Source organism: Lactuca virosa, chromosome 3 (genome assembly GCF_052849685.1).
Source record: "Lactuca virosa cultivar CGN04683 chromosome 3, Lactuca_virosa_CGN04683_v6, whole genome shotgun sequence".
Lineage (NCBI taxonomy): Eukaryota > Viridiplantae > Streptophyta > Magnoliopsida > Asterales > Asteraceae > Lactuca > Lactuca virosa.
Window position 1 is genome coordinate 250,031,592 of NC_136428.1, and position 72,089 is coordinate 250,103,680.

General features: G+C 34.2%; 1 protein-coding gene and 1 long non-coding RNA gene across 5 annotated transcripts; one reads left to right on the forward strand and one right to left on the reverse strand.

Annotated features, from left to right (window-relative positions):
- The first annotated feature begins 27,188 nt into the window (after positions 1–27,188).
- LOC145167111 (uncharacterized) lies at positions 27,189–30,013 on the forward strand. Of its 4 annotated transcripts, none has more exons than XR_013740902.1 (6): positions 27,189–27,900; positions 28,079–28,251; positions 28,638–28,653; positions 28,738–29,183; positions 29,533–29,584; positions 29,774–30,013. It is a non-coding gene; the product is annotated as an uncharacterized LOC145167111 (long non-coding RNA). The 4 variants fall into 4 exon arrangements; XR_013740901.1 differs by lacking the exon at positions 29,774–30,013 and adding an exon at positions 29,658–29,763; XR_013740899.1 differs by lacking the exon at positions 29,774–30,013 and having other exon boundaries at positions 29,533–29,763.
- Positions 30,014–31,702: 1,689 nt separating this feature from the next.
- LOC145167112 (NAC domain-containing protein 2-like) lies at positions 31,703–33,177 on the reverse strand. Its single transcript, XM_079086205.1, has 3 exons — positions 32,748–33,177; positions 32,356–32,633; positions 31,703–32,256 (listed from the first exon to the last, which is right to left on the reverse strand). The coding sequence occupies exons 1-3, from the start codon at positions 32,908–32,910 to the stop codon at positions 31,840–31,842; spliced, it is 858 nt and encodes a 285-aa protein (XP_078942331.1). The 5' UTR covers positions 32,911–33,177; the 3' UTR covers positions 31,703–31,839.
- Positions 33,178–72,089: the final 38,912 nt, after the last annotated feature.

Here is a 72,089-nt window from a genome sequence, read left to right on the forward strand (position 1 = left end):
TCTGCCAGGGCCAACTCGCCGAGTCCATCTATGAACTCGACGAGTTGGATGAGTTTTTCCTTGAACTCGAAGAATCCTTAATGGGACTCGAAGAGTTGATGCATCTGATGGCAGAATTTTCGAGTTTTTGCCCTGTTTTGGATTAGGAACATTACCACAAACTGTTTTGGTTCATAAAATTCGATTTTAATGATATGGTAATGTCTATCTCCATCCAATAACATGATGTTTATCAAATTCTACGATAACTACTTGTTTTTGTGATATACTAGTTATTTGTAAATTTTGAAGTTATCATGTACTATGAATCAAATTAGGTCAAATTGGTAAATAATCATCATATGATAATTGGATTAGTTGATTTGATCTTTATGTGGTTCTTGAAAAGTTCCATAACTTGTCCTCAAGTTATGGGATATGAAAAGTCATTATTTATGAAACTATTAACTCATGTAAGTTATAGAATTCAAGAGTCTTGAAAGGTTTCTTGTCCTCAAGTTTGGAATTTGAAAGGTCTTATTTATGGAACATAAAAGTCTATAAGTTATGAATTTCAAAAGTTTTGACAAGTTACAAAACTTGCCCTCAAGTTTTGGAATTTGAAAAGTTTAATTAAAAATTTTAATTTGAATATTGAATTCTAAAACATCTAGTAATTGAAAGGTTTCAAAAGATGCAACTCTTGGGTTCATAACTTAAAAATTAATTAAATAGTTTTAATTTTGATTTTTTTTAATAATCTAGATGATTTGAATAGTTCAATTACCCCTTATGGACTTTATTAAATTGATTAAAGTGTTTTAATTAAAAAGAGTATTAATAAATCCATAAATATATGGTTTGAATTTAATTAAATTAAAAGTCTAGTTTAATTAAAAGATTAAACCCCCTACTATTTTAAATGGTTGAAATACACCCTTATACTATATAAAATTAAGAGTCTAATATATTATATATGTATAAGTTAAAGGTCAGTCTTACCGTTAGTAGGCCTCATTCACGAAGCCGGTCTATAAGGGGGGTATAAGGTTACTGCCTATAAAATGGTGGTTTAATAGGTGTCCACTCTCACCCACCGCTTCTTTGACTGGTGGAGGGTCGTTAGCCAAACGGGTAGGACAGGACACAAACTTCCATTAAAAGTATAATGAAAATACTAAGTAAATAAACACTTATAAATTCTCAATCGTAGTTACTTAGGAAAATGTGAAACTGGTGCTATTCCAAGAAATTGCATTTTGCACCTTGTTAAGTCATTAGTGGAGCATGTGTGGTTAAGCGGCACACTAATTTGGAACTGACAATGTGTGGCAAAGGGTAGCTTGATGTTAATCATGGATCAATGGAGCGTATGTGGTTAATCGGCACATTGATTATGTGATATGTAACGTCAAGAGTACCAAGCTAATTTGCATGGTTATTCACACCTTGTTTGTGATCCTCGGCATCCCAATCACAAACTTGAGAGGGCATAATCGAGATTTAAACATGCCATTGAAAAGTTCAATGAATCTCAAATAATCTAGGAATTTCAATTCATCTAAAACCTAAAATTCATTTCCGTTTTTCATGGTGGAAATTGGTAAATCGTCAATTACCTACCTTCAAATATTTTGCAATTGGATTACGGCATCCCTCTTCCGAATTGTAAAATATTGTGTTGGGTCTTATCCTTAATATTTCATGTTGGTTGTTATATTAAGGACTTAAATCAACTAACTTGAATTTCTCTCTTGTAGATGTCTAGTTCTCACAACTATGGTCTTCCCGAATCTTATGGAAAAAGCTTTCCATATAGAGATGATATTCCACAAGACAATCAAGGTGAAAGATTAATCCCTTCTTCGTGTTGTAGTGGAACTTCACTTCCTCCACCTCCTCCAATAATTCTCCCTAACCTACAAGTTCAAAGAATTGAAAAGTTCAAGTTTACTCAAGCCCTATTGGCTAGCAAACACCAAGATGGAAGGTCTGTGTATGCACATGTCTTGGAGATGAAGTCACACATTTACAGGTTGGGAATGTTTTAGGAGCCGTTGTGTCGAGGTGGTTGGTTGTTGAGTGGATTCTTCAATCACTTCCTGAGTCATATGGTGAGTTCATATGACAGACCGCGACATGTCCCTTATCGATCTTACATATTTGCTAATTGTTGTTGAATCAGCAAAGATTCGGCGTACTGGTAATGCAAATTGGATAGGGAGATCTACTTCCATGGACATTGACAATGGAAACATTGGAAGTCCAAAAAAGATTTCTCTTTCCAAGGGAAAGGGAAAGGCTAAGTCTGAGATTGTCCCGTGTACCATTCCAAAAGAGTCTGTTTGTTTCTATTGCCAAGAGAAGGGGCATTGGTTGTGAAGCTGCCCTGACTACCTGAGAGATATAAGAGATGGAAAAGTCAAAATGTATGACTCTGCTTCAAGTAAGTTCACTATCTAACTCTATTAAGTTCCTACTTATAGATTCTTAATACATGATGTGATAAGATTGCATTTTGATGTTTTGTAGGATCAAAGAAGAGAAAGGAAGCTTGAAAGAAGAGTAAGCTGATTTTGATCGCGAAGATATGGATTCCGATTGCATAGTTCGATGTTCAGAATTTTGAGCTGCTGCTTATGAATTATGATAGATTAATTAGAAATATATAGCGACATAGTTTTCATTTGTAATTTCATTGTAAGGAAAAGTTTTTTCCGCAAATTTTATAAATAAAGAAAAATTTTGTTTTATCTTATTTATATTTCCTTGCAATGGCATTTGTGAAAAATGATATTTGTATGTTCCTGTTTTTAGCAATATGGATTTGATTCTTTCGTTTGTGGTAGTGTATAAATTTACCAAATAAGGAAAGATTCTCATCACCCAAGTTTCAATTGGATAGAAACTTGGAATCATGCAGCTTGTATTGCATGATGAATGAGAACATTCGACTTTGGGAAATTAAAACTAATTTCTTGTTCACATATATATGTGAGTCAAGTGAAGTACTAGGGGATCGGGTATACTTTGTTGTGCACTGGTCAAGTCTACCATAAAGAACAATAAGACTATTCGTTATGATTTACTAAAAGGTTGGTAAATATGGTTATGCTTACAAGATTAAGTGTGATTCTGAATCATTGAAAAAGTTTCAATGTATAGCAGAACGAATAAGAAGAATCAATTAGGCAGAAAGATAAAAGTTTCTCCAATCTGAAAGGAAAGGAGAATACTTTAGTATCGTGTTTTATGATCATCCTTATGATTATGGAGCCATGTCACAATTGATCCTCTAAGGATACCTTAGTGCATTTGTATGGCTAAGAAGAGGAATCGTGAATTGTTGAAATGGTTAAATCAAAAGGTGAATCATAATTCGTTCCAATATCAAGTCTTAGAGTCATACTCCAAGATTGTACATTGAGTGACATGATCTTTAGAAGGTTTATAACACACTCATCAAATGTGGAATAGAAAAGATGTTTTCTTACTCCTGCACATTTGAAATTGGTAAGTAGTGACATATTGGATAAAACATAGACCAACTAAGACCAATTGTGTAAAGTGTTTGTCTTGATAAGAAACCGCACTAACTCTTGAATATTTGTTTGTCAAGTAATGTTTCTTGACAAAGAGAGTCTTATATGTTAAGAGGTCAGTGGGAGTCTTAAGGATCTTGAAAGTTTCAAGAACTAATCAAGAGTAAACCTATTATTAATCATTAGCACATGACTTGAGGTTTGTAACCTATCGTGTTGACATATTCTTATTTTTGTGCCCATTCCAATTAAAGTTGACTATGCATGTGAGCTCTATGAGTTCTCAATTGTTTGCATAACAACTTGGAAGCAATGGTAGGCCCTTGAGCTTCCAGGTGGCAAGAAATTAAGATTGAACAAGTTTAGTCCATATGAGTTTGTATTTGTCACTAACCTTGTCTTGTGATTATGGTTATGACAAATTCACATGGATAGGAACACATACACCATAAAATCTAAGTGTCATAAGGTTTCTCTCCAATTCATGAAAATGATTGTGAGGAAACGCTTTCACTAAGTAGATTTTAAGGAGATAGCATTTGTGATATTTGCATTCTCAAATTCGATTATGATTACGGCATCCCTCTTCATAGTTTGAATTGTGAGAAATGGCAAAAAGTCTAAACATTTGAGACTTATTGCTGTAAGTTCTAAAATTGTTTAGACACACATGTGAGCTATCTAAGGAAAGGTGTATGACTTTGAGAAGCCTAGATAAAGTCTTATCGAAGCGTCTTGTGTCAGAAATCTGAACTTTGGTAAGAAAGTCAATATGTATTGATTTCTAGAAGTCCAGTTAATTTCTGGGTACATGTCAAAGCTAGTGGGAGCATAAGTGTTATGCTAATAAGAATGTAATTGTTATGCTAGTGGGAGCACAATTATTACGTTAAGTGTTTCAAGTTAGCAATGTTAATTATAAAAAACAGAAGTTTCAATTCGCAAAGTTGCAAAGTTTGAAAAGTTTGTTTTGGTATAACTAAGGGAGAGGAACTTATACTTTATTTCAAATCTAAAAGCTTAGATTGAGATTTTAATCGAATTTAGTCATGGACATATGTGAATGTTATGTTGAAATGATTCAACATAAGGAAATTCTATATGTGGAAATATTATAGCGAAAGACTGGTAAAGTATCATGTCTTTATGTGAGACATTATGAATCGTATTCCATATGCTTCGGATATAGGATCGATCACATAAGCTATAATATTAATATATTCTAATTTTCCATATGCCTAGGCCATTAAGAGTGAAAAGGGACTAGAACGAGATATGACTAAAATGGTTAAGCAATTGTCGAGGACAATCTGAGGTTTACCAAAGATTGGTTGCTCATGGACAGTTGAAAGTAAAGTGTAAATTTTGGAAGGACCATATTGACATACTCTGAGAAGAGGTAACTCTTGTTCAGAAGTGATAGTCAAAATGGGAATATAGAAATGTTTCCATAAGTGGAAGTTAATAATAAAATCTATGTAAGACTAGAAAACTTAATGCAAGAAGGATGTTCAAAGGAATGTACTTTGAATGTGAGACTTCGTTTCCATGGAATTGCTCTCCATTGGAATACTTTGTAATGTGTGTTGCCAAGTCTCTATGACTTTTGTGCATAGTCATTACAAAAGGATCATCGCATATAAGTTTAGAATCTAATAGATTTTAGCAAATGGCAAGAATTTGGTATTCTTACATTTGCGATAAGAATTTGGAATTGTGAAATGAGTTTCATTGGAAATGTCTTCTATTGATCTATTTCACAAAGTAAGGACCATAGATAAACATAGTGTGCATGCTTGGAGCATGGGATAACTATTGTTTTAATTCAAGTATTAAGTTGATTAATCGAAACATTATACAATGAATAATATGTAATCAATATGGTGATTAAATAAAATGTGTTTTATTTATATTCATATGTTCTGAGACCATATTGGATTCGATTATTCTTGTGTTTCACTTTGCATGTTTTGACTTCCAGAATGATAAGATTATTCAAACTATCCACAAGCGATCATACTTTGGAAGTGGGTTATGAAAGAAGACTGTCATGAATGGGTTTTTTGTATGATTGTCTAAGGTGTTAGACATAGCAAAAGATTGCTACAAACATTCATGAGTGCTCTTGACATAAGATTTGAGTATTAGACTAAACCCACGCTCACATATCACTTCATGGAATTTATCACGGGTGATTGTGAGACGATAATATCGTATAATCTTCAAACCAAGATATATGAGTTGGCGATTATTTGTTGATTATACATTAATAGTGCGAAAACGCATCAGTAACTCGATGTTATAAAACGTGCTATTATGTATGATTCAATGAATAGTTAGCACAAGCATATAAGTCAAAGTTTATCTGTTCCTTTTATCCTAAGAGGATTAAAAAGTGATATCTTGGGCCCCTCGATGATTTTGTTTTGACTTATGTGTCGGGCCCGGTCAGAACTCTATTGATGTGTTCAATTAAGTTCTATGTCAAATAAATCAGAAATCGGGAAACAAAATGTTGGACAATGAGTATGAATTTTAATTCCATGTCTTTGTCCACACGATATCTTGTAGAACAGAGGATTATATGATCACTTATCTAATGGACGCGTCAGAGTTCGACAACGGCTTTTTGAGAGCTACGATTGCTAATCGGATTTTAACTTACATTGGCAATTACAGTTATTAGACTTATCCAAGTGGGAGACTGTTGGAAAAGGTGTCTAAGCCCATAACTATAATTGGTATGTACTTGACCCGATAGTAGCATGGTCCATTTGGATTGCATTCATCAAAGCAATATGCTAGGAAGGATATTTGAGTAAGAGGTTAATTATGATTTATTAATATATTACAAGTATAATATATTAATTGAGGAATCATATTATTTAATTAGTATTGATCAAGAATTAGTTTAAGGATTAATTTAGTGATCAAAAGAGACTAATTAAATTGATACATATGAGTTGTGCTAATGATCCATGGTTTAATTTGTGATGGGCTTATGGGTTAATCCATGAAGTATTTATCCAAATCAAACGGGTGGATCATAAGCTTATAGGTATGGATTAGGGTTACAAATGACCCTTGATATTATATATATATATATATATATATATATATATATATATATATATATATATATATATATATTCATAAGCTAAAATCGGTTACCCCTTGCATTCCAAGAAGTAGAATCTGATTTCTAGTCTCCATAACCTCTCCATATTCATCCTAATTGTTCTTGGTGTTTTGTGATTCCATTTGAGACATCACACTTGGGGTGCTAAGCTTTCTTGAGGCCATGTTATTCAAGCTACTACACAAGGTAATATTCTAACTAGTTTTTATGATTCAAATATCACCTTGCATGCTAGTTTAGGCTTCATGCTTTGGAAAATGTTTATTACATGTATAATTAGAGAAAACTTAGATCCAAAGCATTAGGGTTGTATGTGCACCATAGGAATGTTAGAGTACATAAAACCCAACAAATATAATGACCTAAAACAAGATCTAAAGATACCATCCAAAGCATTAGGGTTGTATGTGCACCATAGGAATGTTAGAGTACATAGGAATGTTGAGACTTTATACCTCCACATAATCATAAAAGAGATGAATATGGTAGATCCAATCCAAAACTAAGCTCACAAACCACAAAATGTAGTCCTTCTTGTTTCAAGCTTCACAAAAATGGCTTCACACTCTCAAAACACACACAAAGAGGATAGGGTTTGGGTGGGGATCGTTTTCAGAGGATGGAGGTTGACAAATGAGGTAGCCCTAGTAGTTAGTGCTTTTAAATAAGGAACTAATCTCGAATATAGGGTTTTGAACCCTAGCCGCCGCCACGTCTTGGCCAAGACCTCTCCACGTCGTGGTGGTTCATGGATGCGTGTTTCCTGAACCAGCCTGTCACGTCGGGGTCATTCCATCACCACGTCGTGGCCTGGTCAAAATCCCAAAACTTAAACAATGAAAGTAAATTTATAAGAATCATACTAGCAAAAGGGTGTTACACAAGTGGATTATCTTATAACATCATTCAATATTAATTCCATTCTTGCATGTTTTATTAATCTTTAAAATAATTTTAACCCTAATTACTTATTTACTAAGGCTAGGATCCACATTTGGCTCTATGATATGTAAAAGGATGTTGTAAACACACCACAAAGTTATTTAGGTAGCCAACAAAATTTACCATTTTCAATCATTATGAAATTCTTAAATCTTTTGAGATTCATTTATCTTATCAATGGGATGTTAATCTTGGATTATGCTCTTACCTTTATGTTTGGGATACCAAGGATCATAAACAAGACTTTGAATTAACCATGCAAACTCGCATGACACACTCGTTCTATTTATGGCCTCAAATTGATGTGTTGGTAAACCACACGGTGGCACACACGCTCCACAATAAAACACAAACCCGAGTTTCCACATCACCTTACCACTTATAGTTTGAAATTAATGTGTCAGTAAACCACCCACGCTCGATTAAAAGACTTATAAGGAAATGATGTGCATTTTTATTGATTAGCATACAATTCATATTTTGCTAATATCTAAATGGGAACTTTTGTTTAGATACCTTTTAAGTTAATGCATTTAACTTGACATCAACCCATTGAACCATTTCGGCTAAATCTATTGGTCCACACAAATAGCGGTGAGTGAAAATGACACTCATTCAACGACCCTTTTATAGGTCGTTTCTTTATATCATCTTAGCGTGCTTAGAATAAATAGGGCCTACTCTTAACTATCAATTGATTTAATTTTAGTTATACATACTATATAAACTATTATAAAGTATGGAATATATTTTAAACATTTTAAAATTTCCAATTGTTTAATCATATTAAATTTAATTAACCATGTGTGTTTAAATTATAATATTAAATCACTATTTAAATTTCTAATCAAATGAGGGCACATGTTAACAATTAAAATTATATATATATATATATATATATATATATATATATATATATATATATATATATCAAATATGAATTAACTAAATAATCATAATTATCAATGTTTAACTAATTTCCTAATTAAATGTTTAAATCATGATATGATTACTTTAATTAAAGTACCTATAAAATTTTGATTATATATATATATATATATATATATATATATATATATATATATATATATATATATATATATATATAATATCAAAAACAATTTAAACTATTTAAATTACTTATCCCTTCAAAAGCCTTGACTTTTAAATTCTTCAGATTTGCTAAACATGAAAATGATTTCAAATAAACTAACAAATATTATATAAAATTATCTCAGAAGTCCTAAGATTTCAAAAATCCCTAAAGGGATTTTGAAACTTTCTAGCTTCTTAATTATCTTAGATCTTGGCTATTAATAAATCCTAGATAATTCATTAGAGTAAATCAAATCATTTTGGAGATAATTACCGAAAACATTTAAAACCAATTTTAAAACCATAATAATACAAAATTTTGATTCTAACCTAAGCATGTCTATAATTTTGATTTCTTCATAAGAACAAGCAAACAAAATTTTAACTCAAGCATTATGTATTGCAAATATCATTTAAGCAAAGTCCTTGATATACTTCCCTAGAGAATCATTTGGCAGCAGAAATCATGTATGTTAATATAAGGCAAGCAAGCAACTAAAACCTACAATGTTCTTTAACCTAAATAATATGAACAACTACAAGATGGATCAAGAACTACTAACCTTTCGAAATATCAATTCTCTTGAAGAACCTTTGATGATGATTTTGAAATCTCCAAGCTAAGGAAGAGTAACAAAGTAGATTACCTCTAATATTTCACACCCAAAAATTCCAAACAATTAAATATAAGAAGATTAACCCTTAGAGCAATATCAACTAAGGAATTAATCAAGAAAGAGAAACTCAAAGTCTGACAAGAAGAAGAGAGTGGGACGATTTCATAAGGTGCTAATGAGAGGTATTTACAGTTTTTGGTTGCTTGGAAATAAAGTTGATTTGAATTGACGACTAGATAAAGATAACAATCAAATTATCCATTTTTATCTAAAATTCAAATATTCCTTCCTCGTATAGCCTTGGACGAAAATCCCAAGCCTTGTCTTATGCTGATTTTCTTCCAACCTATCAAGGATCCAAAACCTTCCATTATTCAACTATTGAATAATTAACATTTAGTCACTACATTTTGAATTAATTCCAAATTAGTTTCTTATTAATTTGTCATCTTATGAATATATATATATATATATATATATATATATATATATATATATATATATATATATATATATATATTCATAAGATGACAAATTAATAAGAAACTAATTTGGAATTAATTCAAAATGTAGTGACTAAATGTTAATTATTCAATAGTTGAATAATGGAATATATATATATATATATATATATATATATATATATATATATATATCATGACATTCTAATATTATTTGGATCATTGAGGGCAACCCAAAAAGGACCCTGCTATTAATAGAAAGTCTTACCAATTGGTTTTGACATTGGACACTATTCCAACACTTTGGCGACCACCGTTGCTCTACCGTTTCCAAATGTAGATTTGAAGTCGACCATCGCCTACAATACTTCCTTATGATTCAGATTCCAATTCTATAACTGTATCTGGATTTGTCGGAGCCCTAGCAACTTCTGGCGCCGAATTTATCAGAGCAACATATCTTGTCGGAACCCTACCAACTTCTAACGACGAATTCAGCAGAGCCGCCACCACAATTGCCAATTGTTATCATTCTTTTATATGTGTTGTGCACACAAGGTGTTTGATGAAATGCTTCAACAAAATAGTGTATTTTTCTAAGGTATCAATACTATGAATGAGAGTCTTGAACTGTTTTATTAAACTAATAAGTGAGAGTCTTGAAATTCTCTATTAAACTGTGAATTTGTATGGTACATACAAGGTATTTGATGAAATACTTCAACAAAATCAAGTACGTTTTTAAGTTGTGAATACTTTAAATGAGAGTCTTAAACTTCTTAATTAAACTGTGAATAAAAGTCTTGAAATGTAAGTTTTAAGTTGAGAATATGTTTGTGAATATATAATTTTGTGTATTAAACTGTAAATTTTTTATACTAAGTTGTGATTTTTGTCTATTAAACTATGAATTAACTGTATTAACCTGTAAATTTTATGTATTAAATTGTGAATTGATAGTATTAAACTATGAATTAACTATATTAAGTTGTGATTTTTTACGAATTTTGTGTTTGTTTTTGAAATATGAAATGAAAGAAGCAGTATACACATATTTGTTGTTCTCTAATTTTAGATAAAGTATATAAAATTTAAACTATGAATATTGTGTAAATAAACTTTGAAGGAAGCTTAGGCTCCAGATCTGAAGGTATAAATGTAAGTTTTAAGTTAAGAATATGATTGTGAATATATGATTTTTGTGTATTAAACTATGAATTTATTATATTAATTTGTGTTTTTTGTGTACTAAACTATAAATTAACTGTATTAAGCTATGATTTTTTTATGAGTTATGTGTTATATTTTGAATGATTTATGTTTAACTGTTTGTATTAATTTTTTGTGAATATATTTATTTTTGTGTTGTATAAATATTTAAGAATGTATTAGTTTTATAATCGTTTTGCATTAAACTCTAAATTAAAAAATCAATTGGTTTATTAAACTGTAAATATAGTATTTAAACGGTCTATCCATGATATCATATACATATTTGATTTGGAAGTAATGATGGTTGCGGCGGAGACACATGTGGTTGCTGGCGGCGTGTGGTTGTAGTTGGTGGTGGTGATAGAGTTTGGGTTTGACTTTTCTAAATATGTGAATTGGTTTATAATGGATTGTATTAAGTTGTGAATTTTATGTACTAGATTGAGAATGAACGGTTTTAAGTTGTGTATTTTATATAAATTTTATGTTAAATTTTATGTACTAGATTGGAACTTAGTTTAAAGGGGCTTATTTGAGAGCGGGGGATTGGATTGGGATTAGTTTAATGAGCGTTTCATCATTTGTAATATAAATTTATTACTCTTAAACTTTTATGTTGTTGAAAGTGTTTTGAAAACGGTTTGAAATTTATGAAACAGTTTTACAAATGTTTATGGGAATCATGACATAGATATTGGGTTATTATTATTACCTAATTCCATTCCATAGTCGGATTTATGTATTACCTAGTAGGATTACCAAGCCTAACGTACTATTTTGACGTGTGAACGTAAATAAAAAGGAAGAATGGATTGGATTTTAAGGTCATAATTTGTATGATTTATTTAACTTTTATGATGGTATTGAATTGTAAACACCATCATATTTGAATTACATACTTTTGGAAATTTTAAAGATTTACAGAACTTTTGGAAATTTTAAACTATTAACCAAGTGTTTAGGACCAAATTCCGCGATTTAGTTTTAAAACCATTAAAAATGATTTTAACAATGGGTGGTGTTTCAACTGAAGATTAAGCTCTTGCCTTAATATATCCCACTTGCCTTGACATTTACCAAAATAGAAAAGCTATATACTTTAAATTTCCACATTGTCTCGTCATTTAACAATTTGAAACTCCTCTATTTTCCTTGGTTTTCTGAATTTAATCAATTAACACACAAATTTTAATTTTACTATGATCAAAATTTCTCAACCAAATTCCTATTTCTCATCAAATTCCTAAAACCTACGACCTCAAACGGTGTTATATTATTGTTGTATATGTTAAAGGAGATGACAAAAATATAAATTGACGTTAGAGTAAATTATGAGAATGGTCCCTGTAGTTTGGGATAATATGTGCATTTGGTCCATAATTTGTTTTTTTAACTCGGACGGTCCGTTGAATGTAATTTTGTTGCCCGTTTGGTCCACGTCGAACCCAAAAAGACTTCATTGCCCTTATTTATTTATTTTTGAGTAAACTACACGAACGGTCCTTTAACTTTACAATTTTTCCTTAAGATGGTCCCTACAGAGCAAACATTGCACACAAATGGTCCTTAACGTTAATGTCCGTTAGATTAATCCGTTAAGTTGAAAGAATTTTGGATAAGGACTATTTCTGTCATTTTGTGAAACTTGTTTAAGGACCATTTGTGAAATTTTACACAAAGATCATTTGAAATATTACAATTTTAGTCTCTTACTTTTTTTCTTTTTACATTTTCGGCCCTCTTTTTTCACAACTTTGTTATTATATATTTTTTAAATATATAAATAATTTTTGTTGTCTTGATTTTATCTAAAATATTTAAACTAAAATACAAAATTAAATTTTTTTATTTTTTTATTTTTTATCTAAAAATATTTGAAGCGTAAAAACATCATTTTATTACTTTTTAGTTTTTATATGATGTAATTTTTAAGATTTATCTTCATTTATCTTATACAAATATATTTAATTTTATGAAAAAACATGATGTGTTATTATGAAAAATACATTATTATAGAAATAATAATATGTTGCTATTTTATTTTAAAAATATAAGTATGTGGTTTTGAATTAAAATAATAATATATTTCGATTTTGATTTCATAATATAAGTACAATAAGTTTTATATTGATTCGATATAATTTATTTTTTGAACGGAGTTTCGATATAAAATTTTGATATTTAATTTTAAAAAATTATTTTGTTTTATCAAAATTTGAATATATTTCTTAATAAGACAAACTTTTAATGCAAAAAAAAAAAGAGAGAGAGAGAGAGAGAGAGAGACGCCTGTTAGCTAATACTTAAGTATGTTGCTACAAATGGTAAGATAATTAACCATATGAATAATATGACATTAATTCCGTTTAATTCATTTTATTTAATAGAAAATAAACATATTTTATATATTTGTATAAAATGAATTAAACAAAATTAATGTCATATTAAACGGAATTAAACAAAAACAATCGGACATTAATTTCATTAAAAAAATTTATTTTCCATTAAATAAAATGAATTAAACGAAATTTAATGTCATATTCATATGGTCAATTATTTTAGCATATATAGCAACAAAGTTAACTATTAGCTAACATACATTTTTTTAATTTTGCTTTGAAAAGTTTATGTCTTATTAAGGAATATATTCAAATTTTGATAAAATTAAATAATTTTTTAAATTTAAATATCAAAATTTTATATCGAAGCAATATAAAACTTTGTGTACTTATATTATGAAATCAACGTCGAAACATATTTTTATTTTTAATTCAAAACCACGTACTTAAAATAAAATAGCAACATACTATTACTTCAATAATAACGTATTTTTTATAATAGCACCTCATGTTTTTTAATAAAAATAAATATATTTGTATAAGATAAATGAAGATAAATCTTAAAAATTACATCATATAAAAACTAAAAAGTAATAAAATGATGTTTTTATGCTTCAAATATTTTTAGATAAAAAAAATAGAAAACGAAAATATTTAATTATGTATTGTAATTTAAATATTTTAGATAAAATCTAGACAACAAAAATTATTTATATATTTAAAATATAGGGTAAATTACACGGATGGTCCCTGTGGTTTAGGGTAATTTGCGTGTTTGGTCCCTAACAATTTTTTTTTAACTCGGACCGTCCCTATTTTATATTTTTGTTGCATGTATGGTCCCTAACCATTTAAAAAGACTAATTTACCCTTATCCGTTTCTTTTTTGATTAAATTCTTATTTATTTATTATTTATTTATTTAAACAATAAAATAAATTAAAACGTAACCCATCAATACCCCTAACCCTCCTCCCCTTCTTATGTCCGGTCACCGGAAATCATTTCTGGCCACCACCGCCACCAAACTTCGGTCACTACCACTGCTACAAACAAGCCCATAGATCTAAATTGGATACAGAACAAAAACATGGATCCGATAAACAAATTACAAAGCAAAAAACCATAAATCCAAGGAGATCTGGTCCATATTTTCATTGTTCTTTTAAAATATGAGCCTATGTAAGCAACAACGAAATTAAAACTAAACTTGAAATCAGAAATTGAAATAAGATGAAGCCCATATATCATAATTCAAAATCAAAATCAAAATGTTTGAAATCCCAACACTTTCATGATAAAACCCCATTTAAAATGATTAATGAAGCAGGTCACATTTGAAGCCGTCATGGTTCTCGCAGGCCATCGGTTCTCCGTCAACCCTTCCCTTGAATGTTTCCAATAGCAATGAATTGGGATTTCTTCGAGGCTATGGGATAGGGAGACACAGAGAGAGAGTGGAGAAAGAAAGATAAACACAGAGTGAGAGTTGAAAGATAAACACAGAGAGAAAGAGAGAGTTGGTGGTCGTTTCCAGTCTGCAATCTATTTGTTTAAACAAAATGATGGTTGTTTCAAAGAAATATCGTGGATTTGGAGTGAAAATCGGGATTGATGGCGCCTTTAAAGTGGTTTCCGACGAAGTAGACAGGTGGTGGAGGATGGCAATAGCCGACGGTGGCTCTAGAGCGTAGATCGACACTCTGTGATCGCTCGATAGATGCTTTAGAGGGGCTTAGAGAGACTATAAAGGTGGTAAGGCATGGGCAGCGGTGGTGGCGGCTTGGAAATGGTGTCCGACGACACTGGGTTTAGCGGTCCATTAGGGTTTTTGAGTTTAAAGAAGAGGAAAAGATGTAGATGACAAGAAGGAATGGATATGAAGAGGAATAGGGGATTAAGGGAAGATGACGATTGTATACATTTTCTTATTTTATTTAACTTTTCTTTTCAATTTGTTTTGATTTATGTTTTATTTATAGTTTATAATAATAGATAAATAATGCAAAATATATATAACAAGGGTAATCTTGTCATTTTATGTCTATCAGGGACCAAACACGTAACAAAAGCATACAATAGGGATGGTCCAAGTTAAAAATTCTTCGTAGGGACCAACCATGCAGACTGCCCCAAACCATAGGGACCATTTGTGTAATTTACCCTAAAATATATATAATAACAAAGTTGTGAAAAAAGTGGGCCGAAAATGTAAAAAGGAAAAAGTAAGAGACTAAAATTTTAATATTTCAAATGGTCGTTGTGTAAAATTTTACAAATTGTCCTTAAGCAAGTTTTACAAAATGACAGAAATAATCCATATTCAAAATTCTTTCAACTTAACGGATTAAACTAACAGACATTAACGGTAATGACCATTTGTGTGCAAGGTTTGCTCCGTAAGAACTATCTCAAGGAAAAAAGTTTCGTAAGGACCATTTCATGGAAAAACTATAAAGCTAAAGAACCATTCGTATAATTTACTCTTAATTTTTAATTGGTTAATTCTATTTATTTATTAAAAAAATGTTTAATAAATAAGGTGGCCTAGTTATATCCCGCTACTCTTTATGGAAATATGAATTGTCCATTTAGCCCATTGTCCCTCGTCTTCTCCGATGAAGTTGTATTCTCCGTTCAGCCATAATCTTTAACCAACATAAAGATAAAAATCCAAAACCAAAACAGTAAACCTATAAAATGGAATTAACAATATATAGAATAAATAAGCCACATATGGAATTAGTACAATCATGAGCCCTAAATCTCTATTCTCGTCAAATTAGTCCAACTGACCCCTCTGGTAAAATCCACCACCACCATCACTTCTGCAACTTGAATCCAGAAAAAAAAATGAAAATAACGATGTGTAAGTGGATTTATGTAGGGAGAGGAACAGATGGAGGAGAGGGTTCTGAAAATCGAATTGAAAGACTTTTATAAATTTCTTGCTTCAAAATTGAATCCAAATCGATTACCGCAATAGTTAATGGAACTACTTCATCTTATAGAACTTTTCTAACTTAAAAATCCCAAGTAGAAGCGATGGTGGAGAGAAGGTTGTTGCTGTAACAAGACTTTGTCAAAGAGCCTCCTCCCATTGCACAACTGTGATGCAAGGATCGAGCAGCGGTGGTGGAGATCTACACCGGCCGCCGAAGGCGGAGCCCTAAAGTAGTTGAGATCGAAAGCGCTTTTTGGTCAAATTTTCAAGTAGAAGCGATGGTGGAGAGAAGGTTGTTGCCGAAGATGGTTGTCGAAACGACGATGAGGACATTGATGGCTCTCTGATCTCATGATATAGAGAAGACATAGGTAGAGTATTTGAAAGGATGTAGGTAACTTAAGGTGGTCTTGGGAGTATATGTCGACGAGCACTAGGTTTGGCAGCACCGACGACGCTGGTGGTGTGCTCGGTGGCTAACCGGAGAGCAAGACGAAGCAGTTCTGGTCAAGAAGCATAGTTGGGGATCTCATTTAGGAAGAAGCAAAGAAGAAAAACTAAAACCAAAATGGAGAGTGAGAAAGGGTGAGGGAAAGAGGAGGGGTGGGGGCAGGATCTATTTGATGGAGGTGTTTAATTTATTTTTTATCTTTTTAGATTTAAAAAAATATTAATAGATAATAGACAATTAAAAAATAAATTATTAACGGCAAAATAGTTTTTTTTATATCTGTCAGGGACCAAACACGTAAAAATAACATGTAATAGCGATGGTCCAAGTTTAAAAAAAACAAACTAAGGACCAAACACGCAGATTATCCAAAACCATAGGGACCATTCGCATAATTTACACTTTCATGATATAAGGTACACTATCATACCAAAACATTATTTAAATATGCTATCATATCGATAACCAAATTTCACCAAAAGTAATACCTATTTTATTCGGTTATGTGAGCTCATAAATTTTGTTTGGTTAAGTAATACCTCAAGCTAACATCCCTTTATACATAAAATATTTCGATAAACCTAAAGACCTTTTAACAAGCTTGTAAAAAAACCCAAGAAATTCGTACCTAGTACGTGGTTGGACTAATATGTCGAAGGAACTATAACGGTTCACCCACGACGACCGAGAATATACTTATCAGAATAAATATTTTTTCGGTTTGTTCATATTTGAGTAATTACATTTTTTGTACACATTAAGGTAACAAACTTGCTGAAAGTGTTCACATATGACCATTATAACTGACTGTAGCTGGGTTACATCCGGTCATAATGGTCATATGTGAACACCTCCAACAAGTTCATTACTTATATGTGTACAAAAAAAAGTTACCCAAATATAAACAAAACAAAAAGGTAATTACACTGATAAGTCAACTTCCATTTCAATTAAGGTAGTCGATCATAATGTTTGCAATATTAATAGATTCAGTTAAATTCCCTTAAAACAATATTTATGACTATTTATGAGTATTTATATTGGTAACGACATATTGGGAGCCGTTTTTGTAGTGTATATATATATATATATATATATATATATATATATATATATATATATATATATATATATATATAGTCAAGATCAAATAAGAAGAAAATTTTTGGTAGGAAGGTAAGAAGTTTTTTTTCTACATATTTTTTCCACGAACAAACTAAATGAATCATTAGATGATTCATTTGTAAGATGATTCACAAGAAAAAATTCTCAAAAAAATATCTCGATGATTCATTTATACAATGATTTTGTTGTTATTCACTAAAATTGTCATAAAAGTGAAATTTTTTTCTTAATTTACTTAAAAATGAATCATAAAGATGTTTTTTTTGGGAATTTTTTCTTGTGAATCATCTTACAAATGAATCATCTAGTGATTCATTTATTTTGTTCGTCAAAAATATATGTAGAAAAAAAACTTCTTACCTTCCTACCAAAAAAAATTTCTTACCGTATATATATATATATATATATATATATATATATATATATATATATATATATATATCCCCTATTATAATAAAACAGTACCTAGCCTCCACGTGTCAATCGCTCCACCCCTTCCCATCAAGTTTTCCCGCCCATAATTTTTATGTGAATTTCCGAAATTGCCCAGAAACCAATTATTAACCCCTTAGCATTTCGCCTTCTGTATTTGAATTTGAATTTGAACAACACAATCCCAAAAATTCAGGCATCAAATTAGTGTTCTCCTAAAATCTCTCACAATTTGCCATAGGCGTATACTATCCTTTTAAATCGGTTTCAATCAAATGAAATCATCAATCTGTCCCACAAAATCAGAGACTATGTGTATCAGCAAAAATCGATGTATTTCTCTTCTCCTCCTCCACTGTCTCCGCCATGAAAGAGGTCGGGGCTTGCTCCCTCTAGGTTGCGTTTCACTCTTTTAATGCCACAATCCATTTAAAACGTAAGATTTCATCGTTTCCTAATTAATTTGAGTTGATTAGCATGATCATGAAGGTAAATATTTCTAAATTTATTCCTAAATCTTATGTTTTAAACCTCTCACACACCCTCTGATTATGGCTTTAGAACTTCAATTTTTACTGCATTTGAGAATCAAATGACCTCTTGCTATAGAAAAAACAAATTCTATGTGATTATGGCTCTATAGCGCTCTGACGGCTTTGGACATAATGTTAAAATTTTCCACTCGCCACCCATTCGATGAAATGCCTCAGAGGTCTCAAGAATAATTGTAAGTGCATCAATGACAGAAATGTAATTATCTCAGAAGCTAAGTTTTTAGTACGAATAATAAATTACATTGTAAGCTACTTATCTCAGTCCTTTCTTTTACTTTTAGTTTTTTTTTTTTTTTTGTTATTTCTGATTGTAGATTATATAGACAGTGAATCCTTGCACAACAATGATGGATGTTGGACAAAATGTAGTGTTTTGTTACCACCCCTGCAAAGAAATCAAAGAGTTTTCAAGCTACTTATCTCACTCCTTTCTTCTGTTACACTAAACATGTAATGGTTCATGCAGGAGATGATTACATGATCGTAGTATGCAACTATAAACTCCATATATGTTTGTTCACACTTCCAGGCATCTTGATTACATTTGGACACATTTAGACTTTTCAGACTTCATAAAACAATATACTTAAAAATAATACGTTGCATGTTTTAGATACAAAAGCTTGGGAAGAGGTCACGTGGAATTCAGAGGATAAAAGCATAAGAGTCTGGGATGCTACAAAAATAACATGTCTTCAAACCTTTCATAGGGAGCATGATAGATTTTGGATTCTTGGGTGTCAGTCTGAAATAAATCTTCTTGCAGCAGGGCACGATAGTGACGTGATAGTTTTAAAATTAGAAAGAGAACGCCCTACTTCTTCTGTTAGTGGTGATTCTTTTTTCTTCATCAAAAATTGTTTTCTTCGTTTCTATGAGTACTCAACACAAAAAGAAAATCAAATCCTACCAATCTGAAGGCCAGGATCAGTCAGTTTAAACTAGGTCCTACAAACCCTTTCTTATAGCCCTAGAGAAAACGTAGTCTTAATATGTTTAGAAGCAGATAGTGGGTCATACAAACTCTACATTGTCCCTAAAGATAGCTTCACAAGAGACCATACAGTTCAAGAAGGAAAAAGAGGAGTTGCTGGCTCTGCCCCTCTATAGCTTATTTTCCCGTCTATATTATCAAAATTGAATTTCCGATTATACCCTTGTGTTCCTATTAAAGCCATGCCCTATTAAATCCGACCGGAAGAACGAGGAGGGATATGATGTATTTGAATTTGAATTCAATTTGACTAATTTCGGTTCTCATTGTCAAGAAATCAATAAAAATAGCTATCAAATCGCAAGAAATCAGGAAGCAAAATCAATTTCAATTTTGAATTGTATTTACTAAGCTTCGGTAGACTCCATATATCACCTCAATCGATTCTATTCCTGGGTCTCTCTTTGCAGAACACATATTTCTCATGCTTCCAACGACCTTAACCATTGATTCTGCTCAATCATGATTTTGAAGATTTTATGGTGAATGTTGGAAACCTCTACCGACTTGATAAGTTTTGGTAAGTTTGTATTTAAGATTGTTCTTTAATCGTTTTTTTGTTTGATTTTAGGGATTCAATTGCCACTTTATCAAGATTAACAAACTTGAAGTAGGTACTATATGCAGAACTGAAATTTCTTATCGACCAAGTCTTTGATAATAATTTTATCAAGTTTAACAAGCTTGAAGTTTCTTAGTTTGGTTTCGTTAGGAATCCGGGCCCAATTCCTTACAATATAATATTGAACACATTTGAGTACACTGATTTGAATGCTTCCAGGGTTGACTTAATTCCACCAACTTTTTTCAAGAATGGTGAGTTTTCAAAGTGTTAATCTTGGTGGGAATTTCTTGATTTCTACCAAACAGGGTTGATTTATTATCAAATTTGATCAATTTAAGCTTTAGCGAAAATGGTTTTTTTGGTCAATTACCAGATCTATTTGATTTGGTAAACACATTTTTATCTCAAAAACAATTCTTTTTTTCTGGTCAAATCCTGTTCAAATATGGTTAGCTCAATCATCTTCAAATTCTCAATCTTTCATTCAATCCACTCTTTGATGTCTCACCATTTTCTTTATTCTCACTGTCATCCATTACTTACTTGAATCTAACATCAATAAAAGTTGTATGGATGGGAAATGCCTCATGATTGATGTGACAGGTCAGCATCTAAGTACTTATTATGTAGAAGAAGCTTGACGGGTAGAAATTGAGAACTAAATGTTTCAAAGATTCTTAACATATAAGGAATCCAGTTATATTTATATTAGCATCTAAAAAACTTTGTGCTCAAGGTGTATCAAAACTGAAATTGTTGCATAAATCGGTCCAGGATTACTCTTTTACGGGCTACTCATCCGAACTTTTAACCAGTTCAAGTAAGTATGGTATGCGAGTTTCCTTTTTACTTAATGTACTGAATGGGTACAAATGAATGTATTTAAAAATTTTCTTTTTTTCCTTGATGTATAAAGAAACTTTCGTTAATACTTAATGCATTGAGAATGTCTTAATGAGTATTAAGTGAGGGAGGGGATCTTTAAACATCTCAATAAAACTAAATTTCCGATTATACCCTTGTGCTCCTATATTTGACTTGTCTTTTTGCCAACAAGCCACCACCAAGTTACAAAGAGGTACTATTTCTCACCGTATTTTTGTCTTTTTTGCTTGATATTTTTATTGGGTTCTTTTCTCTGTTTCAAGTATTGACTAAGAGAAATTGCTTATATCTAAAGACAGTTATTTTGGCCTACCCCAACTCTTTAGTGGCATTTACTATTTGATGGCTAATATATTACGAGCTTTTATCTTATATTGTTGTGATTATTTCCTAAAGCAATTAAAATTTAAAATGAACTCATTGTAGGCATGGGATCTGGTAAGAGCTGCCAAAGTATGAAGAAAAATTGGCGAATTATGAAGAACAGGGGTTGAAGTTGTGATGACAATAGAATTTCCTTCATCATTCTAAAGATGAATATGCACAATTTTTCTTGAAAGTTCAGGTATTGAGTTTATTATTTTGGAATAAGACCATTATGTAAATTCTATATTGATCAGAATAGGCCTACTAACTACTTTCGTTCTATATACAATGAGTTCTTCTATGTTTTCTTTTTATCAAATTTTGATTAAACACTCTTTTGTACTCACAGATGCTTATAGAATCAATAATGGAAGTGATGGAAATTTGGTTGCTAGAAGGAAGACTTTAACAAATGGTGAACAATTCTTCCATTGTATGAAACATTGATTTGCTTATGTTAAATATAAAGTAATATAAAATCACGTTTTATTTATGATGGAAGGAATTGTAAAGCTGTTAAGTGGCTATTGTAATCCTGGAACAAACATTGAGTTACTTATCAAACAATAGATTAGTAGAATATGTCTTAGTTCAAAGAATTTGGTCAATTCGTTCTTACTTTCTTAGTTATTTGACGATAGTTATCCAAAACAGTCATATATTCAAATTGAAAATGCATATGGATTATTTTGGATTTTATACTACTAATTTTGAAAGATAAGATTTTAAATCATAAACTTTGATATCTTTTTTTATTAGACAATCAAAATTATAATTCTATTTCAAATGATCAACCGTGGAATTCCACGGGATTAAACCTACTATATATATATATATATATATATATATATATATATATATATATACATATATATATATATATATATATATATATATATATATATATATATAAAGAGAGAGAGAGAGAGAGAGAGAGATAGATTAAATATCCTCCTACATTTTTCCCTACTATCCTCATACCCACATTAAATTGTGACAATTGGATTAAAATATTATCAATTTTATTAAATGTTTTATTAACTGAGACACATGTCAACATTTGATAAGGTAGGAGGATAAGTAGGAATAAAATATAGGATGATATTTAATTTCTCAGATATATATATATATATATATATATATATATATATATATATATATATATATATATATATATATATATATATATATATATATATATATCTTTATACCTTAATACGCATTTACCATGTTTTGCTGAATTTTAAGAGGTACAATCCTTAAACCATCATGTACAACTACTTTATGCATTCTGGCAAAAATGATCTTATCCGGTTTAACATACTTTTTAAACCTTAAGTGTGGATAGCTTTTGACCCGATCTCCTTCCTTATCGTGTCCAACAACTTCAATAGAAGAGCAACTTCTCTTCTCCTATTTTTTTGAAAATCCCTATTCTTCAGACGATAATTTGAAGAGACTCATCCCACGTTTAGTCAAAGCAATCACCCATTACAAATTACTCCATATTTAGGTGTTTACATTCTCCAATTTCGTTGTGCTCTCTCTCTCTCTGTGTGTGTGTGTGTGTGTAAGCTTGATGTGTTCATCTTTGATTCCATGTAGGTTTGCTGGTTCATATTAACTGAAGGTTTATGGAAGTGGTGGTGATTGAAACAATGACATCACTCCCCTGGTAGTACCAGGTAAGAGCCCTAACGTGATTTTTGTTTTCTAGCCCTAATTTGATATATTTTTTTAAGTTTCGTTTCGATTTTGGCTTCTTGCACTTTTCGGTTTTCTGTATTGGCTGAAGACACAACTTTATCTATCTCGCTGTAATCTCGATTAAAAACCCTAGCTTAGAGCTCCCAAAGCTCCCCCGTTCCCTGACCATGAAATGTTTTCTGCCAGTAGCGCTCCTCCATCTCTCTTTGTAAAAAAAGCCCTAAGCTCCACCGCCACAATTAAATAAAAAAATAACGATGTTGATGATCTCAGTCTCATTGAAAAGGTGATGTCTTTCATTAATTTATGCAATTAAATAAACAAATAATGATGTCATGCTGCAACAGGAAACTTGAAGGACTGCATGTATTGCCAAAATGGAACCATCTGGTATGCTTTTTCATATTGTTCTTCCAAAATAGCTTCCCTGAAGAATGCTCATATTGGAATAATTCTTTCATTTTATTCTTTAATCATTTACTCTATTTTCTTTTGAAATACCATTTATTTTTGTTATGTTGATTCCCAAGTTGAAATTTTTATGTTTCCAAGGCTAAGATCACAATTCGTTTTCAAACTATTGGGTTTTGGAAAGAAATGCTTGCTTAAATTTGAATTTTGAGAGAAAGTTGATTATTTGATATTATGTAGCATTTTCATATCCAGATCTTGGAAAATGAACCCAAGGACTCCACAATAAGACTGGTGAGTTTCAGATGAAAATTATGGACATTGATAGTGAGCATCTTGGCATACCTGAAGCAGAGTACCATGTCATTGTTCGAATGTCTTATCTGAATTTGCAAGAATCTGCAAAGATCTCAACATATTGGTGAGACTGGTAATTAGCTTTTCTCTAGATTTGTCTGTTAACATCATTAATATCTATAGTTGTAACTGTTTTGTGTGATTGTTGTCAATAATATTTTTAAAACTATCAATAGTTGTAATTTTTTTGTGTGATTGTTTTCAATTATAATTTGTGGGTCATTTTAACAGGTGATTTGATTGTTCGTTTACAAAGGCTAATGGGTTAACTGAAAGTTCTTGTGTACTCCATCCTGTTAGATTATGGAGCTGATGCTAATAGTACATGTAATTTTTTTTAGCATTGTCAAGTGCAACACATATTGGAGATTTTTGTACCACCTTTTAAATTAGAGAATAAATTGCAGTTTTTATTTAGTTAATGTTAGTAGTCATAGTAGAATGTGTGTCCAAACACCTGTTTATTCAGTTTTTTACCATGCCCTGCAAAAAAAGGATGACATCTTGAGCTGCAGTCTAGATCGGGATTTGAGTATTTTACTTTGTAAAAACACCCAACTAAAACTTTATATGTCTTTTATAAAGTTGGAGGCTATGTTGCATCACATTTAAAATGACTCATTTGTTGCATTTCTTTTTTTCTCTTCAGGTGATGTTTTATTGATTCCTATCAAGATTTCTTGTGTGACATGAACTAAAAAAAATCACGTAGCTTCTATTACATTATGCTTTTGTTCAATGTATTGCCAGATCAATTTTCATCCATCTTTTATTGGTTGCTTATGCATTTAAAATAGCTTTGACAGATTCATGATTGCAATTTGCAGATATCTTCTTAACCTGATTGCACTAATCTAAGGCACTTTTGTTTCCACTCTATCAGAGGTATGTTAATAGCAAATCATAAAGTATTCCAGATCTTATTTTGATCATACTTTCTCATATTACCTTCTTAACATGTACTCATGTTCCGCAAACTTGAATTTTGTTGATATATATGCTAGCTAGCATGATAAAATGATATGAACACATATATTGAAATCTGTAAGAGGAACTCATGTCCTATGATCATGTTCTTTACGAAATGGTGGCCGGGAAAAGATATATAAAACCAAGAAAAAAACCTTCTGCAGTTGGAAAACTCACAAAAAACACCAATATTGAGGCTTTAATATCATATGGTTCATTCAACGCTAGATGATATTAAGATTGTGGGTTGTTACCTGTGTAAACATTTGAATAAAATACTTGAGAGTTGACTTATCTATGTTATTACAAGCAAGTGAAATAGGAAAATAATAGATAACTCCAAACAACAATTAGCAAAGGGCATAACAAAATTGCAATTTAATACGAAGATGGTTTGTATATGTTATAGATCCTTTTATGTTTTAGATCAATGTATTTTATAGATATATTTGTTTGTAAATTTTATGTGGGTAGTGATTATGGACTTGGAATGCAATTATAAAAACACGAAGATGAGATTTTAGATTAAAAATGAAATAAAAATGAAGATGCCATTTAAGCAATGAGAAGGTTTGTATTTTGCATATTTTTCTGGTTATTGTTTAATGTTTATCGTTTTATTCATTTCGGATTTGTAATTTACCTTGCAAATAAGATGTTGGGTTTGATTTTTTTATATGGGTCACAAATTTTTTTTTGTATTTTTTCTAACATAAATTGGTTAAGAAAACGGTAAGATAATATGATTCAAATACAAAATAAGTTGTTGTTTGGAGTTATCTATTATTTCCCTATGGATAATATGATTCAAATAACTCCAGGCAAGTGTACATCCTATGGATCTAAAAGTAATTAGATAAAAAAACTATTAAGTATCATTTTGAAAGCACTGGTGGAGGAGTTACTTGTAACGATGTGCAATATTAAAAAGAATAAGATAGATATATTATGTAAACAACCACCGATTTTTGGACTAACTGTTTATTTATGTATTTAGTTTGTTCGAAACACAAAACCATGTAATAATATTGATATTTAAAATATTGGTTGAAAAAACACTATTTGTCCAACACACGATTGAATACACCATTTAAATCCTAAACCTAAAAACGTTACGTTACAACTTGAGATCTAATCATTTTTCCAGCTCATTCTCATCTATTTTGGTCGAAAGAGATGGCACCTACTTCCAACAGAACCAAATTATAGTAAATGATATTTATCAATACATTTTGGGCAATGTTTTAAAAACCGGTTTGAACCGGCAGATCGAACCGCTTGGACCAGAAACCGGGGAGGGAGCGGTTCAATTATCACTGATATTACGTTGATTTCTGAACCGGATTGAACCGGCCAGTTTTTAGAAAAACTCCGGTTGAAGCAGTCAAAATAAACTGGTTAAACCGAATAAAAACACCTGAAAAAGAACCATTTACATAATTGGTGATTTTTTAAAAATCTATTTAGTTTTCTTTAAATAAAAAACATATGATAAATGTTATAAAGTTTTTAATGTATTTGTATTTATCTAAAACTATATTTTGTTTCAGTATTATACTTTATTTTCTTTTTGACATGTATGGATTGATGTAAACACTAAAACTTTTGGTTATGTGTTATTTTAATGTATTTTGATTCATCTACAACTTATTTTTATGTGTATTTTTGATGTTTGAACTTGTAAACATCAAATTCATGATTTATAAATGTATGTATATGTAGAAAAATAGGAAAAAAAACATTTAGCCTCTGAAACTAATACATTAAAAACTTTATAACATTTACCAGATTAGGAAAAAACATTTATAAATCATGAATTAGCGACGCGTAAAACACCTATTTATTTGCGCTAAAGAACTAATCGCATCTGAAATTAATTTCTGAAAAAACTATCCGCACCCGTCGCTTAGCGCGGGTAGAGGGCTAGTACCTTGATAAGCATTTAGCCTCAAATGTTGAATTTTAAGAGGTACAACCCTTAAAGCATCATATACAATAACTTTATGCATTAGAGAATAATAAATCGTATCCAGTCAATAATTGAAAAGTTCAAATAACATACCAGCTCCTGTTATATCTCACTCTTGAAAAGTTCAAATAACATACCAGCTCCTGTTATATCTCACTCTTATCCCCTGTAACTAAACGAACTCAATTCCCCCAACTGAATCGGTCAAAGTTGAATCGGTCATCCCTTGAAGGAAGCCGATTGAATCAGAATCATCTCACTCTTTAAAAGTTAAAACTCTTAAATTCGTCGTTGTCACCACCATCATTTAACCCCTGCCTCACAGTTTCAATCTTCGTATTTGATATGCTTCATGCTCTCTGCATCTTTACACCTTCATCTACTCACATCCAACATAGTCAAAGCCTCTACAACTTTGAGTTTCAAGATACATATTCGGAAGAACACTACCAGAAGGACCCTTTACAAAAACTCCCCAAATCCAACCTAACGATGACCACCACCTACCATTCAATCGTATTTCAAAATCTGAATTCTGTATTTTTGAAATCTTCTCGGAACCCTATCACACTCTCTCCAAAATCGGTTCCCTTTCTCTGCCTTACTCTTTCACTGAAACCCTAAGTGGTCAACTACTATTTATTACCTCCCCCGTTTACCACTTTCATCGAATTGTCGACCTAATTCTTCCCCCACCGTCGTCTGCTGTCTCCGATCACTTGCCTCCACCACGTCGCATATATAAACACAAACACAGCCACTCCAACGTCGTTCCTGGTTATATCCGTCTGTCAGATATCTCTTTCTTCGACGCCCTTGTGATCCTAATCCATACGATGGTTGAAGGTAAATACTTCATAATACTACTTATGCTACTGTTTTGGGTTTTTATTTTGTTTAATAGGGTTAAATAACCCCTGTGATCCTAATCCATACGACTCAGGCACACCAACACCACCCAAGTCTGGTATGCGTTTTAAAGCAAGGTAGATTCACGACTTATGATTTTTTTTTTTTGTTGCAGGTTAACGAGTAAAAAATGAGTGTTTTTTTGCAGGCTATCGACAAACTCCTTTTTGGTGCCATATCCCGGCCACCACCACTCAATCTTGCTGTCATCACACATGTCGACCCTTTATAACCTGCAATACCTTCATTGATTGGTTCACTTTCAGATCGCTAGACTCTTGCTCCAAGGTATCACATTAATGCTCTGTTTCTCTCTTCTTCACCTGTTCTTTTCGATTTATTGTTTGATTTTCAAGCCCTAATATCCTTTTTCACATAAATCACTTTTTTATTCCCAATGTTTATTGTTACAAGGTCTTGATTTTGACATCCTCTTCGGTTTTTGTAATTTTGGGCCCCTGTGGGAAAGTCGTCGTCTTCAAGGTCTTGAAGATGAAGACGAACACTTTGAAACAATAGGAATCTTTAATTCATTTTCTGGTTTTGATTTCCTATTGTTTTGGGTTTCTACCTTCTCATATGTAGAAATCCCCTTCCCACTCATTTAGATTTTATTTCGATTTTTTTCCCAATTCTTGATTTTGATTTACATGTGCTTTCTGATTCTGATGTAGGGTTGATGTTGAGAAGGTAATATTTTCTCATTAAAAATGTCAATAGTTTTGTTTTATATGTTGTTATTTGATTTTATTTTACGATTAATATAATTTGCAGTTCATTCTATTAATCAAAACGAAACAGTGTATGAAGGTGGAAACAACTTTTGGTAGCTGCTTGGCCTACATTTCAACAATCTCACTAGCAACCTCAACAAAGACTTAATGGGTCTAATATACCTTCAAATTGAAAGAGAGTGACACTAATTGTTAAAATGTTGAAGATTTAAAGCATGATGCGATCAAGTTGCATTTTGATGATGATTAAAAATTCCTATTAGTCAAGTTGCATCTTGCAATTTGTTTATATTCTTCTATCAGTCAAGTTTACAAATATATTGTTGTGATGTTTAGTTTATTAGTGAAAGAAAAATGTTCTGATGTGGTTTATTTATAATGTAGGAAAATATGGGTTTTAATTAATCTTTAATGAATTGCAGAAGCAGGTGATGGGTTAGAACTGGTGAAATTTTGAAGTTGACGGAGATGAGGGGAAAACAGCAGGTGTTACTATTTTCCATGACTATTTTTTATTTAATGTCATATTCATATGTCTAGGCTTTCTATAAAATGTCTCTTCTGTCCTATGGTTTTGCTCATGGTTAATCCTCAAATATTTTACTACCAAACAACAATTGGAAAATTATCTGAATAGAATCAAATGTGATCTGTTATGGTCTCAGTGGAAATTTCTCAATTTAGTAATTTCTTTTAGATTATTGATTTGTTTTTCTTTTAGTATTCTTTCAATTGCATTTTTTTGTTTTCTAACTATAATAACAACATACTTTCAAACATTTGTTTATTAGCCAACTAACAATCTTTTGTTTTTGATTCCCATATTTGATATCAGGTAGATTCGGCTTAGGGTGTGCACCCAAGATCTATAATTTCATAGTTGTAAGGTGGTGTTTACTTCCTTATAACCTTAATTTATTAATCAATCTTTAGCTAATGTTTTGTGTATGATCGATTCAGGGTTGAGAAGGAATGGTTCGTTCCATTGGTATAGGAATTAAAAAAAAAGACCAATGAATGAATTTTTTTTTTTTTTTTTTTTTTTTTTTTTTTTTTTTTTTTTTTTTTTTTTGTAGATTGGGGACAAAACTAACTCTGGATAGAAAGAATACACCAAATAGGAAAGGAAAGCGGATCACATCTTGGAAGTTTGTTAGGATTTTTCTTAATTTGAGATATGACTTGATAAAATATTTTTTGTTAAGATTGTTCCGGTAGTTTTTAATTTGTAAAGGATAGTTTGGTCATTATTGGAAATACAAGAATTTCGGTTGTATGAATTTAAGAGTATGTTGAATTGTTGGAGTTTCTTTACGGATGTTAAAAATCAATTTTTTGAAAGGTTAAATGAGGTTGAAAAGGTTTTGGAATTGGATTGATAAGGGTATGTCGGTCAAAATCAAGGAAAATTGGATAAAAAAAATTCAAAAAGGTTTTTTTCTTAAACATGAGGTATGAGTTATCTTTGTAACTAATTTCATGATGTCTTTTGTTGCTTATTACTTTGAATTTTGGAGTAATAAATGTGATATTCATTATTTAAGCTTAAAAAGAAAATCTTTCAATCATGCTTACTTTGAAGGAACCGACGGAAACATGTTATTCGGTTAGGTGGCTTTTGATCAAAAAATGACTTACCACTTTCCGGTTCACAAGGAACTAAGCTCCTCCTGGAAAACGATAAATCCTTAATACGGAGACCATAAAACAACATAAACCCCAAACACCACCAAAAGGAAATTAATCGTCTCTGGAAACTAATTTCTGAAAAAAATAAAAAATAAAATTCGCACCCGACGCTTGGCGCGGGTAAACGGCTAGTGTGTGTGTGTGTATATATATATATATATATATATATATATATATATATATATATATATATATATATATATATATATATATAAAGTAGTCAACAAGGGTTTTTTTTGTCCATTTCAATGATGTTGAGATTTTATAATAATTAATAATAATAATAATAATCTTATCGAAGATGCTATTAAATTTATAGGTTCGGGATATCGAACTTAGTGGTCCACAAAATGGACGTGATTTGTGGTCCGGCGGTGATAGAGTAACAATCACATTTTGAATAATCCAAACAAACACAAAATTAAAAATAAACTATTAAAATTAACAAATTATAACAAGTTTTCATATTCAAGCTTACACAAAGACGAGAACACCACCAAACTACACAAGTATTTGTTATTATATGATAACTATTGTTCAAACTACTAGTTCAATATATCGACTCTAATTCATTTGTTGGACTAGTTATATCGTGCTTTATTTCTACTTATCACATTATTGTTCAAACTACTAGTTCAAAATATCGACTCTAATTCATTTTTTTTGGACTAGTTATATCGTGCTCTATTTCTAGTTGTCACACATGTTAGTGACAATAAAAACAACAATTCACGGATGTCCAGCCTACCTGGATTAATGAGTGGGTTTTATACCCATGTGTGGTCGAGGTCCTGGTTTCAAACCTTGGGGGATACATCTTTCAGTGCTGCATGTGGGGAATTTCTCCTTGAAAATCTCTATGGGGGCTGGGTTTGCCCGCTTTCTGAAGCTCGATCTCAAGGTGTACGTTGAAATATTATGTGTAGACTTCCGTTGAATCATTTACCGTTTCCAAAAACAAAACTACAATTCACAAAATTCTTCTGAAAATATGCTTCAAACATTTACACCATATATATGCATACAATAGAATATTAAACCTAAAGATGTAAAAACCAACACATTTAACATTTATATTTCATTCCCTTTTTCATCAAATTACAAGTCTAAAAAGGAAATGAATGTGTTCTACATTTGGGCAAAACTATGCCACGACCAAGAATTCTTGCATCTATGGCAATTTGCCCATTCTACTACTACTCTACCCATTAGGTGTCCCCCCAAATCAACCATTTGTGCTTCCAACAACTTGCCCCATTTGCCCACACAAAATTGTACCCATTATACCCTTCAACTTGTCTTATCCCAATTCAAGAATGGGCCATTTCTACTTGATATACATACATACATAGAATCTTCAACTTTGGCCCAAATTTCTCGATATGTACTTTACGCTTAAACAACAGTACAAAATACTGTCATCAAGTGCACATGGTGAACTCATGAAATCTTCTCACATCTGGAAGGGCTTGGGTGTGTACATGAACATGTCTTGTAAAGGAGAGAGTTGATAGTCATTGTAATATTGCGATGGTGTAGGGGTAAAAGCGTCATCTTGAAACGGGTCTATGTAATTGAATTGGAAATCATTTCTTCTTTTTGGGTCACTTTCTACCTCCCTTTCGTGTTCAGGGCTTGAATCCGTATGTAAAGTGGGAACCGATTCGGATGTGTCAAAGTGAAATACGTCGTTCGTGACGTGATGGGGTACGGTTGTCGACGGTGGTTGTAGCGGTGGTGGAGTAGGGGTATACGGTGTAATTTTGGGTTTCGTTTCCACTTCCATGTCGGAAAATTGATTATCGTTCACATAGTGCTTTTCGAGAGTACCTTTCTTGTTGTAGATTCGACAAAGTACCCAATCATCTAACTGCAAAATACAAAAAGAGGATCAGAATTTGATAAGTTAACTTTTTCGAGAAAAGATACTAATTTTTTTGGAGTTTCTGGAGATGATAATAATTCATACCCTGAGATTGTTGTTTCGTTTTCCGGCGGAGCGATCGACGTTGGCGAGACGATATTCGTGCATTATCCAATTGGTTTTCACACCTCTGGGAGCTTTTCCGGCGTAGAACACCAACGCTTTCTTGATCCCAACCGGCTTTGGTTTTCCGATTGGCTTATCGGCTCCGGTGGCTTTCCAATAACCAGTTCCGGCGGCTCTATTGGGACGTGATCCGTTGGGATATTTCCTGTCTCTAGGTGAGAAGAAGTACCACTCCTTTTCTCCATACAAAGCCATATCTGTCGAAATCAATCCATAAACAAAAACGAATCCTCCATCAGATCCAAATCGCGAAAACAAACATCCATGATCGAAAGAGGAGTGAAGGACAAGGAGAAGTTAAATTAAGTTACCAGGAAGCTGCCATGGATCGAACTTATACAGATCAATCTCTGCTATAATCGGAACATAAATCGGTTGAGATGCGCATTTTCGACATAGGTAATGCATAACCAGTTCGTCGTCCGTCGGATGGAATCTGAACCCCGGCGGCAACTCCAAATTATCGCAAGTCATTCTCACAAGAGATCTTTCACAGAATGATTAATCAGTAAACAGTAATCACTTCTTCTAAACCTCAATTGGTCTTCCTTTTTTCTTCAAATCTCCTGCTTCTGGTTCTGGTTCTCGTTCTTCTTCTTCAGCAGCTATATGATTAACAACCGAGAGAGATATATATAAACACGGAGGGGAGCACGTGGAGGATTGAATCTGGAACAAGTTGAAAACGTGGCTTCGTGGAACGAGCATGAGAGAGAATGAGTTGCTTGGATAAGAAGGCTTTGATTCGAGGTTGTTCCTGGGGTATTGAGAAACTGAGTATTGACCGCAGCCCTGAATTTTCTCTCGCTTTCTGTGCAAACTGTAAAACAACAAAAAGTGCGAGGGGTGGATTGTGCGAATGAGGAGGTGACGCGTAGGTGGTTGGGCCCATCGACGGTGAGGGACGATGGTGTCACTGCGTTCGTCATGTAGTTTGGACAGATCCGGTGAGAGAGAAAAGTCGGCTGACACGAAGAAAGAATGGATAGGTGTCACTTTGACTCGTGTCTTGTTTTCGTCATCAACTAAGGTGGGTGCATTCAATCGAGTTCCAATAATTATATATATTTTCTTTTGTTTTCATATTAGATCCATCCTCTTAAAATCTTAGGATTTTTTATAACATTTTCTATGCATAAAATATTCCGATTATACTACGATATATCTGAATCAACATTTATATCATAATCTTAGAATCCCGACTAACGATTACGATATTATGATCCTAACCTGATCCAATGTTATCATTTTACTCTATAATTCTATATCATACATGTGAGTCTCAAAATTTCGCTTTAACATTTTGAAATCGAGTATCATATGTTGCAAGAAGCAAAATGTATGATTGAATATCATTATTTTATACATTCATCTAGAATTAGATAAAAAAAAATATGGTAACTCATACTATTCTTTTTAGACAAAATTAAAATGGATAAATTATATGGATGGTCCCTGTGATTTAGGATAATCTGCGTGATTGGTCCCTTACAATTTTTTTTAACTCGAATCGTCTCTAATTTATATTTTTGTTGCATGCTTGGTACATATCCGATCTAAAGAGACTAATTTACCCTTACTGATTTCTTTTATCCTTTTTTAAATTATCTGTTATTTAAAATATATATATTAAATAAATATAAAAAAAAGTATTAATTAAAAAGGCATTGCTTATTAGATATGTGGGTCCACTTCCTCATCACCTGCCATCAAACCCCACCCTCCACCTCACTCACTTTCATATCCTTCTCAGACGAACCAGCAACACCACCACTTTGATATTCTCTAGCGAACCACCAACACCAATCAGATGCAATATTATATAAAAGAAACATAGGTCGAAAGTCGGTGTTTCTTTGGCAAACATAAACTGTAAAACGCACAACGTGGTAATGTATCTAGGGTTTTCACACCTCAGTTTCTCGTTCTTGTATGTCGGAAATTATAGAAAGCACAACCATGGCAGCCGGGGACAGGAACTAGGGTTTCTTCACCTCCGTTTTTTGTTCTTGTTCGTGGGAAAAAAACTATGGCAACGGTGAATATGGGTTCTAGGGTTTCTGAAGATTAATTGGGTGTTTATTTGGAAATTGACGGATATAAAAGCAGGGATGGTCAATGACATCAAACTAGCATTGGTTGCAAACATCATCTTACAGAGTACAACGACGATGTGAATGAACATGACGGTCATGTGAAGAACTGGTGTCAACGAAGACCACTTTTTCCCCTTTATTCAGTTCGAACCGACTGAATTCCCCCTTCTCTCACATGGAACAAAAATCGATTTGGTTTGTCACTCATCTTGTCGGTCTCTGGACTGTATTTTGGGTTTCAAACATCGATTTCCTGTCATCGATCTTCTTTATTTCTTAAACTCCAATATTCGTCTTCGAGACCACAGTTAATTTCTAGGACTCATCATCGATTAGATTTCAAACATTTTTTGTTTTGTGGTTTCAGATGCAAAAAATAGAACACCATAATAAGATCGGTGTGAATCGATGAAGGCATCAAAGGGTGTCCTTATGACAAATTTTTGCATATATGGTCCATGTGGTTTTAAAATCGTACAAAGACGGTTTTTTTGTCTAATAGTGTTAACTTTTTCAGTTAAGTCTCATATAAAATGTCACATTTGTCATTCTTGCCATAGAGACCATTTATGTAATTTTGTTTATTATTATTATTTATATATTTTATAATTTAGATTTTTTTGATGTTTTGTTTGAATATATTGTTTAATATAAATTTTTATATATTTTTTGCTTATATTTTTTGACATTTTGTTCGAATACATTTATTAATTTTTTTAACGTTTAGTTCAAATAATTTTTTGTAATTTTTTTTGAGGTTTTGTTCGAATATAATTTTTTATGTTCTTTTTTTTTTACGTTTTGTTTGTTTATATTTGTAAAAGATTTCATGGTCACTATAATAATAATTCATAACTTAATTCACTTACAATCATGTTTTTTCTCTTCTTTTTTTTTGTTATTTTAATATGGATAAAGTTGCATGATTATTATTTTTTTAATTCATATATTTAACTATATAGCACATATAAGGTCGTATAATTATTATTTTTGTAAAGTTTTTTATAAATACTTTTTGTAAAAAAAAAATATAAATTTTTTTGTTAAACATGAATATGATTAATATAGATAGGCTAATCAGAATTCGAAATGGGTGTCAATTTATACATAAGCTAATCGGAATTTGTATAACTCAAAAACGAATGTTATGTCTAAAAACAAAAATTAACTCAAAAAATTACAACTAAGCTCAATGTTAAATGACACGGTCACTCTCGACAAGGCTATGACGTGGTCTCAACTTAGTCTATATGTACTTAATCATATTCATGTTTAACAAAGATTTTTACACTTTTTTTTGAAAAAGTATTTATAAAAAACTTTACAAAAATAATAATTATACAACCTTATATGCGTTATAAAGTTAAATATTTGATTTATAAAAGAACAATTATATAACCTTATCTTTATTATTTAAAAAAAAGCCATGATTGAAAGTGAACTAAATTATGAATACAGAAGCCATGAAATCTTTAACAAAAATAAACAAACTAAAAAAACGTAAAAAATTGTATTTGACCAAAACGTCAATATATATATATATATATATATATATATATATATATATATATATATATATATATATATATATGCGAACAAAACGTCAAAAAATTTAATAAATGTATACGAAGAAAACGTCAAAAAAAAATAGAAAAAGTTATTGGAACAAAAACATTGAAAAATGTTAGCGAATATATATATATATATATATATATATATATATATATATATATATATATATATATATATGACTTTACTGAAAAAGTTAACAACGTTAGCTAAAAGAACCGTCTTTGGAAGATTTTGAAACCATACAGACCATCTATATAATAAATTCGTCATAAGGATTATAGTTGGACGTTTTTGTCAACCATGAGGCCTATTTATGTAATTTTATCTTCTTTTGATATTTTTTTTATAGTTGTATATGATTATAATTATCTTGTTTCTTCTTCTGCTTCTTCTGATATTTTCATTATAATATTTGTAGTTTGTAGCAACAATAATTATAGTTAATGGTTAAAAAGATAATATTAGTTCAGTTATCGACACCTTAATCAATATCAAGTTATAATGAGTATTACACAAATTACATAAATGATACTTATTACAGGAAGGGCAAATATGTCATTTTACATAGGACTTAACTAAAAAAGTTAATATCGTTAGCCAAAATAGTCATCTTTACAAGATTTTGAAACCACAATGACCATCTATGTAAAAAAATTCGTTATAAGGACTAGAGTTGGTCGATATTGTCAACCACGACGACCATTTATATAATTTTTTTTCTTTTTATAATCTTTTGTTTTTAGTTGTATATGATTATAATTATCTTGTTACTTTTTCTGCTTCTTGTGTTTTCTTTTTAATATTACGATTTGTAGCAACAAGAATTATAGTTAATGATTAAAAAGTTAAAGTTAGTTCAATGATGGATATCCTAATCAATACTAAGTTATAATGAGTATTACACAAATAAGACATTGTAAAGAAATTTGAAGACTATTTCAGTAAATAAAATCTTTTGATCTCAATCTGATCATGAAAAAACATAAATTGATTTAGGTAAGATCATGATCTTAAAAACATCTGTTTTTTTTCAAAGCTTATATGATATATGCGTTAAGTAAGGGTTATTGATGTTATTGTAGGTGCCCTAAGAGATGGAAACCAATCTTATCCACTCATGTGGTTTTATTATGTGTTAACTTCTTCAGGTGAGTCTTCTCACTATACTATGCAGAACGTTAGGTGTTAGTTGTCTTTGTGACTCTTACATGGTTGTTTGTATGTTTGTTGGGCAATGACCATTTATATGTATTGGGTGAGGCTCATGGGCAAGGTCTGTTTATATGTTTAGTGGGTGAGACCCGTGGGCGAGTTCTATGTTTATTGGGTGATGTATGTTTATATGTTTATTGGGTGAGATCCATGGGTGAGGTCTGTTTATATGTTTATTGGACGAGACCCGTTTATCTGTTTATTGGGTGAGACTTGTGGGCGAGGCACGTTTATATGTTTATTGGGCGAGGACCGTTTATATGTTATTAGGTGAGGCCTGTCTATATGTTTATTAGGCGAGGCCCGCTATAGGATGTGGTGTTTCGAGGAACTCACTAAGTTTTGTGCTTAAAATTGTGGAATAATGTTTTCTGGCATTTCTTCAGATCGTGGGAAGGAGAAGGCGTGACCGCACACACACATATTAATAGACTTATGTTCTTTATAACGCTGATTTTTAGATTATGAGTTATGAACAAATGGTTTTGTCTTGATTATAACCTTATGAAAATGAGTATTTATTCTAATTTAAAAATGAAAAAATTATTATTATGAAATTTGGGACATTTCAGAACTAGCATTCTTGGTGACTTAATCGTATCTCACATATTAACTAATGATACTTCATAATATACTTCTTATTCACTTTTATTATCGTTGTAGCAATTGGTTTTGTGGACCATAAAACCTCACTCAACCCCTAAACCCATGAAAGGTTGATATTAATTCTTATAATACATTTCCTTAGCTTTCCATAATGTAGGACACATGCTTTATTTAATATTCTATTAAATACTAAAGATTTCACAAGTTCATTACAAGAATTGTCCCTTTATTTGGACCAATCAAAGAAAATGATCATCAATACTCTAGAAGGGATGAGAATCCTTTCATTCAAAAATTATGTGACAAACTAGACTTAAGAATTAATATCAACCCCTAAACCCATGAAAGGTTGATATTAATTCTTATAATACATTTCCTTAGCTTTCCATAATGTAGGACACATGCTTTATTTAGTATTCTATTAAATACTAAATATTTCACAAGTTCATTACAAGAATTGTCCCTTTATTTGGACCAATCATAGAAAATGATCATCAATACTCTAGAAGGGATGAGAATCATTTCATTCAAAAATTATGTGACAAACTAGAGTTTTCCATATAAACTCAGCCCTTGGATCCATGTAATTTCGATTTTTCTAGATTTAATTAAACATTTTACAAAATGACTAATGAAAAAACTTTTTTCTGGACCAACCTGCAAGAAATTCCAATTCCATCCAACTTAGGAATAGAATCAGACCAATCCCAATTTATTACAAAAACTACACATTATTATTATTATTATTATTAACATATAAGGAAAACCCTCATTGAAAATGGAGCTTCATAGATTTAGTTATTATTTTTAACAAAAAGACTAAAGTGATAGTGAAATTTCTTAACCAACGTGCATTCAAAGTGAAAACTATACAATTAAGCTTATAATCAGGTTAAGCCATTGATATGGGTGAAAGTAGACATTCATACATTTCCACCGATATATTTCTTTCATAATTTGGACCAGGCAATGATTTTATATGATTTTTCAAAGCTAGTGAACAATTTTAGAATTTTGCAAAACCATTGAGTTTGAGTTTACATTCCACTTAACTCATTAAGTCCTCAATGGTTAAGTCCAAAAACAACCAAACAGTTAAATGATTTATTAAACCAACTATTTTTAATACCAAACAATAGATGATTCAATGTATTAAGAGCCTGGACAAATTGACTCATAAACATTACTCTTCTTCACATTAAGCTCATAAGAAAAGGTTTAAGGGTTTGATCTTCAACTATACCCTATTAAGCACTTAATGAATCAAAAATTGGCTAGAAATAGAGGTTTACATTAGCCCCCATGGAGTTTTGGTGATGTGGTGGTCATTAGTTGAACAAAACTTCACACCAAGCTCACTTTCATCAAAGGAAGAAGGATTAGAAACCTTAAATGAAATAATTTTAATATTGAACACTCTAGCCATGGATTTGATGTACAAAGAACCTCACCACCACTTGGTGGTGCTACAGTGGTACTGCGGAAGACACCAGTACTGGAAACGGTGGTGGCTGTGGTGTTTCTTGGTGATGGTGGTGGATTAGCAAGGGAAAGAAAGATAGCAAGAGTGTTGGGTTTTGTATACTACAACATCCTATGGTGCACATACAACCCTAAAAGCATTGGATCTATGTTTTCTCTAATTATACATGCAATATTGTTTCCAAAGCTTTAAGCCTACAACTAGCATACAGTTGATATAAACAACATAGAAATGAGTTATAGAATTACCTCTTTGTTGTAGCTTGTAGATTTGGCCTTTAAGAACTTAGTGCCCCAAGTGTGACACCTCAAATGGTTCACAACACACCTTGGACAAAGGATGACTTATGAGAGAATCTTCTTACACCAAAATCGGCTCAATGATCTCCAAGAACACTAGTGTATAATTTTGGATGCTAAGGGGCTTCTTATATAGTGTGGCAAGATTAGGGTTACATCCATGCAAACCCTAATGCCCATGACCTTTTATATTACTTAGGATCCATGGGTTAAACCTCCATGGACTATCCATGGACTACCATATTGGTTTAGCCCATCCTAAATAACCAATGGCCCACACTATAAGAATCATTGATTTACTTAATCAGTCCCCCGTATATTTAATTAGTCTCTTTTGATCACTAAATTAATTCCAAATTAATTCTTGATCAATACTAATTAAATAATATGATTTCATATTAATATATTAGAACTTATAATATATTAATAAATCATAAATAACCTCTTCTCAAAAGTCCATCCTATCAAATTGTTCTGGTAATATGCAACCCAAATGGACCATGCTACTTTCGGGTCAAGTACATACCAATTATAGTTATGGGCTTAGACACCTAATCCAACAGTCTCCCACTTGGATAAGTCTAATAACTATTATTGCAAGTACGACTCCAAAATCCCGACTAGCAATCGTAGCTCTTAAAAGCCGCCGTCGAACTCTGACCTAGTCAATGACGCATCCATTAGATAAGGGATCATATATTCCTCTATTCTAGATATCATATGGACATGAGCCATGGATTATAATCATTTTCTCTGTCCATCTGTTGTTTCCCGAGTTCCGATTTATGACGACCGACTAATTGAACAAATCAAATCAGTCCAGGCTTGGCCAAGCACTTAGGGTTGTCATCACTAAATCATCGAGGGGCCCACATATATCGCTTTTATCCCTCTAAGGGTAAAAGGAATGGCTAAACTTCGACTCAACTTCTCGCTTGTACTTACTCATCAAATCACATACAACGATATGTTTTATAACACCAAGTTACTGGTGCGTTTACATATGTCAATGTGCATCTGACTTGTAAATTACAACTCACATGTCTTGGTTTCAAGAATATAAGATATTATCGTCTCATAATCACTCGTGATAAAATCCATGAAGTGATACAAATGAGCGTGGGTTGAATCCAATACTCAAATCTTATTACAGGAGTACTCATGAATACTGAAGCAAACTTGTGCTATGTCTAACACCTTAGACATGATGGGTTTTGAGCAAAAGAACATCCTATGTGCACATACAAAACCCTAAAGCTTTGGATCTAGGTTTCTCTATTGTACATGCAAATTTATCCAAAGCTTGTAAACCCTAATCTAGCATACAACAAAACTAATTAAATATCAAATAAACTAGTTAGATGAATACCTTGATTGTTGATTGTAGATCTTAAAGCTTTGAGAATCTTAGCACCCCAAGTGTTGTGCCTCTAATGAATCACAAACACCAAAAGCAATTGGATGAAGCAAGAGAGAGAGAGAGGAGAGGGAAAAATCGGCTCCAAGACTCCTAGGGTTTCAGTGTAGCCAAAATCTCATGCCCAAGGGGTCTTTATATAGGTGTGGGAATTAGGGTTTCAGTGATTATCCTTATCTGGTTACTTAGCCACCAAGCAGCCCAATGATAATTCTAGAACCCCCTTGGACGAATTCCTAAGGCCTTATCCTTAGAATTCGTCCACCCTATACTATAGGGTTTCCTTACCCAACTTTTCAACTATCACATAATTACAAGTTCAGTCCCCTTAATTCAATTAACCTCTTTTGACCACAAAATTAATTCTTAATTAATTCTTGACCAATGTTAATTAAATAAATATGATTTCTCTTTTAATATATTATTCTTATAATATATTAATAAACCATAATAACCTCTTTCTCTATTATTCATCCAGTCAAGTTGCTTTGGTGAAGGCAACCCAAAATGACCATGCACAACCGGGTCAAGTACATACCAAATATAGTTACGGGCTTAGACACTAATCCAACAGTCTCCCACTTGGATAAGTCTAGTAACTACAAATGCAAGTATGACTTCAAGATCCGATTAGCAATCGCAGTTCTCAAAACTCTTGATCTTATCAGTAACCTATCCTTTAGATAAGGGATCGTATAATCCTCCGTTCTAGATATCGTATTGACAAATACATGGAACATAGTCATACTTATTGTCCAGCAGTTTGTTTCTCGATCTCTAATTCATCTGACATAGAACTTAATTGAACACATCAATTCAGTCCTGACCGGGCCCGACACATAAGTCAAACCAAATCATTGAAGGGCCCAGATATCGCTTTTACCCTCTTAGGATAAAAGGAACAGATAAACTTCGACTTATATGCATTTACTATTCACTCATCAAATCATGCACAACAATGCGTTTTATAACATCAAGTTACTGATGCGTTTACGCATTATCAATGCACAACCAACTTGCAAACAATAAACCATATATCTAGGTTTAAAGACTATATGATATTATCGTCTTGCGATCACTCGTGATAAATTCCATGAAGTGATACCAGCAAGCATGGGTTTAATCCAATGCTCAAATCTTAGTTCATAAGCACTCATGAACGTTGTAGCAAACTTTTTCTATGTCTAATACACTTTAGACAGTCTACAAACCAATTCATGACAGTCTTCTTTCATACTTACTCCCAAAGTATGAGCGACTGTGGACTGTTCGAATAATCTTATTATTCAGGAAGTCAAAACATGCAAAGTGAGACAATAGGTAAATGATTAACACAAGACAGTAACTTTACTTATAAATAATACCCTTTTATTTAATCATCAAATGTTAATTACAATTTATCTATTACACGTTTCGAAGCTATCTAATCTAAACTAATATTGTCCTTCAGCCCAATGCTCCTAGCGTGCTGCAAGTGCTTAACCTTACTCAATCCCTTCGTAAGGAGATCTGCTGGGTTATCCTCTGACGATACCCTCTTCACTACGAGGAGTCCCTCTTTTACCCGATGTCTAATAAAGTGATATTTCCTGTCGATATGTCGAGATCTGCCATGATCCCTCGGTTTCGTGGTCATGGCAACCGCTCCTTCATTATCGCATAATATCTCCATAGGATCCTTTATGGCTGGTACAACTCCAAGGTCTCCAATGAAGTTCTTCAACCATATCACCTCCTTTGACGCTTCGCTCGCCGCTATATACTCTGATTCGCATGTTGAATCAGCTACGGTCTCTTGCTTGGAACTTTTCCAAGTCACTGCTCCTCTATTTATGGTAAAGAACCAGCCTGAATGAGATCGATAATTATCTCGGTCTGTCTGAAAACTGGCATCACTATACCCTCGCACCCTTATGTCATCACTCCCACCGAGAACTAGAAACCATTCCTTGGTCCTCTGAAAGTACTTAAGAATATTATTGACTGTGGTCCAATGTGCTCTGCCAGGGTTCCCTTGATATCTGCTGACCATGCTCAAAGCGAAGGCCACATCAGGGCGAGTACAAGTCATAGAATACATGATTGAGCCACCTGTGGAAGCGTAAGGTGTTCGGCTCATCTCGGCTATCTTGGTCTCTGTACTCGGGCTCTGAGTCTTACTCAGTTTGGCGTTGCTCTGGATTGGTAACTCCCCTTTCTTAGAATTCTCCATACTAAAACGTTTTAGTACTTTATCCAAGTAAGTATTCTGACTAAGTCCTTTTAGTCTCTTACTCCTGTTTCTCACTATCCTTATTCCCAGAATATAGGCAGCCTCTCCGAGGTCCTTCATAGCGAAACACTTCCCAAGCCAGGACTTAACTTCCTTCAGGGTCGGGATGTCGTTTCCTATAAGTAGTATGTCATCGACATACAATATGAGGAAGCTTACTATACTCCCACTGGCCTTGACATATACACATGATTCATCCTCGCTTCGCAGAAAATGAAACTCTTTGACTTTCTCATCGAAACAAAGATTCCATCTTCGAGATGCGTGTTTCAATCCATAAATGGATTTCTCAAGCTTACACACTCTATTAGGATGCTTCGCATCGACAAAACCCTCTGGCTGACTCATGTAAACATCCTCAGCCAACTTCCTATTAAGGAAAGCGGTTTTGACATCCATTTGCCATATTTCATAGTCATGAAATGCAGCAATGGCTAGCATCACCCTAATAGACTTTATCTTCGCAACTGGTGAGAAGGTCTCATCATAGTCAACTCCAGGAGTTTGAGTAAAGCCCTTTGCAACCAATCGTGCCTTATAAGTGTGTACCTTCCCATCCATGTCAGTCTTCTTCTTGAAGATCTATTTGCACCCGACCGTCTTACGACCTGGCACATTGTCAACCAAATCCCAGACTTGGTTGTCGTACATGGACCGAATCTCGCTGTCCATAGCCTCTTTCCATTTCGCAGACTTCGGGCCTACCATGGCTTCCTTGTAGCTGTTAGGTTCATCCAAATTTATTAGTGTTGTCACTAATAAACGTATCACCCTCACTTGTTATATGAAAACCATATAACACAGGCGGAACACTAACTCTACTGGAACGTCTAAGAGGTAAGGACTCGTCATTCAGTTCAATAGGAGTTTCCTCCTCGGGTTGCGCCAATGTTAGAGGTTCATTCATCGTTCGATTCTTGAAGCTCTTCAAGATCGATTTTCCTCCCACTGTCTCCTTGGCTTATGAGTTCTTGCTCTCGGAAAACCCCTCTCCTCGCAACGAAGACAACATTGTCACTCGGTTAATAGAAGAGATATCCAAAGGACTTCTGCGGGTAGCCGATGAAAATACATCGCTCACTACGAGGTTCGAGCTTGTCGTGAGTCTCTCGTCTTACGAAAGCCTCGCAACCCCAAACCTTGATATGTGCCAACGAGGGAGCTTTCCCTGTCCACATCTCGTGAGGTGTTTTGGCAACCTTCTTTGTAGGGACTAAGTTAAGGATATGGGCGACAGTCTCTAGGGCATACCCCCAGAAGGAGATAGGTAGCGAAGCACGACTCATCATGGAACGAACCATGTCTAGCAAGGTTCGATTACGCCTCTCAGCTACACCATTCAATTGCGGTGTCCTAGGTGGCATCAATTGCGAAACAATTCCACATTCCTTGAGGTAGTCATGGAATTCAAGACTAAGGTACTCTCCACCTCGATCAGATCGAAGCATATTGGTTTTCATGCCCAACTGATTCTCCACTTCCTGCTTAAACTCTTTGAACTTTTCAAAGGTTTCTGACTTGTGCTTGATTAAGTAGATATAACCATGTCTGCTATAATCATCAGTGAAAGTCACATAGAAGCGGCTTGCATCCCTTGTGGTAGATCTAAAGGGCACACACACATCTATATGTATGAGATCCAATAAACACTCACCTCTTTCACAAGAACCAGTGAAGGGTGACTTGGTCATCTTTCCAAGTAAACAAGACTCGCACACGTCAATGTCCTTAAGGTCGAATGACTCCAACACTCCATCCTTTTGGAGTTGGGCTATGCGTTTCTTGTTGACATGTCCAAAACGACAATGCCACAAGCATGCTTTGTCCAAATCATTGGAAGAATCGATATACAATACATCATTTCCTAAATTGTCTACAACCATCACAGTTTCATATATTCCATTACAAGGCAATGCTTCAAAATAGAAAACACCATTAAGAAAAGCATTAATAGAACCTTTTTCATTATCAAACAAAAATATAAATCCTTGTTTATATAAACCATGAAAAGAAATGATGATGTTTCATGCCATTTCTGGTGAATAGCAACAATTATTCAACTCTAGTCCTAACCCACTACTAACTAAGCACTAAAGAGTAAACTCCAATCTTGGTGACAGGCGAAGATCTTCTGTTTCCCATGATCAGGTTTATCTTCCCATGCTCCACATCCCTATTTCTTCTTAGGCCCTACAAATCAGAACAAATGTGAAAACCACATCCTGTATCAAGAACTCAAGAAATAACATGCGATGAGTTATTAGATTGAATAGTATAAGTACCTGCGTAGGATGGTTTTATCTTTCCATCCTTGATGTCCTGCAGATACTTTGGGCAGCTTCATTTCCAATGTCCCTTTTCGTGGCAGTAGTAGGTCTCTGTATCCTTTGGGTTGGAGGTGGGTGTAGTGGTACCAGCCTTGGTTCCACTAGAAGAGGTTCCATCATGAGACTTTCCCTTATGGTGGCTCTTATAAGGAGCCTTCCTCTTCTTACCCTTCCCCTGTCCAATAGCCAAGACGGGGGTAGCTGTAGCGAGAGTTGATACAACAAATTTATCCTTGAGGTTGCTCTCAACAGTCCTCAACAAGCCTTGAAGCTTGCTCAAGCTGACCTCCTATTTGTTTATGTAGTAGGTCATGCGAAACTGGTTGAAGCAGGATGGCAGTGAGTGAAGAATAATATCAATCGCCAGCTCTTCATCGAATTTAACATTTAACTTCAGCAGGCGTTCGACATATCTCTGCATTTTCTGCAGATGAGCAGTGACAGACTCTCTGTCTCTCATCTTGGTCGTGATCATCAAGGTGATGATCTCGTATCTTTTCTGCCTGGCACTCTGGTGGTACCTGTCCAGTAAATCCTGGTGCATCTCATAGGGATAGTAGTCCTCGTAGGACTTTTGGAGTTCTACAGTCATAGTCGCGAGCATGATGCAATGGACTTTCGTAGCATCTCGCTCATGGGCCTCAAAGGCAGCAGGCTCCTCTGGAGTAGCAGTGTTGACATTCACCTCCTTCAGTTCCTTGTCGAGGACATATTCCTTGTCCTCGTAGCGGGTAACCATTCGAATGTTGCGGATCCAATCATTGAAATTGGTCCCATCGAAAATCACCCTCCCACACAAATTCATGAGTGAGAACGAGCCTGAAGAAGTTGAGCCTGAAGCGTTGTTGGTGTTCGAGTTAGACATCTGAAAAGAAAAGAGACAAAGTTTGATTAGATAAGAATCCCCAATTAAACACCCAAATGAGAAATTAGGGCTAGGATCCAACAACATTATTTGCAATTTAGAAGAGGGATGCCGTAATCTAACCAACAAATAATTTGAAGGTAAGTGAATGACGATTCACTAATTTCCACCATGAAAAACGAAAAAGGAATTAAGTTTTAAATGTATTGAAAACTCTTAGATCTTTTGAGATTCATTGAACTTTTCAATGGCATGTTTAAATCTCTATATGCCCTTCAAGTTTGTGACTGGGATACCGAGGATCACAAAAAGGTGTGAATAACCATGCGAATGTACTTGGTGCCCTCGATGTTACAGTCACCTAATCAAAGTGCCGGTTAGCCACACACGCTCCATTGATCTATGACAAACAACGAGTCACCCTTCGGCACCTTTGCTTAGAGCCAAATTAGTGTGTCGGTTAACCACACACGCTCCACTAACGTCTTAGCAAGGGTACAAAGTGTAATTCCATGGAATAGCATCAAATTAACATTTTCCTAAAGTAACTAAGAATGAGAATTTTATAAAACATTTAGTTACTTTGTATAATCATTATACTTTTAATGAGGAATTAGTTGCCCTATCCTATCTGTTCGGCTAACGACCCTCCACTAGTTAAGGGTGCGGTGGGTAAGAGTGGATACCCAATGGCGGTCATTTTACAGGCCGCTTCCTTAAACACCCCTTATAGACCAGCTTCGTGAATGAGGCCTACTAACGGTAATGTTGGATTAGATGTCTAAGCCCATAACTATTATTGGTATGTACTCGACCCGAGAGTAGCATGGTCCATTTGGGTTGCATGGCATCAGAACAATTGGATAGACAAATGAGAAAAGGTTATTTATGATTTATATTAATATATTATAAGTTCTAATATATTAATATGAAATCATATTATTTAATTAGTATTGATCAAGAATTAATTTGGAATTAATTTTGTGATCAAAAGAGACTAATTAAATATATGGGATTGATTATATAAATCATTCATTCTTATATATGTGGGCTTATGATCCATAGTTCTTCATGTTGGGCTAAACCCATGGGGTAGCCCATGGATACTCCATGGAGGTTTTTGTTGGATAAGGTGTCTAAGTCCATAACTATATTTGGTATGTATTTGACCCGACCCGGCATGGTCCATTTGGGTTGCACTTCACCAGAACAATTTGTATGGAGAGTCTTTTGAGAATAGTATATTTGTGATTTATTAATATATTATATGTTTTAATATATTAATATGAAATCACATTATTTAATTAGTATTGATCAAGAATTAATTTGAAATTAATTTGGTGATCAAAAGAGACTAGTTAAATATGGATTCTAATAGTATGGGCCAATGGATTATTTAGGATGGGCTAAACTTGCATGGAAGTCCATGGATAGTCCATGGATCTTTTAACCCATGGATCCTGTGGAAATGAAAGGTCATGGGTATTAGGGTTTACATGGATGTAACCCTAATCCACCATACTATATAAATAAGTCTTTGGAACTTGAAATGGCACTAGTGTGTGAGATAACAAGAGTGAGCCGATTTCTAGAGTGCTTCATATTCTCTCAAAGTCTTCCAAGGTGTTTTGGTGATTTTTGATTCCACTTAAGGCATTCACATTATTGGTGCTAGGCTCTTAAAGCTCCAAGCAATCAACTACAAGAAAAGGTATGTATTTCTATCTAGTTTTTTATTGTATAAGAACCTACATTTGCATGCTAGATAGTACAATGCTTTGGAAATCAATTTTGCATGTGTAATAGAGAAAACATAGTTCCAAAGCATTTAGGGTTGTATGTGCACCTTAAGGTTGTTAGGATGATTAAAACCCTTCAGTGGTATCAGAGCCTAGACTTGTTTTCATCATACTTGATGCAAATTGCTTGAAAAAAGTGAAATTCTGCTAACTGTTCAGTGAACTCGCCGAGTCCATGGGGGGACTCGACGAGTCCAAGTGAAATATCATCCTACTCGTCGAGTAGGTTCTTGCACTAGGCGAGTAGGAGGCCCTGTGTGCATAATTTCGAGTTTTGTTGCTGGAATTGGACTAGAATCATTACCCTAAACTGTTTTGGACTTATAAAATGTTTTTGAGGTGGTAATGATTAGCTAATCCATTTTCAAAGGTTATTATCAAAGTTTCAAGTTTTATATATGTTTATATGATTCTTGAAAATTGTTGATATGAATGTTCATGCTTATGAGTTTTGGTAAATCATAGGAGTTATTTGCAAATTGTTTGTTAGTGTAATTCTTCATCTAAATGCCAATGAATGGACTCCATAACTTGTCCTCAAGTTATGGAATTCCAAAAGTCCTTTCTTTAAAACCATTAAAACTCATAAGTTATAGAAATGAAAAGTTTTGAATAGTTTCAAAACTTTCCCTCAAGTTTTGGAATTTGTAAAGTCACTTTAGAAAACTTTAATTCCAAACCCTAGAGTTTTAAAAGTTTAGAATTCTACCCTTATACTATTATAATATTATAAGTTAATAATATATATATATATATATATATATATATATATATATATATATATATATATATATATATATAACACCAAGTCAGTCTTACCGTTAGTAGGCCTCATTCACGAAGCCAGTCTATAAGGGGGTATAGGGTTGTTGCCTATAAAATGGCAGCTTAATGGGTGTCCGCTCTCACCCACCGCTTCCTTGACTGATGGAGGGTCGTTAGCCGAACGGGTAGGACAAAGACAATATCTCTCATTAAAAGTATAATGATAAATATAAAGTAACTAAACCTTTTATAAATTCCCAATCTTAGTTACTTTAGGAAAATTTGAAATTGATGCTAACCCATAAAATTACACTTTGCACCTTGGTAAAGTTGTCAGTGGAGCGTGTGTGGTTAACCGGCACACTAACTTGGACTTAACAAGGGTGGCTTAAGGTTTATCATAGATCGGTGGAGCGTGTGTGGTTAACCGACACATCGATTAGGTGATACAATTAAGAGCACCAGGTTAATTTGTATGGTTATTCACACCTTGTTTGTGATCCTCGGTATCCCAGTCACAAACTTGAAGGGCATAATTGAGATTTAAACATGCCATTGAATTGTTCAATGAATCTCAAAAGATCTAGGAGTTTCAATCCAATTAAAACCTAATAATATATTTTGTTTTTCATGGTGGAAACTGGTAAATCGTCATTTACCTACCTTCAAATACTTTGTAGTTTGGATTACGGCATCCCTCTTCCAAGTTATAAAATATTGTGTTGGGTCCTAGCCTTAATACTTCATTTGGATGTCTTATTAAGGATTTTATATCTAATCTAAACTTGTCTTTCTTCCTTTTCAGATGTCTTCTAACAATGCTTCTGGCTCAAACCCTTCTGGCTCCTTCTCTCTCATGAACCTTTGTGGGAGAGTCATCTTTGATGGTTCAAACTTTAATGATTGGATCAGGAACATCAGGATGGTCACACATTACGAGGACAAGGAATATGTCCTCGATAAGGAGCTGAAGGAACTTGATGAGTCGTCTGCTACTCTACAGGAGGTTGCTGGTTTTAGGTCACATGAGAAAGATGCCACCAAGGTAGCTTGCATCATGCTTGCCACTATGGCACCTAAACTCCAAAAGTCCTATGAGGACTTCTACCCTTTTGAGATGAACCAGAATCTGATGGAGAGATATCATCAGAGTGCTCGTCAAGAGAGGTATGAAATCATCTCTTCCATGATAACAACCAGGATGAAGGATGGTGAACCCATCACGGGCCACTTGCAGAAGATGCAAAGGTTTGTGGACCGATTGCTTAAGTTGAATGTGAACTTCCCTGAGGAGCTGGATGTTGATATCTTACTGAACTCCTTACCTCCATGTTATGATCAGTTCCGTATGACCTATCATATGAACAAGGAGGAGGTCACACTTATCAAACTTCAAGGACTTTTGAGGACAACCGAAACTGGTCTCAAAGGTAAAATGGTTGTATCTACTCCTACCACAGACCCTGTTCTGGAAATCGGGCAAGGTAAAGGGAAAAAGAGGAAAGCCTCTTCGAAGGGTACCAAGGGAAAGTCTCTTGATGGCTCCTCTTCAAGTGGAACCAAAGGTGGTTCTGCTACTCCCTCTTCCAACCCAAAAGAAGCACAATGCTTCTATTGTCAGGAAAAGGGGCACTGGAAGCAAAGCTGCCCCAAGTACTTGCAAGATCTTAAGGATGGGAAAGTGAAACCCACCCATGCAGGTATTTATACTATATTGTCTAATAACTCACCACATACTAATTCTTGGGTCCTTGATACAGGGTTTGGAATTCACATTTGTTCTGATTTGCAGGGCCTAAAAAGAAGTGAGGATGTAGAGCACGGGAAGATAAACTTGATCATGGGGAATAGGAAAGTTTCACCTGTCACCAAGATTGGAGTTTATTCTTTATTTCTTAGTAGTGGATTAGTATTAGATTTGAATAAATGCTGTTACTCGTTTGAAATGGCGAGAAATATTATTTCTTTTCATGGTTTGTACAAACAAGGATTTACCTTTTCATTTGATAATGAATGTGGTGGTATTGATGCTTTTTATAATGGTGTTCTTTATTTTAAAGCATTACCTTGTAATGGTGTATATGAAACTGTGTCGATTGTAGACAACTTAGGAAATAATGTTTTGCATATTGATTCTTCCACTAGTTTGGATAAGGAATCCCTGTGGCATTGTCGTCTTGCACATGTCAACAAGAAGCGCATAGGCCAACTCCAAAAGGCTGGAGTCTTGGAGTCATTTGACTTAAGGTCAGATGATAGTTGCGAATCTTGTTTACTTGGAAAAATGACTAAGTCACCCTTCACTGGTACTTGTGCTAGGGGTGAAGGTTTGTTGGACCTCATACATACAGATGTGTGTTGACCCTTTAGAACCGCCATAAGGGATGCGAACCGCTTCTATGTGACTTTTGCTGATGATTATAGTAGATATGGCTATGTGTATTTAATCAAGCATAAGTCAGAAACCTTTGGGAAATTCAAAGAGTTTAAACAAGAAGTGGAGAATCAGTTGGGCAGGAAGATAAAGATGCTCCAATCCGATCGAGGTGGTGAGTATCTTAGTATCGAGATCCTTGACTATCTTAAGGAATGTGGAATTGTTTCGCAGTTGACACCTCCTAGAACACCACAGCTGAATAGTGTGGCTGAGAGGCGCAATCGAACCTTGTTGGACATGGTTCGTTCCATGATGAGTCGAGCTTCGTTACCAATCTCATTTTGGGGGTATGCCTTAGAGACTGCCGCCCATATCCTTAATCTAGTCCCTACCAAGAAGGTTGCCAAAACACCTCATGAGATGTGGACTAGGAAAGTTCGCAATTTAGAGCACATCAAGATTTGGGGTTGCGAGGCTTTTGTGAGGCGCTAGACTCACGATAAGCTCAAACCTCGAAGTGAGCGGTGTATTTTCATCGGCTACCCACATAAATCTTTTGGTTACCTCTTCTACAGACCCAGTGAGAATGTGGTCTTTGTGGCAAGGAGATGAGTCTTTTGTGAGAGAGAATTCATAAGCCAAGGAAACAGTGGGAGGCAAATTGACATTGAAGAACTTCAAGAGTCAAGCGGTGAAGGAACCTCAAACACTAGCAATCAACCTGAGGAGGAAATTCCTGTTGATGAGTTCGTACCTCTGAGGCGTTCCACAAGGGTTAGGAACACACCTGAGTTTTATTATGGTTTCCATATTACTACAGAAGGTGATGCATTTATCAGTGATAGTACACTGATAAATTTGGATGAACCTAACAACTTTAAGGAAGCCATGGCAGGACCTGAATCTGTCAAATGGAAAGAGGCTATGGACAGCGAGATTCAGTCCATGTATGAAAATCAAGTTTGGAACTTGGTTGACAATGTACCGGGTCGTAAGACAGTCGGGTGCAAATGGATCTTCAAGAAGAAGACCGACATGGATGGGAATGTATACACTTATAAGGTGCGACTGGTTGCGAAGGGTTTTACTCAGACTCTGGGAGTTGACTATGATGAGACTTTTTCACCAGTAGCGAAGATTAAGTCCATTAGGGTTATGCTAGCCATTGCTGGATTTCATGATTATGAAATATGGCAAATAGATGTCAAAACCACTTTCCTTAACGGAAAGTTGGCTGAAGATTTTTACATGAGTCAGCTAGAGGGTTTTGTCAGTGCAAAGTATCCTGATAGAGTGTGTAAGCTTGAGAAATCCGTTTATGGATTGAAACAAGCATCTCGCAGCTGGAATCTTTGTTTTGATGAGAAAGTCAAAGAGTTTGGTTTTTCGAGAAGCGAGGATGAGTCTTGTGTATATGTCAGAGCTAGTGGGAGTATAGTTAGCTTTTTGGTACTGTATGTGGATGACATACTACTCATAGGAAATGACATCCCAACCTTGCAGGAGGTTAAGTCCTGGCTTGGGATTCGCTATGAAGGACCTTGGAGAAGCTTCCTATATCCTAGGGATAAGGATATTGAGAGAGAGGAGTAAGAGACTAATTGGACTTAGTCAAAATACCTACTTGGACAAGGTGTTGAAAAGGTTCAACATGCAAAATTCCAAGAAAGGTGACTTACCGATCCAGCACAATGCCAGACTGAGTAAGACTCAGAGTCCGAGTACAGAGGCTGAGATAGCTGAGATGAGTCGATTACCATATGCTTCCGCTGTTGGCTCGATCATGTATGCTATGACTTGTACTCACCCTGATGTGGCCTTTGCTTTGAGCATGGTCAGCAGATATCAGGGGAACCCTGACAAAGCCCACTGGACTGCGGTAAAGAATATTCTCAAGTACCTGCGAAGAAATAAGGTCTGGGTTCTTAACTTCGGTGGGAGTGATGACTTGAGAGTGATAGGGTACAGTGACGCCAGTTTCCAGACTGATAGGGATAATTTCCGCTCTCAGTCAGGGTGGGTCTTTACCCTAAATGGAGGAGCAATTACTTGGAAAATTTCCAAGCAGGAGACAGTAGCTGATTCAACTTGCGAATCAGAGTACATAGCAGTGAGTGAAGCGGCAAAGGAGGCGATATGGCTGAAGAACTTCATTGGAGACCTTGGAGTTGTACCAACTATAAAGGAGCCTATGGATATTTTATGTGAAAGCAATAGTGCGGTTGCCTTAGCCAAGGAACCAAGATATCATGGCAGATCCAGACACATTGACAGAAAATATCACTTCATAAGACACAAGATAGAAGAAGGACTCCTCGTGGCAAAGAGGGTATCGTCAGAAGATAACCCAGCAGATCCCCTCATGAAGGGACTGACTAGGGTTAAGAATTTGCAGCATGCAAGGAGCATCGGGCTGAAGGACGATATTAGTTTTAACGATTAGATAGCTATTTCTGAAACTTGTAAAATGTAATTGACATTAGATGATTAAATAAAAGTTGTTATTTGTTTATGAGTAAAGTGTTACTGTCTTGTGTCAATCGTTTACTATTGTTTCAACTTTGCATGTTTTGACTTCCAGAATAATTACTTTATTCAGACTCTCCACAGTCAATCATACTTTGGAAGTAGGTATGAATCAAGACTGTCATGAATTGGGCTCGTAGATGTATAAAGTATTTAGACATAGCAAATGTTGCTGCAACATTCATGAGTGCTCATAAGTTCTGAGTATTGGATCAAACCCACGCTCACTTGTATCACTTCATGGAATTTATCTCGAGTGATCGTGAGACGGTAATATCATATAAGTCTTCAAACCTAGAGATATGAGTTGTTGACTATGAGTTGGTTGTGCATTGATGGTACGAAAACGCATCAGTAACTTCATGTTATAAATCGTGCTCTTGTGTATGATGCAACAAGTAGTTAGTACAAGCATATGAGTCGAAGTCTATATGTTCCTTTTAGTCCTTGGAGGATTAAAAGCGATATATTGGGCCCCTCGATGATTTTGTTTTGACCTATGTACCGGGCCCGGTCAGAACCTAATTGATGTGTTCAATTTAGTTCTATGTCAAACAAATCGGAAATCGGGAAACAAACTGTTGGACAATAAGTACGACGTTGTTCCATGTATTTATCCGGCTGATATCTTGAACAGAGGATTATGTGATCACTTATCTAAAATGGCACTTCATAGTTCGATAAAGTTTTAAGAGCTACGATTGTTGGTCGATTCCTGAAGTCATACTTGCAACTATAGTTATCAGACTTATCCAAGTGAGAGACTGTTGGATAAGGTGTCTAAGTCCATAACTATATTTGGTATGTACTTGACCCGACCCGACATGGTCCCTTTAGGTTGCACTTCACCGGAACACTTTGTATGGATAGTCTTTTGAGAATAGTATATTTGTGATTTATTAATATATTATATGTTATAATATATTAATATGAAGTCACATTATTTAATTAGTATTGATCAAGATTTAATTTGGAATTAATTTGGTGATCAAAAGAGACTAGTTAAATATGGATTCTAATAGTGTGGGCCAATGGATTATTTAGGATGGGCTAAGCTTGCATGGAAGTCTATGGATAGTCCATGGAGCTTTTAACCCATGGATCCTATGGAAATGAAAGGTCATGGGTATTAGGGTTTACATGGACATAACCCTAATCCACCATACTATATAAAGAAGTCTTTGGCACTTGAAATGGCACTAGTGTGTGAGATAACAAGAGTGGGCCGATTTCTAGAGTGCTTCATATTCTCTTAAAGTCTTCCAAGGTGTTTTGGTGATTTGTGATTCCACTTGAGGCATTCACATTATTGGTGCTAGGCTCTTAAAGCTCCAAGCAATCAACTACAAGAAAAGGTAGTATTTCTATCTAGTTTTTTTATTGTATAAGAACCTACATTTGCATGCTAGATAGGACAATGCTTTGGAAATCAATTTTGCATGTATAATAGAGAAAACATAGTGATGGGTTTGAGCCATAAGATCTTTCCTATGTGTACATGCAAACCCTAATGCTTGGATCTAGGTTTCTCTAATTGAACATGCAATGTTTCCATGGCTTGAAATGCTAGATCTAGTGTAAACAATCGAATCATAACATATGAAATCAGATCTAGAAGAATACCTTAAGTTACTTGCTTGAATCTTCTTGTTCTTGGAGCTTAGAGTCACAATTGTCACTCCTCTAATGGCTTACAAACACCAACTAGCAAGAGGATGATTTGGAGAGAGAGGAGAGGTGTAGAAATCGGCTCTAGGGTTCCCAAGGAAGCAAGGTAGCCGATTTCCCTCACCCATAGGGTCTATTTATACTATGAGCTACTAGGGTTACATCCTTAACCCTAATTGAATAACTTAGGCCCTAAGCAATCCAAAGATCCTTCTAGATATGAGGCTTAGACGAATTCAAGGATATCTTAACCCTAAATTCGGCCACCCTAAGATCTATAAGGATTCATAGCCCAAAACTCAACTATCACACATTTGACAGTTTAAGCCCCTTTATTCAATTAACCTCTTTTAGTCACCAAATTAGTTCCTAATTAATTTATGACTAATATTAATTAAATAATATTATTATTCCTTTAATATATTATTCTCATAATATATTATAATTATCTCTTCTCTCTTTATAAATCACCCTGTTAAGTTGCTATGGTGAAGGCAACCCAAAAGGACCATGCACAACCGGGTCAAGTACTTACCAAATATAGTTACGGGCTTAAACACTAATCCAACACATAGTTCCAAAGCATCTAGGGTTGTATGTGCGCCTTAAGGTTGTTAGGATGCTCAAAACCCTTCATTTTTAACCCATGGAGCATGAAGAATATGGAAGGTCATGCACATGGTGTAACCCTAATTAGCCACACTATCTAAGAACCCCTCTAGTTCATGAAATTGGCACTAGTGGAGACACAAAGAGGGCACAATCGATTTCATAGAGTGAACCAAGTAACCTCTTCTCAAGTTATTCCAATTGTTGGTGGTGTTGTGTGATTCCATTTGAGGTGCAACACTTGGGGCACTAAGCTCTTAAAGGTTCAAGACTTCAAGCTCCATCAAAAGGTATGTCATCTAACTAGACTTTTGTAGTATAGATACTCCATTGTATGCTAGTTAGGATGATACTTTGGAATTTTGAATGTATGCATGTATAATAGAGAAAACATAGATCCAAAGTACATAGGGTTGCTTGTACACCATAGGAGTGTTAGAATGCTCAAAACCCAGCAGTGGTGTCAAAGCCTAGGTTTGTTTTCAATTATACTTGATGCTACTTGCTTGGAAATGCCTTAAAAATCGATTTTCTGCTGTTCTGGACAGTGGACTCGCCGAGTCCAAGGCAAAAACTGACCAACTCGCCGAGTTTGTTCATACACTCGACGAGTTGGTGCTCCAGAATGCAGATTTTCGAGGTTTTTGGCCAGAATTGGACTAGGATCATTACCCTAAGCTGTTTTTGAACTTCTAAACTTGGTTTTGATGTGGTAATGATCATACTAATCCAATTCAAAAGATAATTGTCAAAAGTTTCATGTTTTGTATTAGTTTAATGGTTAGGCTAATTACATGAAAATTGTTTGATTTGAATTGTCTTGTTCATATGAGTTTAATCTAGATCATAGTTTTTGACATGTTTGTTAGTTTAATTGGTGATCTTAATGATTTTTAATGGACTCCATAACTTGTCCTCAAGTTATGGAATACCAAAAGTTTTTCCTTTTAAAAGAATCATTAAAGCCATATGTTATAAACTTGAAGAGTCTTTTTCCCATAAATTGTTTTATGACCTCCATAACTTGTCCTCAAGTTATGGATTTTCAAAAGTTTCTTCATTAAAGTCTTTAAAACCTATATTAAACTCATATGTTATGGATTCCAAAAGTTTTTGAATTGCTCAAAACTTTCCCTCAAGTTTTGGAATTTATAAAGTTACACTTTTGAATACTTTAGTTCCAAACCTTAGAATTTTAAATAGTTTAAAATTCAACCCTTATACTATTATAATATTATAGGTTTAATATTTATATATAAGTATAAGAGTAAAAGTCAGTCTTATCGTTAGTAGGCCTCATTCACGAAGTCGGTCTATAAGGGGGTATAAGGTTACTGCCTATAAAATGGCAGTTTAATGGGTGTCCACTCTCACCCACTGCTTCCTTGACTGGTGGAGGGTCGTTAGCCGAAACAGTAGGATAGGAATCTAATTCTCCCTTCATTAAAAGTATAATGATAAAAATAAAGTAACTAAACAATTATAAATTCCCAATCTTAGTTACTTTAGGAAAATGTGAATATGGTGCTAACCCATGAAATTACACTTTGCACCTTGTTAAGCCGTTAGTGGAGCGTGTGTGGTTAACCAACACACTAATCAGGACTGACAGTATGTGGCAAAGGGTAGCTTGATGTTAATCATAGATCAATGGAGTGTGTGTGGTTAACCGGCACATTGATTAGGTGGTTGTAACATTGGGTGTACCAAGTTGCATGGTTATTCACACCTTATTTGTGATCCTCGACATCCCAGTCACAAACTTGAAGGGCACAATCGAGATTTAAACATGCCATTGAATTGTTCAATGAATCTCAAAGGATCTTGGAGTTTCAATTCACTTAAAACCTAAAACTCTTTTTCGTTTTTCGTGGTGGAAATTGGTAAATCGTCATTTACCTACCTTAAAATATTTTGCAGTTTGGATTACGACATCCTTCTTCCAAATTGTAAAATATTGTATTGGGTCCTAGCCTTAATATTTCATTTGGGTGTTATATTAAGGACTTAAATCAACTAACTTGAATTTCTCCCATTGTAGATGTCTAGTTCAGACAACTATGGTCTTCTCAAATCTTTTGGAATAATCTTTCCTCTTGAAGATGATGTTCCACGGTTGGATCGTGGAAGTCATACTTCACTTCCTTCACCTCCTTAAAGCCCACAAGTTCTAGGTCACTCAAAGCCCTATTGGCAGGATGGAAAGTCTGTATGTGCTCGCGTCTTGGAAATGAAGTTACATATTGACAAGCTGGGAGAGTCGGGTGTCGAAGTCTCAAGGAAATTGGTTGTTGACTGGGTTCTTCAATCACTTCCTGAGTCATATAGTGAGTTCATTAAGGACTACTATGTGACATACCATGACATGCCCTTTATTGATCTTACTTATTTGCTTGTTGCTGCTGAATCAACAATGATTTGGCGCACTGGAAAAGCAAATTTGATCGGAAGATCTACTCCCCAGACTTCCATGGACATTGACAATGGACACATTGGAAGTCCAGAAAGGATTTCTCTTTCCAAGGGAAAGAGAAAGGCTAAGCCTGAGATTGTCCCTTGTACCAAAGAGTCCATATGTGTCTGTTACCAAGGGAAGGGGCATTGGTTGCGAAGCTGACCTGACTGCCTGAAAGATCTAAGAAAAGGTAGAGTCGAAAAGTTTGACTCTGCTTCAGGTAAGTCTACTATCCAACTCTATTAAGTTCCTAATTGTTGATTCTTAATACATGATGTGACTAGGTCGCATCTTGATGTTTTGTAGAATCGAAGCAAAGAGAAGGAAGCTTAAAGGAAGAGTATGCTGAATCTGGTTGCGAAGATGGATTTCAATCACATGGTTCGATGGTCGGATTTTGAGCTGCTGCTTAAGAGTTGTGATAGATTGCTTAGAAATATGTAGTAACATAGTTTTCATTTGTAATTGCATCGTAAGGAAAAGGTTTTCCACATTTTTATAAATAAATAAAATTTTGTTTTATTTTTTTTATTATATCTCCTTGCAATGGCATTTGTGAAAATTGATGTTTGTGTATATTAATGTTAGCAATATGAATTTGATTCTTTCGTTTGTGGTAGTGTCGAGAATTTGCCAAATAAGGAAAGATTCTCATCACCCAAGTTTCAATTGGACAGAAACTTAGAATCATGCAAGTTGTATTGTATGATGAATGAGAATTTTCATCTTTGGTAAATTAAGACTGATTCCTTGTTCACATGTATATGTGAGTTAAGTGAAGGACTAGGGGATCGGGTACACTGGGTGTGCGCTGGTCAAGATCCACCACAAGGATTGATAAGACTGTTCGTCATGATTTACTAAAGTTTAGTAAACATGGTTATTCTTACAAGTTTAAGTATAATTATGAAACATTGGAAAAGGTTCAATGTATGGCAGAACGAATGAGAAGAATCAAATTAGGAAGAAATATAAAAGTTTCTTCAATCTGAAAAGATGGGAGAGTACTTTAGTATCGTGTTTTATGATCATCTTAATGTTTATGAAAAACCATATCACAATTGATTCTCTAAGGACATCTTAGTGCATTTGCATGACTAAGAAGAGGAATCGTGAATTGTTGAAATGGTTAAATCAATTAAGGTGAATCATACTTCGTTCCAAAAACAAGTCTTAGAGTCATACTCCAAGATTGTAATTTGAGTGACATAATCTTAAGAAAGATTTAATAACTTATCAAATGTAGAGTAAAAATTTTCTACTCTTGTACATTTGAAATTGGTAAGCTGTGATGTCTTGGATAAGACAAAGACCAACTAAGACCAATTGTGTGAAGTGTTTTTCTTAATTAGGATCCGCACTAACTCTTGAATATTGGTTTGTCAAGTAACGCTCCTTGACAAAATGAATCATATATGTCAAGAGGTCAGTGGGAGTCTTAAAGATCTTGACAAGTTTCAAGAACTAATCAAGAATAAACCTATTGTTAAACACTAGCACAAGACTTGAGGTTTGTGACCTATCGTGTTGACATATTCTTGTTTATGTGCCCATTCCAGTTAAAGTTGACTATGCATATGAGTTCTGAGAGTTCTCAATTGGTTGCATAAAAACCTGGAAGCAATGGTAGGCCCTTGTGCTGCCAAGTGGCAAGAAATTAAGAATGAACAAGTTCAATCCATATTAGTTTGGATTTGTCACTAACCTTGTCTTGTGATTACGGTTTTGACAAATTGACATGGATAGGAACACATACACCATAAATCTAAGTGTCATAAGGTTTCTCTCCGATTCATGAAAATGATGGTGAGGAAACGCTTTCACTAAGTAGACTTTAAGTAGATAGCTATTGTGATATTTGCATTCTCAAAGTCGTTAGTGGAGCGTGTGTGGTTAACCGACACACTAATATGGACTAGTGAGAATGACAAAAGGTCTAAACATTATGATTACGAAACATCTCGTATCAGAAATCTGAAGAGGGATGACTAAAGTGGTTGAGCAACTGTTAAGGACAATCTAAGGTTCGCCAAAGATTGGTCGCTTAAGGACAGTTGGAAGTATGGTAATGGAAGGACCATATTGATATTATTATGAATAGATAGGAGTCTATTAATAATGAATTGTCGTATGGCAAATATGGAATGTTTCCATATTGGGGGGTTAAAGAATAGATGAGAAAGTTAGAAACCTTTATGCAAGAAGTATGTTCAAAGGAATGTACTTTGTATTTGAGAATTCATTTCCATGGAATTGTCTTGTAACAATCTCCAAAGGAATATTTTGTAATATCTTTGGTCAAGTCTCTGTGACTTTTGGCACCTAGACATTACAAAAGAAACATTGCATGATAGTTTAGAATCTAACACTTTCTAGCAGTGACAAGAATTTGGAATTGTAACACTTGCAATAAGGATTTTGAATTTTGAAATGAGCATCATTGAAATGTTTTTCAATTGATCTATTTCAGAAAGTAAGGACCATAGACAAACATAGTGTGCATACTTGGTGCATGGCATAACTATCGTTTGGACAAACATAGTGTGCATGCTTGGAGCATGGCATGACTATTGTTTCAATTCAAGTATTAAGTTGATTATTTAAAACATTAAATAATGGATAATGAGTAATCAATATGGCTCAAAAGGTTCGGGGCCATATAGGATTAGTATTATTCTTGTGTTTCACTTTGCATGTTTTGACTTCCTGAATAACAAGGTTATTCAAACCATCCATAGTCGATCATACTTTGGAAGTAGGTATTGAGGCAAGACTGTCATGAATGGGTCTGTAGTTTGTCTGGGACAAAGTGGCTGCAGTGTTCATGAGTACTCCTGGAATAAGATTCGAGTATTGGATTCCACCCACGCTCATTTGAATCACTTCATGGATTTTATCTCGAGTGATTGTGAGACGATAATATCTTATATTCTTCAAACGGAGACATGTGAGTTGTAGTTGCGAGTCGGTTGCACATTGACATATGTAAACGCACCAGTAACTTGGTTGTTATAAAACATATCGTTGTGTGTAATTTGATGAGTAAGTACAAGCGAGCATTTGAGTACAAGTTTATCCATTCCTTTTACCCTTGGAGGGATAAAAGCGATATGTGGGCCCTTCGATTATTTAGTGATGACACCCCTAAGTGCTTGGCCAAGCCTGGATTGATTTGATTTGTTCAATCAGTCAGTCGTCATAAATCGGAAATCAGGAAACAACAGATGAACAGAGAGAATGATTATATTTCATGTCTCATGTCCATATGATATCTATAATGGAGGAATATATGATCCCTTATCTAATGGACACGTCATTGACTGAGTCAGAGTTCGACAACGGCTTTAAGAGCTACGATTGCTAGTCGGGATCTTGGAGTCATACTTGAATAATAGTTTTAGACTTATCCAAGTGGGAGACTATTGGATTAGATGTCTAAGCCCATAACTATTATTGGTATGTACTCGACCCGAGAGTAGCATGGTCCATTTGGGTTGCATGGCATCTGAACAATTGGATAGACAAATGAGAAAAGGTTATTTATGATTTATATTAATATATTATAAGTTCTAATATATTAATATGAAATCATATTATTTAATTAGTATTGATCAAGAATTAATTTGGAATTAATTTTGTGATCAAAATAGACTAATTAAATATATGGGGATTGATTATGTAAATCATTCATTCTTATATATGTGGGCTTATGATCCATAGTTCTTCATGTTGGGCTAAACCCATAGGGTAACCCATGGATACTCCATGGAGGTTTTAACCCATGGAGCATGAAGAATATGGAAGGTCATGCACATGGTGTAACCCTAATTAGCCACACTATATAAGGACCCCTCTAGTTCATGAAATTGGCACTGGTGGAGACACAAAGAGGGCAAAGCCGATTTCATAGAGTGAACCAAGTAACCTCTTCTCAAGTTATTCTAATTGTTGGTGGTGTTGTGTGATTCCATTTGAGGTGCAACACTTGGGGCACTAAGCTCTTAAAGGTTCAAGACTTCAAGCTCCATCAAAAGGTATGTCATCTAACTAGACTTTTGTAGTATAGATACTCCATTGTATGCTAGTTAGGATGATGCTTTGGAATTTTGAATGTATGCATGTATAATAAAGAAAACATAGATCCAAAGCATATAGGGTTGCATTTACACCATAGGAGTGTTAGAATGCTCAAAACCCAACAGGTAAGACTAGCATTTATCTTATACATATATAATAATTATTCTTATAACATTATAGGGTTTAGAATTTAAATACTTCAAAATTAAACTATTAATCCAAATATTCAAATTCAAAACTTGAGGACAAGTTTTGAAACATTTCAAAACTATCTAGATCAAAATTCAAATAATACAAATAAACAATTAATTTGGTGATTATCTAATTTTGACCTAATCCAATTTCATGCAAGATAATGATCAAATAATTCAAATAATTAATATTTATCAAATAAGGTAATAATTATCTAATTAAATGACAAAATCTTTTATATTGACAAAGATAATCATGAGGAATCAATAAAATTCGTATTTTATTAATTAAAGACAATTATGGTAATTATCCTAAGTCAAAATAAGCAAAAATCCCGAAAATCCGTCCGTCTGACAGCCCGACTCGCCGAGCCCCTTACTGGACTCGCCGAGTTCATCCTACTCGCCGAGTACCTCATTGGGCTCGACGAGTCTGTCAAGCAGATTGCATGAAAAACGATTTTAAGCAATGGAAAAACATACCAAGCATCAAATACAATAGAAACCAAGCAAGGCTCTGATACCACTGATGGGTTTTGAGAAAAAGAACATCCTATGTGCACATGCAAAACCCTAAAGCTTTGGATCTAGGTTTCTCTATTATACATGCAAATTTATCCAAAGCTTGTAAACCCTAATCTATCATACAACAAAACTAATTAAATATAAAATAAACTAGTTAGATGAATACCTTGATTGTTGATTGTAGATCTTGAAGCTTTGAGAACCTTAGCACCCCAAGTGTTGTGCCTCTAATGAATCACAAACACCAAAAGCAATTGGATGAAGCCAGAGAGAGAGAGAGAGAGTGTGTGGAGAGGGAAAATCGGCTCCAAGACTCCTAGGGTTTCAGTGTAGCCAAAATCTCATGCCCAAGGGGTCTTTATATAGGTAGGGGAATTAGGGTTTCAGTGATTATCCTTATCTGGTTACTTAGCCACCAAGCAGCCCAAGGATAATTCTAGAACCCCCTTGGACGAATTCCTAAGGCCTTATCTTTAGAATTCGTCCACCCTATACTCTAGGGTTTCCTTACCCAACTTTTCAACTATCACATAATTACAAGTTCAGTCCCCTTAATTCAATTAACCTCTTTTGACCACAAAATTAATTCTTAATTAATTATTGACCAATGTTAATTAAATAAATATGATTTTTCTTTTAATATATAATTCTTATAATATATTAATAAACCATAATAACCTCTTTCTCTGTTATTCATCCAGTCAAGTTGCTTTGGTAAAGGCAACCCAAAAGGACCATGCACAACTGGGTCAAGTACATACCAAATATAGTTACGGGCTTAGACACTAATCCAACAAGACAATCCTATAGACCCATTCATGACAGTCTTGCCTCAATACCTACTTCCAAAGTATGATCGACTGTGGATGGTTTGAATAACCTAGTTATTCGGGAAGTGAAGACATGAAAAGTGAAACACAAGAATAATACTAATCCTATATGGCCCCAAAGCTTTTGAGTGTAAATGAAACACCTTTTATCTAATCGCCATATTGATTACTCATTATTCATTGTATAATGTTTCAAATAATCAACTTAATACTTCAATTAAAACAACAGTTATGCCATGCTCCAAGCATGTACACTATGTTTGCCTATGGTCCTTTCTTTGTGAAATAGATCAATTGAAAGCATTTCAATGACACTCATTTCACAATTCCAAATCCTTATCGTAAATGTAAGAATACCAAATTCTTGCCATTCGCTATAATCTGTTAGATTTTAAACTTATATGCAATGATCCTCTTGTAATGACTATGCACAAAAGTCACATAGACTTGGCAACAGACATTACAAAGTATTCCAATGGAGATCAATTCCATGGAAACGAAGTCTCACATTCAAAGACATTCCTTTGAACATCCTTTTTGCATTAAGTTTTCTAATCTTACACAGATTTAAAGAGTAACTTCCACTTATGGAAACATTTCCATATTCCCATTTTGACTATCACTCTTGAACAAGAGTTACCTCTTCTCAGAGTATGTCAATATGGTCATTTACAATATACTTCCAATTGTCCATAAGGAACCCATCTTTGGTGAACCTCAAATTGTCCTCGACAATTGCTTAACCATTTTAGTCATATCTCATTCTAGTCCCTTTTCCCTCTTAATGCCCTAGGCATTTGGAAAATTAGAACACGAGAATATTATATCATATGCAATTGATCCTATACCCGAAGCATATGGGACAAGATTCATAATGTCTAACATAAAGACATGATACTTGATCAATCTTTTGCTATAATATTTCTATTTTCCATGTTCTCATAATTCGAACTATGAAGAGGGATGCCGTAATCATAATTGAATTTGAGAACGTAATTAACATTTCCATATATAGAATTTCCTTATGTCAAATATTTTCAACATAACATTCATATATGTCCTTGACTAAATTTGATTAAAACTCAATCTAAGCTTTTAGAATTGAAATGAAGTATGAATTCCTCCCCCTTAATTATAGCAAAACAACTTTTAAAACTCTGCAACTTTGCGAATTGAAACTTTTGTTTTCTATAATTAACATTGCTAACTTGCAACACTTACCATAATAATTATGCTCCCACTAGCATAATAATTATTATCTTACTAGCATAACACTTATGCTCCCACTAGCTTTGACATGTACCCAGAAATCAGCTGGACTTCTAGAAATCAATACTTGTTGACTTTCTTACCAAAGTTCAGATTTCTTGATACAAAATGCTTCGATAAGACTTTATCTAGGCTTCTCAAACTCATACACCTTCCCTTGGATAGCTCACATGTGTGTCTAAACAATTTTAGAACTTACAGCCATAAGTCTGAAATGTTTAGACCTTTTGCCATTTCTCACAATTCGAACTATGAAGAGGGATGCCGTAATCATAATCGAATTTGAGAATCCAAATATCACAATTACTAACTCTTTAAAATATTCTTAGTGAAAGCGTTTCCTCACAATCATTTTCATGAATTGGAGAGAAGCCTTATGACACTTAGATTTTTATGGCGTATGTGTTCCTATCCATATGAATTTGTCATAACCATAATCACAAGATAAGGTTAGTAACAAATCCAAAATCATATGGACTAAACTTGTTCAATCTTAATTTCTTGCCACCTGGTAGCACAAGGGCCTACCATTGCTTCCTAAGTTGTTATGCAAACAACTGAGAACTCATAGAACTCACATGCGTAGTCAACTTAACTGGAATGAGCACAGAAACAAGAATATGTCAACACGATAGGCTACAAACCTCAAGTCGTGTGATAGTGTTTAACAATAGGTTTACTCTTGATTAGCTCTTTGAAACTTTCAAGATCTTTAAGACTCCCACTGACCTCTTGACATATAAGATTCACTTTGTCAAGGAACATTACTTGACAAACAAATATTCAAGAGTTAGTGCGGTTTCTTATGAAGACAAACACTTCACACCATTGGCCTTAGTTGGTCTTTGTTTTATCCAAAACATCACAACTTACCAATTTCAAATGTACAAGAGTAGAAACATTTTACTCTACATTTGATGAGTGTTATAAACCTTCTTAAGATTATGTCACTCAAGTTACAATCTTGGAGTATAACTCTAAGACTCGATTTGGAACGAAGTATGACTCATCTTCTTGATTTAACCATTTCAACAATTCACGATTCCTTTTCTTAGCCATACAAATGCACTAAGATGTCCTTACAGGATCAATTGTGATATGGTTTCATAATCACTAAGATAATCATAAAACACGATACTCAAGTACTCTCCCATCTTTTCAGATTGGAGAAACTTTTATCTTTCTGCCTAATTTGATTCTTCTCATTCGTTCTGCCATATATTGAAACTTTTTCAATGATTCAGAATTACACTTAATCTTGTAAGTATAACAATATTTACTAAACCTTTAGTAAATCATAACGAATAGTCTTATCGTTCTTTGTGGTGGACCTGACCAGCGCGCACCCAGTGTACCCGATCCCCTAGCCCTTCACTTGACTCACATATTCATGTGAACAAGGAATTAGACTTAATTTCCCAAAGATGAAAATTCTCATTCATCATACAATACAACTTACATGATTCCAAGTTTCTATCCAAATAAAACTTGGGTGATGAGAATCTTTCCTTATTTGGTAAATTATGACACTACCACAAACGAAAGAAGCAAATCCATATTGCTAACAATAGCAACATCACAAATGCCATTGTAAGGAAACTTAGAATAAGATAAATTTCAAAAAATGTCATTATTTATAAAATTGCGGAAAACTTATCCTTACAATGCAAATACATATGAAAACTATGTTGTTATCTATTCCTAAGCAATCTATCATAACTCTTAAGCAGCAGCTCAAAATTCTGATCATCGAACCATGCGATTGAAATCCATCTCTTCACGATCAGAATCAATTTACTCTTCCTTTAAGCTTCCTTTCTTTTCTTTGATTCTACAAAACATCAAAATGTAATTACATTACATCATGTATTAAGAATCTCCAAATAGGAACTTAATAGAGTTAGATAATGGACTTACCTGAAGCAGAGTCAAACTTTTTGAGTTTACCATCCTTGTGGTCCTTCAGGTAGATACGGCAGCTTCGCAACCCATGCCCCTTCTTTTGGCAACATAAACAAACAGACTCTTTCGGAATGGCACATGAGAAAATCTCAGACTTAGCCCTTCTCTTTACCATTTGGTCAACCGGGTTGACTATAGCCGATCCCTTTCCATTGGGAAGAGAAAGCTTTTCAGGACTTCCAATGTTTCCATTGTCAGTGTCCATGGAAGTTTGGGAAGTAGATATTCCAATCAAATTTGCTTTACTAGTGCACCAAATCATTGCTGATTGAGCAGCAATTAACAAATATGTTAGATCAATAAGGGTCATGTCGTGCTCCCCCATATAGTAGTCCTTAATGAACCCGCTATATGACTCAGGAAGTGATTGAAGAACCTAGTCAACAACCAACTTCCTTGAGACTTCGACACCCAACTCTCCCAGCCTGTCAATATGTAACTTCATCTCCAAGATGTTGGAAAATACAGACTTCTATCTTTGTGTTTGCTTGCCAATAGGGCTTGAGTGACCTTAAACTTTTCAAGTCTTTGAACTTGTGGGTCAGGGAGAATTTTTGGAGGAGGTGGAGGAAGTGAAGTTCCACTACAGCACAAAGAAGGGATTAATCTTTTACCTTGATCGTCTTGTAGAATATCATCTTTATGAAGAAAGGATTCGGGAAGACCATAGTAGTCTGAACTAGATATCTACAAGTGTCACACCCCAAAATCGGAACGGCGGAAACGTTCGGGGGGCGGAGGACGTCATGTACAATATCACAACAATGCATAATAGTAAACAAGCAACAACATCATCCATTGAATTAATAGTAATATTTTAATACAAGTGTGTTATGAAGTTTATAAGACACCAAAAATGAATAATCAAAATAAGAGATGAGCCTTGATCGTGCTCCATCTTCTCAAAACCTGGTCATCGGTACCTGTCTACTGGCGACCTGAGAATACAAGTTATTTTGAAAGCGTAGATCAGCATTAAAGCTGGTGAGTTCATACGTATTTTAGTGTCATTGTTTGTATAAGCTTGAAGAAAGTGCTTGTAAATGTTTGTTGTAAAAGTTTGTAGGTGTTTGCTGTAAATGTTTGTAAACTTCCTAGAAAATCCTATATTTTCTACTAAAGTAGTCTTCTACTAAGACTCAAATGTTTCTATGTTTGTTCTTTGTAAAAGTGTGTGTGTTTTCCCAAAGTATGACTATCATTACCAAAATATAGTTTTTCATTACCGTTTATGTGAGAAGATCACAATGTGAATGAAATGGGAAAATAAAGATGTACTGTAGTTTTATCTAGGTAACTACTAATGTACTAACTACCTTTAAACTTGTTAGTTTAATTAAGGTAAAATGTGAAATGATTGTAACCATACTCGATTGACCAGTAAAACACGACGTTCGAGACGTCGAAATGATATGACATTCGTCACCCGCAGACCTGCAGGTCCCACTATAGCTAGCAACAAGGTGTAGGAGGGTCAGTCTCGTATAGATCTATACACAAATTCACGCTCTCCCTCCAGGAGACTCTGGGTACAAAACGTGACACAACAGTATTTTGTCGAGCCATGAAGTAGTATCTCACATTAATGTTATAGTATTCTTTTATTTGTATAGTATGTACTAGTGTAGTGTGTGTTCTCTCTGTCTAGTATGTAGTATATTCTCTAGTGTATACTGGGTAGTGAGTATTGATTCTCGTTATAGTATGAACTGTTTCTCTTTATAGTGAGTATTGTCTCTCGTTATAGTATTCTCTATCTGTTTCTCTTTATAGTGAGTATTGACTCATGTATGAACTGACTCTTTGTGTGTTTCATTGTTCTATTAATAGTATTAGTGACTTCCTAAACTATACCTATTATAGTTTACTAGCAATGTTGTTTGTATGAATGAGCATGTTTGTACACCTTTGCTACCCAAAGGTATTGAATTGAAGGATGAACTTTTATATCTATGTACATACACATAATATATAATTAAGATTCAAACGACCTTCGGAAAAACAACCGATACCCTAAGTCCACAACCAAACAAGGAATAGGAAGAAAGGCGAGTTATCAGTCCTAAGTCCTTTCAGCCCTACTTATATAACTATATCTATATAGATATAGTTATATAAGTAGGGTTGAAAGGACTTAGGACTAGATATGCTTTTGACAAAATATAAGTTTTAAAGAGTTTAATAGAAAGAATTTAACATGTAAAAGAGTTTATAAAACGATTTGAAGCAGTTTGATTGATAACACAGTTTGAAATATAAGAAATCCACTTGTTTGATAGTTATTAATCACATGTGATTGATATAATAACTATAATAGTTCTACTTGTATTCCCCCCCATAAAAGCATTTAAAATCATTTAAAAGATAAGTTAAGGGGTATGAACTCACTTGTAGTGAGTAGTTCGGATGAAAGAGTGGTATAGGATGCTAAGTGTCAAGTGAAGACTTGAGCACACACACGGATCCTATTTAGCATATAATGACACATATATGTATGTAATTAGTATTTATACAACAAATCGGGTAGGGGAAACACCTTAGGGACTAGGATATACTTGAATGGAAAGGTATACATCATAATTGATTGTGTATAAGGGGAGTTTACGACCACACTTGGTGTTTGCGGCCAAGTGTTTACGACCTTAGCAGATCACGGCCATAGGGTTTACGGCCTCATGAGTTTACGACCGTAAACTCATGATGATTTGTGCCAAAAGGTGTTTTAAGGTCTTAGAAACCACAAGGAAGCGTTCTAGACTCAAGACCAAGCCTTAGGAAGGATTTATGGTTCATAAGCACCTCTAACTAGGGTTTACGGCCAAGGGAGATGCTATTGGCCGTAAACACCTATTGTTCTTGGGGAAATGGACGTTTTCAAGGTGTTTAACATGCGTTTCAACTAGATATCGAACATAGGGAAGTGATACTTACGATATAGAAGCTAAAAAGGTTGATTTCGGCCCAAAACACTAGTGTGTGTTGTTGGTGTTCTTGAAGATCTAACCCAAAAGATGATGTTAATGGATGAAATCAATGGCTTATGCTAGTTAAGAAGATGTATCGCTAATCAAGGGATGGAAACACTTACATTTTTGAAGATTTAAGTGAAGAACTTGATGATAGTTGAGAGCAAAAACAGAGTTATTGAGTTAAGAGTGGTAAAAGTGTTGAAAAATGGCCAAGTATCACATATATAGCCAAGAGTTTACGGCCACCATGAGTTTATGGCCGTAAACTCATGTGTCCTGGCCGTAAACTCCTCATGAAAGGGGTTTATGGCTTGTTTGTTGGTTTTGAACTTCAACAGACACTTCCTATCACTCATTCCTTGGATGTACTAGGATTAGAACACTCAAATAGACCATAAATAGTGCTAGAAGATAGCAGGTACAAGTCTGAATTTGATTGAGTTTAAGTGCTGTACAAGATAGAAATTTCGGGTTGTCACATCATCCCCCCGTTAGAGAGAATTTCGTCTCGAAATTAGAGTTCAACTAATAAGCTATTACAAATAACTAAACGAACAGATGAGGATATTTCAGTTTCATTTGATCCTCGCGATCCCAAGTGAATTCAGGTCCTCGCTTGGCATTCCAGCGAACCTTCACTATCGGGATACGGCTTTGCTTCGTTTGCTTGACCTCTCGGTCCATGATCTCTACTGGTTCTTCCACGAAGTTGAGGCTCTCGTTGATCTCGATCTCGTCGAGTGGGATTACAAGAGTCTCGTCGGACAGACACTTTTTCAAGTTCGAGACGTGGAAAGTAGAATGTACGTTACTAAGTTCGCGAGGTAGTTTGAGTTTGTAAGCTACAGGGCCGATCCTAGCGATAATCTCGAAAGGCCCTATGTATCTTGGATTTAGCTTTCCACGCTTTCCGAAGCGTATCAAGCCCTTCCAGGGAGAGACCTTCAATAGAACACGGTCGCCCACCTGGAATTCCAACGGTTTCCTTCTCTTTTCTGCATAGCTTTTCTGTCGGTCTCTAGAAGCTTTAAATCGTTCACGAATCTGAACGATCTTCTCTGTCGTTTCCCGAATGATTTCCGGACATGTGAGAGTGCTGTCAGGAACTCGTCCTTTAGCTAACTGAGTGTCGCCCACCTTAGCCCAGCATAGAGGGGATCTGCACTTACGGCCATAGAGGGCTTCAAATGGAGCAGCCTTTATGCTCGTGTGATAACTATTGTTGTAGGAAAACTCGACAAGGGGTAAATGGGTATCCCATGCTTTCCCAAAGTCTATCACACAGGCTCGCAACATATCTTCCAAAGTCTGAATAGTCCTCTCACTTTGTCCGTCGGTTTGTGGATGGTAGGCTGTACTCATGTCCAGCCTAGTTCCTAGGGAACTTTGTAGCGACTACCTGTCACACACCAAAACCAGAATGGCGGAAACGTTCTGGGGTGGAGGACGTCATGTATAGCATCACAACCAATGTATAATACC

What these genes read in the sequence shown, in the direction of transcription:
- LOC145167112 (XM_079086205.1), bottom strand. Translation starts at nt 32,910, where the DNA reads ATGACTTGCGATAATTTGGAGTTGCCGCCGGGGTTCAGATTCCATCCG. An exon ending in CGATCCATGGCAGCTTCCTG is followed by an intron (nt 32,634 to 32,747) that starts GTAACTTAATTT and finishes TGATTTCGACAG; the next exon opens with ATATGGCTTTGTATGGAGAA. An exon ending in AACGAAACAACAATCTCAGG is followed by an intron (nt 32,257 to 32,355) that starts GTATGAATTATT and finishes TGTATTTTGCAG; the next exon opens with TTAGATGATTGGGTACTTTG.